The sequence below is a fragment of the Jatropha curcas genome, chromosome 2, assembly GCF_041381405.1.
Source record: "Jatropha curcas cultivar XTBG-Jc1 chromosome 2, XTBG_Jcur_1.0, whole genome shotgun sequence".
Classification (NCBI taxonomy): Eukaryota; Viridiplantae; Streptophyta; class Magnoliopsida; order Malpighiales; family Euphorbiaceae; genus Jatropha; species Jatropha curcas.
The window spans coordinates 7,618,949-7,691,037 of record NC_143152.1 but is presented as its reverse complement, the minus strand read 5'-3'; the positions used below and the strand labels follow the sequence as shown (position 1 = coordinate 7,691,037).

At 29.9% G+C, this 72,089-nt stretch overlaps 3 protein-coding genes across 3 annotated transcripts; 1 reads left to right on the top strand and 2 right to left on the bottom strand.

The window, feature by feature from the left end:
* Positions 1-14,999: 14,999 nt before the first annotated feature.
* LOC105629456 (hypothetical protein) lies at positions 15,000-16,170 on the bottom strand. The gene has a single exon (XM_012211053.4). The coding sequence runs from the start codon at positions 15,718-15,720 to the stop codon at positions 15,217-15,219; it is 504 nt and encodes a 167-aa protein (XP_012066443.1). The 5' UTR covers positions 15,721-16,170; the 3' UTR covers positions 15,000-15,216.
* A 17,397-nt stretch (positions 16,171-33,567) lies between these two features.
* PTL (Duplicated homeodomain-like superfamily protein) lies at positions 33,568-36,645 on the top strand. The gene is made up of 2 exons (XM_012211052.4): positions 33,568-34,191; positions 35,001-36,645. Exons 1-2 carry the CDS (start codon positions 33,689-33,691, stop codon positions 36,238-36,240), a joined length of 1,743 nt encoding a protein of 580 aa, XP_012066442.1. The 5' UTR covers positions 33,568-33,688; the 3' UTR covers positions 36,241-36,645.
* Positions 36,646-47,838: 11,193 nt separating this feature from the next.
* LOC105629454 (fructose-bisphosphate aldolase 3, cytoplasmic) lies at positions 47,839-50,340 on the bottom strand. Its single transcript, XM_012211051.2, has 3 exons — positions 50,182-50,340; positions 49,118-49,345; positions 47,839-48,924 (listed from the first exon to the last, which is right to left on the bottom strand). Exons 1-3 carry the CDS (start codon positions 50,207-50,209, stop codon positions 48,104-48,106), a joined length of 1,077 nt encoding a protein of 358 aa, XP_012066441.1. The 5' UTR covers positions 50,210-50,340; the 3' UTR covers positions 47,839-48,103.
* Positions 50,341-72,089: the final 21,749 nt, after the last annotated feature.

Sequence of the window (72,089 nt, the reverse complement as noted above, 5' to 3'; positions counted from 1 at the left end):
TCCGCTTACCACGACACTATTCTCCAATGGCTGGTTGTTTCCACTCAACCCAATATGGCATGTCTTTAACTTAAATTACTCATACTCTCATGTAAAACAGATAACCCTACATATATGCACATATAGTCCGAGAACCGCCTAAACCTAGGCTCTAATACCAAAAATTGTAACACCCCTTCCCGGTCCACCCGTTAACCCGAATGAACCGAGCCGAGACGCTACAATCTGGTTGAACTTATATCCTGTCATGCTGATATCATACTATATGCAAAATAAGAATATAAACACTCCCAGTTACACTCTGAACTTTCAACATCTCCAAGAATCATCATAACACAATAACCCTTTATATATATCTTTACATAATTGTATAAATCCTCAAAAGCATTTAATATCTAGCAATTAATTTCATAAGAATCTATATCAAGTTTTCATGACCTAATCATACTAACTATAGTAAACTATTTCATCTTCAATCATTTCATAAATATTATTCTTATCTCCAACTACTTACACCAAAATAATTACATGTTTCACTTATATTTACAATCACATAAGCTCTAACAATAAAAGAATTATACATGCCATAAATCTTAATACATGCCATAATTCTTAATTATACATCTCTCAATCTATTATGACCAAATTAAGCACTTCTGCTTTGATAGGACTCCTCAAGTCTTCAAGTAGCAACCACGATCTTCAACCTGCGCGTGATGAAAATCGACGCGCTGAGTATAAAACTCAGTGGTTCTTATACTTCACATACTAAATAAAGTGCGATGGCAACTAACTTCAAATACCAATTTCATAAAGCATTGATACTCATAGAATCAGTAAATTTTAACATGAATGTCTCTTTGTAGCAACGAATAAACTTCTAACTCATAAACATAATTAATCTACTTCTCTCATAACTCCTTTACATGAACCTTATATTACACATTATGATACTATCATGGTCTTACCTGTTGTTCATTGTGTTGTCTGCATGAAATCAATAAATATGTATGAATACATAACATTATATTTCCATTTTCTTACTTGCTGTTCATTCTGTTGTATGACTGATGCACTTTAGTCACAGCATATAAGGTATGATTAACAACATTTCATAACTGTATGGCTCATTAAGAATTAAATAAATAAATTTGTAAGCATATATAACATGATACTTTTATAATCTTACCTGATGTTCTTTATGTTGTATGAACTCTGCAACTTTGATTAAACTCAGTGAATATCACAATGAATGAAGAAACATATAAGCACATACATATGTAGAACTAAACATTTACTCACATATGGAATGTAAGCACACATATCATGATACTTTCATTTTCCCTTAATGATCTTTCTTGCTGTTTAGTATACTGTATGATTATGCAATTTGTAGTCGATATAACTGTATAGCTCCATAAGGTTATAGTGAAACCGAAGTGATAAGAAAAACTGTATGAAACTGTATGCTTGGCTGCTATGGCCTGTATAATCATATCCACTCAACGGCCTGTAGCCGGAGTTCCAAACTGTATGGGGCGCAGATCTGCTATTCTATGTCGCGACATAGCCTTATCTACATGGTTTCTACCTAACCTCAATGGAGCTTAAGATTAGCATGTCAACAATGTAACACAATAGCACATAAATGGTTTCACAACGTCATAGTTCATCATATTGATATGATTTCACACCATATAAATGCTTACATGTTGTTTTAATCCATGTTCTTATGTTGTATTTTTGTTGTAAAATGATTGGATGCATGCATGTTGAGCAAAGGAATGTAATTACATAGCAAATGAAAGGCAAAAGAGCGTCACAGCATAAGTCGCGAGCGCGCCTTGCAACATCGCGAGCGCGAGAATCGCGACTGAGAGTCAGAGGGTTTCTGGCTCAAGTCGCGACGGCGTATGTGAAAGTCGCGAGCGCGACTTGTGCATCCTGAGAGTCAGTGTGTTTCTGGCTGAAGTCGCGACCGCACAGCACAAGTCGCGAGCGCGAGATGAAGTCGCGAGCGCGCTTGTGTGATTCGCGAGCGCGAGATGCGCACACTGAGAGTCAGAGAGCTTCTGGCCAAAGTCGCGACCGCGCATGTGAAAGTCGCGAGCGCGACTTGCTTTCCAGACCGCGCGAGCGCGCGACGTGTTTCCAGATTGTGCAGTCTGTGTTCTTTTGGCCATAACTCTCAATATACAACTCCAAATTGAATGATTCAAAAGCCCACGTAAAGATAACACATAGAGGAACAAATAACTCTTCTATGACAATCCCTAGTTCCATCATTAAATGGGGTCAAAATCAAGATGAAGTTGCTGGTAAAATTTCCAGCAAACTCTGGTTCAGCATAAACTCATTCCATCCCCTGTTTTCTCACCATTACCAGTCCTCCCACTCAACATGAAGCAATATTATCTCATTAACAACACACCACACAATTTCTCATGCAAAGATATTGATTAAACTAAAAGAGATAGCACACCTTTACGCCAATAAGCTTAAGCTCTTCTTTTTAGCTTCCTTTTACCTTTGAGCTCACTTCTCCTATACATAAGAATTCTTATGAATCATCTAAAAATATCACCAAATGATTCAAGTGTGAAATTCAAGAAGGTTTACTTACTTGGATAGAATAGAAGTTGAATTAATGCTTGAATCCCATTAAAATCTTCACTACCATTAAAAGTGATGGAGAAAGGAAAGCATGAGAGGAAAAGTAGAGGAAGAAGATGAAGATAAGGATGAAGAAATGAAATGAAATGGAACTCACGGGTACATCTCCAAAATATCATGGATTTTTCTGTGAAAATTACCAAATGGTACCTCAAGTGTCAAAATGGTACAACTTAATACCTCAACTTTATACTTTCGTGCAAGCAAGTCCTAATCCTTATACTTTGATCTTTTTGTTTCCTTCAAGTAAGTCCACTTCTTTTCCTTATTTCATTCTAGCCCACTCTAGACTCTAATGGCTCGAACCGGGTTTTGGATCAGCCCGACTCGACTCTAAGCAACGACTCGATTCAATAGAAAAATGGGACGTTACAATTCTCTTCTCTTAGAGATAATGCATTTAAAGCATAAAGAAGAAGAAGATTAAGACTGTGATGAGAATTTTAAAAATAAAACTAAAAAACAATTTGTCTCTCGTACCTTAAGATTTTTGCCAAGATTTGTTTTATACCCAGATTTTCTTTTTTCCTGTTAGAGAAGGCTGCATTTAACATTACAAAAAAAGAGAGAAAGAAGAAGAAAGTTGGTGGTAAATTTTGGGGAAAAGAGGGAGAGATTTGGGCTAAAGTACCAAATTAGGCAATTGGTCCTTTCATTTGAAAGGCCTAAGGGAGATTTAAAATTTTATTTTCCCATAAAATTTCTTTAGCACACAAATGTATATTTTTATTTTAAAAAGTATATTTTAAACAAACGTTTTTCCTTCTTAGTTTTTCAAATAACATTTTTTAATGAATGACTACAAGACATTGAATATAAGACATTGAAAAACTACAAGAAAGATATTTGTTATTTTAACTAAAATAAGCATAATTAATCTTTCTATTTTAACAAGAGTATACTAATCCTAACTAAATGACTAACTTACTAATAATATGAGCTTCAAGTCTTCAAGTTGTCTTAATTCTTTAACTTTCATTAGGATAGACTTTAATCTTCACTTTGATGAATTCTCTTAATTAATTTTCTATAAAAGATTTTAGAATAATATATATGATAAATCACTTCAATTTATTATTTTTATTAATCATAAAAATTAGAGGTTGTAAAAACTTTTAAGTCAACAAGTGCAAAACAGGATTGAACTTGTCCCTCCCGATCGTTTGAAGACCCATAACCTCTCTCCTTTACTCTGATTAACTCCGACCACTAAAAGAGGAGCGGCCACCATGCTTAATCTGACCACGCTATTGACGTTATTGTCTGCCTCTGCGATTATAGAAACCTCTAGCATCTCATTCTCGAAAAAGCACTTGTTGCCTTGCACTCCCCCTAAAACTTTTGCAATCATCGTCGAAAGGTATGTTAGCAGTCAAAAAATCCTATAAAGCTATAAAGCTTTTTATTTCAAAACATGTATATGGATGCTTTCAAGATCTTTCCTTGTTTAATATTAATTTTGATATGTTATGTAATTCTAAAAGAGTAAAAATGACTTATAATTTGTTTAAGGTTCCAAGTTGTAGATTTAAAGCTAATTGTATTAGGTGTAATGTAATTGTCTATGATTAGAGTTTAATAGTTGCTGAAGCTGTCACTGCCATTGCCACTGCCACCGCTCAGTTTTAGTTTCATGCAAGGATCTGAAAAGGAGGAAGTTATATGAAAACACAAAAACCCTAACTCTAAGACAGAGATTGAAGAATTGAAAATAGTGCGCAAAAGGTATTTTTATATTAAAAATTGATTCTCTCTCTTAAGCTCACACTATTTGGCTTTGATTGGCGGTTTGATTGCAAAAAAATGAACCAAAGAACTGAATAGTATAACAGAACTGATATGTAGAGATGTTTTAATGTATTTTAAAAAAATAAATGAGGATCGACTGATGAATTAGGGCATTATGCAGGGATGTAATAATAATTATCTCTTAGAAAAATGAACATATGCACATACACGAATCCTTTAAACCCTAAAAAATGACTCAAAACAAAAACATATAATTCTAGTTTTTTTCCAATTTTTCAAACACGATTCCCTTCAAGTCAAACAGATTGAAAATATAAGAGAAAAAATATAAAAAAATAAAAAATATTTAATCATCAAAAGGTCATATATTTATTGCAAGGGAGATACAAATCTCTTACTAAATGAAAGTGATAGTAATTACAAATTGATTCGGTAACAAAAAAGAAAATAAAAAATAAAAAATTATTATCAAGAGTGACATTAGGGGTGAGCATTCGGTTAATTTGATTATTTCGGTTAATTCAGCCAATTCGATTCAGCGAATTAATGTTCGGTTAAAAGTTCGATTAAAGAAAATTAAATTTTTGATTATCGGTTAAAAGTTAATTTAACTAAATTAATCAAATTAACTTATACTCAAAACTACGTCGTTTTGATTAAGTAGATAATAAAATTAAAAATTAAAAATATTTTTATTTTTATTTTGATTAAGTAGTGAGTAACAAGTTTGGTTAATTTTTTTTTCAGAGTATTGGGGAAGGGTAGGGGTGGCCACAGTTCCGGAACCGGCGGTTCCGGTTTCCGTTTGGAACCGTCCGGTTCCTGTTCAGGTCCGATGACAAAACAGACGGTTCCGATCCGTTTTTCGGTGAATCGCATAATTTTAAATTTTAATTTTGAAGACTGGTTTAAAAAAAATTTTGAACATAAAAAATTAAAAAATACACCTAAAAAATTAAAAAATACTTCAATTAAATTTATTTTTTTAAAAACTTGAACATAATTATTTTTTTAAAAAAAATTTCAACTGAATTTATTTTTTGTTTAAAAAAGTTTGAATATAATTTAAAAAAAAAAAGGGGCTTGAACTTAATTTTTTTTTTTTTAAAAAAAAAAAAATTAAGTTACCTACGTATCCTCTTGGGGTTTAAAGGAATCAAAGCCCACGTAGTTCTTACTTACTTTATGCCAATTTCACCCCTTTTACCTTAATCGCTATTTGCACCACCGATTGATGTTCCCGTTGAGGACCCATCGTATAAATCATATAAATCTTCATTTTCTTTTGGATTTTCTTGAGCTCTTAGTTCGGCCTTGGTCCAATCATCCACACATGATTGTGCTTCTAATGAATCGGGTGTCATACGAGATCGTGTTTTATCAAGTATGTTTCCTCCTTGACTAAAAGCTTGTTCAACCGCAACAGTGGAGACCGGAGCTGCTAAAACTTGTTTTGCAATTAAAGAAAGAATTGGAAAAGTATTTGCGTGACGACTCCACCAATCTAAAATTGGAAAATCAGTATCTGCATAATCATCACCAAACTCAAAAGAAGTGGTTAGATAATTATCAAATTCAGAAAAAGAACTAGAATCCCTTGTTCTTTTTTGTCTTTGTAGTAAAACTTGTTGAGCAACACCAACACCACTTACCCTTTGTGTTGGAAATTGTTGAATATTACATTGAGAAGAAGTAGAAGTAGATGAACTAGAAACTTGAACAAATTCATTATATAATTGCATAATATTTTGTTTAACGTCATGCATTACTACATTTATGTTAACATTATCTTCTACATTAAGATTTAATACTTCATAATAAATAGTCAAATAATCACATAAAACATCAATTTTACATCTAGGATCAAATACAATAGCAACAAGATAAAGGGGTGGTATATTTTTAAAATAAGATAACCATTTTTTTTCATTGAAAAAATACAATCTTTTAATAAATCATCATTTTCAAATTCTTGGAGTGCATTAACAATATTAATACACATAGGTAAAAATAAATGAGATGTGGGATAATAAACCCCACTAAATTTATAGGTAGCATCATTAAAAATTTTTAAAATATCTAAAATTTTTTGCACAAATATCCCAATTTTGTGGATATAAATTAATATCCTCAATATTATTAGTAACAAAAAAGCATAATAATTCTTTATAAGAAAAAGACTCGTTTAGTAATTCATATGTTGAATTCCAACGAGTTGGGACATCCCTTGGAAAATGTTTTGGTCTTTTATTATTTTCTTTACAAAATTTAGCCCAACTTTTCATCACTTGGGGATGTCCCCATAAATATGAAATAGCTTTTTTAATTGGAGAAATAAAAGATTCAAGAATTTTTAAACCATCTTGTACACATAAATTTAAAACATGGCATGCACATCTTATATGAAAAAATTTTCCACCAATAGTTGGTTCACAAATATTTTTAAGTTCAATAATTGATTTAGTATTTGCAGAAGCATTATCAAATGAAATTGAAAAAAAAATTTTTTGTCAACTTATATTCATCTAAAATTGAAACAATTATTCTATAAATATTATTTGCAGTATGTTTATCATCAAAAACACGAAAAGCAATAATTCTTTTTTGAATTTTCCAATCATCATCAATCCAATGACATGTAATACCTATATAAGAATGCATTTGCCAATGATCACTCCAAATATCACAACAAATTGAAACACGAATTTTCATTTGAGAAAATAAAAGCTTTAACTTTTTTTTCCTTTATTATATAAAGAAATAATAGTTTGTTTTACAGTATTTCTTGGTACTCTTTTAGCAAAAGGATTTAAAGCTTTTTGACAATAATTATTAAAACCTACTTTTTCATCAAAACTAAAAGATAAATGTTCCATAGAAATTATTTTTGCTAATTCTTCTTTTTGTATTTTTTCAGAATATTGAAATAAAGAAAGGTTAGAAGATGCGTACCCGGAAATTTGTGTTTGAGACAGATCAACTCCTATTTTTGTTGAATGTTTTGTCTCCAAATGCTTCCAAAATGATCCATAGCCGTACGCTTGTTTAAATTTATAAGATTTTGCACAATAATTGCAAATTACATCGTACATTTTCTCACCTTTGAATTTTTTCGTGAAATGAATGGCGAATATGTCGGAACTTTGTCTTACTCTTCCAACAATTTGTGCTCGTTGCTCTTGCTCTTGCTCTTCCTCTTCTTGTAATTGCTCATTAAATTCAGATTCTTGAGTTGGAATTTCCAAATTTTTATTTGGATATCCCTCAAAATTAAATTGGTTGGGAGTGAAATCATAAATGTCGTTTGTAGGGATAGATGAATATTGTGTTTCTCTAATCTTTCCCTTGCCCTTACCCGAATTTGAGTTTCATCCACTTGCCATTATATGATAATAAGATATAATTTGGAAAATTGAATAAAAAAAATTAGAGAAAATAATAACTTAATAAGAGAAATTGTAGAGTAGAGAAGAATAATATATAGTAGAGTATAGTATATTGTAGAGAGAGTAAGTAGAGAGAGTTGAGATTTTTTTGTAATGAATTTGTAAATGAAATGAGGTATTTATAATAAATCCAAAAAATTATTTTTCCAAAAATACCCTTGAAACTAGCCGTTATGTAACCGTTTATGGCTGTTGGGAGGGGTAATTAAGAGATTTCACAATAAAATTAAAAAAAAAAACAAACGTGACAGTTTATAACGGCTAGAACTGCCGGTTCGAACCGGTTCAAACCAGTGGTTCTAACTGGACGGGGAACCGGCGGTTCCAGTCCGGTTCCCACCGGTTCTCTGGAACCGCCGGTTCCGGTTCCAAATTCCGGTTCCAAAAATTTGGAACCGGAACCAAACCGGAAATCTCCGATTCCGGTTATGCTTCCGGACCGGTTCGAACCGACGGTTCCAGTTCCCGGAACCGTAATATGGACACCCCTAGGGAAGGGGATTCGAACATGAATCTATTGACAGATCGTATATGTACTTATCATTAGGCTATCTATTGGAGTGCATAAGTTTGGTTAATTTTTATTTTGGTTAAGTCGATTAATCATAAATTTCGATTAAATTCGGTTGGTTAATTAAGTTTTTATGTTTTTTAACTTCGGTTCGGTTAATGATTAAAATTAATTCTGCTAAAACGGTTCAATTAAATTTGGTTAAATTCGATTAAGTTAAAAAAAAATTCGATTAATATATTTCGGTTAAATATGTAACTCAAATTGACGGAATGCTCACCCCTAAATAAAACTCTACAGAACTCAACATATAATAAAATAAATAAATTACTTTAAAAAAATTACTAATTTGAATCTTAAAAATCTGTCATTTTTCAATTGGAAAGGCACGATGTAACGAAATTTGATTTTGATGGACAAAAAAAATGACTAAAGCCAAGTCAATAAAAACATATATCCAATCATATTATACAAACATAAAGGAAACAGTAATAATAAAATAAAAAAAATTTTTTTCTTTTCTTTATCCATTTCCTACAATAAAATCTTTGTAAATCACAATCAAATAATAAAATTAAATATTTAAAAATTTTAAAAATCTTCAAATGCCTTATTATTACATATATTTATTTAAATAAAATAAAATTGAAAAAGTTAAAATTTATAAATTTTACATGTATTTATTTTAAAAATTAATTTCAATAATATATTCAATGAAATCAAAGAAAAATTATATATTCAATCAAGTTTAAATGAAATTTTTTTAATGGCCATAATTAAGATTAATTTATTTTAATGGTATTATTTGATACCTCATTATTCCTTCTCATTCTCCCGTTTATATATAGTAAGTATATATTATAGATAATATTAGTTTATGAACACATTAATCGCATAATTAAATGGGCTTGACTTCATATCATTGGGCCATTAATTGACGTGGTCTTACGGCAACACCGAGGCCTAGGCTTAAGGAGAGTTTATTGGGCTGTTGAAGTAGCCCAAAAGTCTAAAAGAAAGTATTAATTTGTATTGCATGAACTGCATTTAAGATGATGTTTTCATGGCCTAGATTGGGACTACTACTTATATGGACCTGTCTTAGCTTGACATTTTCTTTGAATGCTAGGGATAGTTAGTGTTTAATTTGTCTTGCAATTCATTTAACTTTCTGATAAGTAAAAAAGTATAAGTTAAAAGAAATTACTCAATTCATAAATAATACTCCATCCGTTATATTTATACCGAAAAAATTTCTTTTTATAGTGTCCTTTTTATATAAAGAAAATTGTTTAAAATGGTAATTTTGGACTAATGCTAAAACAAAAAGTCCAATATTCTCTTATTTTGATTTTTAGTTTAAATATCGACTTTGCGAGAATTCAAGAAAGTGGTGGACATTATGCGGCTATTAATGTTCCAAAACAGATTGTACCATGCTATAAGAAAATGAAGACTTCTTCACCTTATGCGCACAAATTAAATTTTTGGATTTTCTAAGCATAGTCTGAATTATATACATAAATTTTGTCTACACTTAATAATTAAGTGTGTGCACGTATAGTGAGATTTACAAACAACTCTAGCAAATCCAGAACGAAGAAAATTTTGCAATGTTATTTGCAAACTTTTATAAGAAAATTTTTGCACATGTTAATAGCTATGTACATTTATAATTTGGTTACCATAAATAACTTTACCTTATAAACAACTTAAAATATTGCAAACATAATTAGTCTACACTTATAGTAAAAATATGTGAACATTTTTACGTGAATAGTGAAGTCCACGTTTTTTTTTTTTTTTTTTTTTGGTTAGAATTCTAGGCAAATAAAATTTCTCATTTAAGTAACTCATCCTTTCTCTCATCCTCTACCATCTTCTCTCTCGCTCTTTTATTGAAATTGGAGGATCACTTAATTGTCTTTTCAAAAGTACATCAAGAAAAAATCTATAAAAAGTCCACCTCTTTAATCTTAGAGAAATTTAACTATATTTATATAAATAGAGCAGAAGGAATATATTTGTTACGTATAATTACTTGTTTATTTCAAAACTACTATTTGACCAAATAAATAAGCTATTTTAATTTAATAATTTTTTAAAAATATCAATATTATCCTCACTTTAATAAATTCTCTGACTTACTATTTAAATAATATATACTTTTTAATTATTTTGATAAATTAAATTAATTTCAAACATCTTTAGCCTAATATGATAGTGGCTTAAATCAAGATAAATAATTAAATTATTTTCTAACTAATTAGATGAGCTAAATAAGGACAATAATGCAATTCTGCCGTCAAGTCCTTCCATCCCATCTCAATAAATTTGAATGTAATAAGGCTTCTAAAAAGAAAGTATTAAAATCCAAATTACTTCATATCAATGTAATAAAACACAAAGGAAAACAAATTGATAGTGTAAAAAGAAAAAATATTTTACTTCTTATGAAGTTCAATAAGTAGAACAAATTAGGTAAACTTATTAAAATTATCGAACAAACTTTTTTTCGAATCAAAGCAATATACTTATTAACAACTCTAAAATTGCATTCTGAAGTCAAACACTTCCATGTTGGTATTGTACATCTATAGCCTTTCTTTAGTGAAAAAAGTTGCCTTATTACTGCTGAAAAAGGCTCTGCATAGCATTTATAATAATAATAATAATAATAATAATAATTAGCATTAGCACCACACTACACAGTACATGAAACTAAAGTGGGAGACAACAATTTTATCAATAATATAATATAATAAATTAAGTAGCTATGCTTGGAATCTGCAGCTTGCTAATTAGTAGTGTTTTGAAAATTTTAATTACCTTTTGAAAATGTAAAAATATTGTTGAATTAATGTATGTTAGTAGTAATTATAAAAGTTACTGTCTAGAAACAAAGCCTATAAATGGATGACACCTGTCTTTGTTTGATGATTCAAAAACAAAGAAACTTTTGCCATTAAAAAGATACTTCTTTAATTAGTAGACAAATCAAATCCTTTTAACTTTCTTAATATTCATGATTAAGCTTTTTATTTTTAGTTTTTTTTATTATTTTTGATTTATTAATTAAAAATTGACAACTCATTCCCAACTCTCTCACCCTTTGTGTTTCTTTAATTTCAGGCCAGCAATCAACTCACTCTTTGATTTAATATACTCCTAGTTAAAGTGTTTGTTTAATTAATTGCATCCTCTGAATCATTCCCTTTTTTTTTTATTTACCAAAACTTCAGGAAATCATTAATGGGTGATTATTTTAAATGAAATAATGTTGCACATCGACATATAATTCAATATTTTTAGGAAAAAAATATTCAATGTACAAGGCTCAACTAAAAAAAAAAAAAAAAAACTCATTTTTGGAGGCTTTTAAGAATCAAAATAACACTGGGGATGCACAACAAGGGTAGTCATCCTCTTGACTCATTAAATTGATGAAAACAACTATGATTGAGAGGACTCAAACTCGAGACCTCCCACTCTTTACATAAGTGAAAAAACTAACCAGACTACCACCTGATTGGCAAAAAAAAAAAAAAAAACACTCATTTGATTATGAATATGATTTTTTTAAAGGCACAATGTAAATATGATTATGAACTAAAAGATAGCGGAAATATTATTGGATGAATGTTTGTAGACATAGGGTTCATTATCATGGATGGGGTCCAAAGGCATTATTTGATACTATAGGACCCACAATGGATCTCGATGAATGCAAATTTTCTTATCATCAGATGGTGACAAGCACTAATAATAAACTGCAATTTGAATTGTGGGGATGCTTCTTTTGGACATGACAAGATTTGCTCGATCTTCACTTCAATTCCTCATATGCATTATCTTTCAACACATATTCTTCTCTTGCGAACTTCATCTATATATATATATTTTTTTTTCTTGTAATTTTTGTGTGTATATCTCATTTCATCGTATTGCAAAGTCCAAATTAATTTGAAGTATTGAAAAAAGAAGTTGCTCTAAATATGATGAGACTGCAAATAAGACATTTTTCATAAACTATATAACACCAACCATGGTGGAGGCTGTGAAAGGCCCCAGTTGAAAATTAAAGAGTTGAATCCAAATTACTTTTTTTTAATATAATTATTTTTTTAAAAAAAATTATCATTAATGAGTTGTCTTGTTTTCTAGAATGATTTTGGTTATGATGAACATACACACAGAAGAACAAAAGTTAAAGCAAGTTCTCAAGAAGCAATAATTTCCATAATAAGCAACTATTGTTTAAATTCGAGAAATCAGCATTCTTTTTTGGATAGTTGACTTATAACATTCACAAAATTCAAGTTATGATTTGCAATCACCGAAGAAAAATAATTCATTTTAGGTATAAGAACATACTCATAATTGCTGTAACTGTGCAAAACATTTCCATCATAATATTTACCATTTCTCTTCTACACAATTCCTTTACTATACATAACAAAAATTATAAAATTATAAATAAATACACTGTCTATAAAATGAAAATTCAATTTTTAATATTTAAAAATGTGTTCTGAAACTGCATTACACTTTTGAAATTGACATAAGGCAAAAGAATCAAAAAGAAAAAGAAAGAAAGTCTCCTTTTAAATCGTAACTCATACACAGCTTTTTTTTTTTCTTTTTTTTTTTTTCCCCTCAACTCACTCCAAATTACAGATCTTTAAAATGCATGCATCCATCGCATCCACTCAGCATCAAATCAAGCCAAACATGATTGCCAGCTAGATGGAGGTGGACCCACCAAGGCAACGTCAATGTCCCATTTTTGTCAAGACAAAACTTTGCATAATCCCTACTTTACCCTTGCTCCAAATATGAATGATACTGTCATTCAGTTTCTGAAATGCCACGTCAGCCCGATGGACCAGTGTTAGACCATTGGGTGCTGCAGCACCTGATCAGCGTGGATTATGGGGCGCTCGTGCACTGTTTTTGTTTGCTTCTTAAATCGAATATATTTATTGTTCCGTTCCGTGTCGACTGATAAAAAAAAAAATTCTTAAACCCACTTTCAAACTTCAACGAGCCGCTTATTAGCTACACTCTCACTCACGTGTCTTCGACCACTAACTCTCTGCCACGTCATGTATGCCAAGCATGACCTTTTTTTTTTTTTTGAAATGCCTATAATAGTGTTGAAGAAAATTCAATATTGTAATATTTCATAATTGATAATAGCAAATTCTCAAAAAAAAAAAAAAAAGATATTAGCAAACAAAGTAAATATATGTGTATATTTGTTAATTTTGTTGTTAAAGGTCGTTTCAAATACGAAGTAATTATATTACTTTTATATCGTATTTGATTATTTAGAAAAAAACATTAATATGTAATGTTTTTTATATGTAGAAATATATGTTATTTAAGAAAATCATTTGTAATAATTTTTTTGATAAAAAAATTTTCATAAAGATTTAAGGGACTTGTTAATTATAATTCCATAGTTTATATATTTAATATAAATTAAAATCAATGTCTCTCTAGAAAAATCATTAAAATTCTGAAGTTTTAATTTTGTGAAACTAATTATACTTAAAATAATACTGAAATTTTATTGTTACAAACAATAAATGAATTCAAATTTAAGAAAAATAAAGTCAGATCACGTTAAAATATTGTTTATTTTAATTTTAAATTTTAATTAAAAGTAAATGTAATAACAGTTAATGAAATTCCAATATAACATATCTTTGATTAGTCTATTATAAGAATGTTCTCATATAACAACCATCGTATTAGCTATTAATTTAAAATTACACTATGCCTTTATAAATATATGAACAATAATTATATTTCATCTAAAAAAATTTTATTTAACATTTTATTATCAACTAGATGCTATATTTATGTTTAAAAACCAATAATAACATTTAGTTTATTGTCGGAATTCGAACATATAATGCTGTACCCAAATAATTTAATAAATATATTTTATATCTAAATTTAAATTTTTATATCTTAATTTTTATTAAAATATTTTTAATGTTTATTATAATTTATTTGTAGATAAATAATTTAAAAATTTACAATGTTCAAATTTATTTTAACAAATATAGTTCGAAAATTTATAAATTGTAATTGAGATATTACACCTTTTTAAAAAAAAAATGATAATAATGTTACAAAATAAAATATTCTATTTAATTTTATTTATCTATATGGTCAAATAAAAATTTATGATTTTGAAATGGCTATTTCATTTAGTGGAGAAATTTTTATTGTGCTAATAATTTATTTAATCATTTGACTAACCAAATGGTTATTGTTTTTTATACAAATGTGTTATTTATTATTATGTATTGACATTTATATTTTTATATTTATTCACAAATTAATTTCAATTAATAGGAAATTAAAACAAAACAATGGTTACAAAATTTTTAAAGCATTTTAGAATCCTAAGTGGCATAATTTAACTTTTCCAAATCCTACGTTGCACTATCAAAATTTAAGTAATTCCACTTGGCACTTTGTGGGGAAAAAAATGTTTGCTTTATATTGATATATATTGATGTATTTAACACAAACACATTGTGCAATCAATGAAAATATGATTTGCAGTTTCTTACATGAAAAATGTTCAAGTATATGGTCTATACTTATAACACAAAATGGCACACTCTATATATGTATATATTGAATCACCAAATAACATGTTCTTTGGTGGAAGTTTATTCCTGCTCAAAAATATTCAAAATGCCAAATTAAATAATTTATGACATGCAATCTTAACTTGAAGCTGGAATTGTAATTAATTTGAAATACTAAGTATAAGGTATGGGTAGTGGTTGAGGCAGCTGTTGCACCGGTGGCATGTTAAGCAGAATGGTCGGTTTGTTGGTCAGATTTGACGGCCTCCTTTTCCTTTCTCTTTCCCTTCCTTGCATGCTTAGTATCTGGTCTGTATGCATGATGTTCAAAAATGTCAGAGATGTCCAAATGTACACCAGGATCATTGGTGTTGTAGGAGCCACCAATCATGATGGAGTTGTTGATTGCTTGGAAATTGCTGTTGACATAGGTTCCCAGTGCTTCAGGCTCATCGCCGGAAAGCCCTTGGGGATTATAATTGGGTTTATCATCCAACTCGCTTCGCATTGTGGCTCCAGTGTTTGTTCCAGCAAGCGTGATGATTCTGACACCATGCTCGTCATCCTCGCCCTGCTGCTGGTGGTGGTGGGATACCCCTGACTTTTGCAGATCACTAACACGAGATGTAATTGCATTCACCATGTCTCTGACTTCCCGATCAAGTGCTTTATGTTTGTCTCCGTCGAAGGAGGATGAGGAGTAGGTTGGCTTTGCTGTTTCAGGAACCATGTTTTTCCTTCTTTTATTTTTCTCTTTGGAGACAGAGAGCAGAGACTATGCAAGAAAATATGGTAGGTCTTGCATCAAATTTAAGGAGGAGGAAATGCAATTAGAGTAATTAAAGGGAAGGGAATAACTTGGGAGAATGAAAAAGATTAAAGCATTACTTGGCAAAGAGTTCTCCCATATTTTCTTCTTTTGTCAGTAGGACTCTTGTCCTTCTAAATTTAATGTTTGCCAATTGCCATATGTAAGGGACCCACGCTTAAGAAAGTGTAATTGTTGCGTGTTGTGCGGACGCCGGGAGGGAGAGTGAGGATGCAAAGCAAGTTAAAAATCTGAAAAATGGGGTCTACATATATTTTATGTTTGTCCAACCCAACCTTATATAAAGACACTGCATGGATGGAACGTTCTGCTACTTGAAAAGCAAGCCATCAGCTCCGACTCTCTTGTCTCTCTCTCACCCGTTCCCCTCCCCTCCTTTTTCTTTTATTTTTATTGTATTTCCTATAATTTTCCTCAATTTCTCTAATTATTTGTATTCTCACTGCACTATAAAGAAATAATTACACTTACTGCAGTTACAGAATTTATTTTTACACTTTCTTAGGCCTCTTTTAGTTAAAAATGATAAATTTTCTAGAAAGTATAAGAAAATTATTTTTGGAAAAATATAATTTGAATGTGTTTAGCATTCAAATTAACTTCCTGCAGAATAAATTGCTTTCAAATTATAAAAGATTGTTCCCAGGTATTATTTTCTAACATGATAGTTTGATTGTTCCTAAGCATTATTTTCTTCTTTTCAAACAAAAGATAGTTTGAAAAGAAGAAAGACAATATTAAAAAAAAAATATATCAAGAAAAAGAAATGATTGTTGATAGTTTGAAAAGGGTAAGGAAAAATATCAAATAAAAGAAATATAGATATTATTTTCTACTGCAAAATTGCATTGTCTAGTGTAAAATTGATTTTAATTATTTTCCTCCTTTATTATTTTCTTTCAATTTCTTTCCAAACAAAGCCTTACATTCATATGCTCTTTTTCTTTTATTTTTTATTTAAAAGAATAAAGTAAATAATCAGAAATTTTTATTTATCAAATTAAAAAAAAATAAATAACACCTACGATTTCAGAATAATTAGGATTTTAAGTTAATCTAAAGCATTAATTTGGACTGTATACTACTCAAAAACCAAGTATAAAGTATATATTGTACAATGATATGATTTATAATGTATAGTCTTAATCCAATAATGCAGCACACGTGCATGTCATAAAGTTGATGTTGAGTCCTTGATTGTACAATATAAAGACCAAAGGAGCAAGTAAAGCTTCTGTAATTCTAAGAGCTACCAAACAATATGCATTGTATTGGCTATAGGTACTTCCATCTATCAAAAATCACAGTTATAGATAGCTTGCCCACCACTCAGATTTGAATTAATTAAAACCACGCTGGGATCTACTTACACTGTGTTTGGGAATGACTGATTTTGAGGAAGAAAAGAAAATATGGGTGCAAACTGTTTTGAAATTGTCACTTTTCCTCGTTTGGAACAAGTGAGAAAATATGGGACGAAAGAAAATTTTCAATATTTTTCTCTTGGGCCCGCTATTTTCAAATTTGAGAGAAAATGATAAAAATAGAGGGAAAATTCTACTGTTTGTAAGAAAGTGCAAAAATTGGAAAAGATCGAATTGGAATCAATGAGTTTCAATTTTAAATTAAATTTTGAGCCAATCCATATCATTCAATTCATATTGAATTGATAAAATCAACTGTTCATACAAGTTCTAGTAAGAAAAAAAAGAAATTCAGGGATTTAATGGGCAAAACTTAATAAATTCAGGGACTTGTTAAGATAATATAATAAATATAAATGAAAACTGAAATGCCCAAAAAAAAAAAAAAAAAAAAACCTTAGCCTTTCGATTACTATTTTTTTTTCTTCTCTTAACTAAAAAAGACTAGATTTTGTTAAGTAATGGCATTATTAAGCAATTCAAGTTGCAAAATTATTCTAATAAATGCTTATAATATTAAATTGATTAAACATTAAACGAATAGTTAATAATATTAAAATTATGCACATCATGACATAGTCTAACGATAAATACATGTACGACTTGGCAATAGACTGAGATTCGAATTTTCCTCCTCAATACTCAAAAAAAAAAAAGGAAAATTATTACTTTGTGTCCACAAATAAGTGTCATAATTGCACTTTTTTCATCCATTAAAAAGTCATTTAATTTGTCTAATTTGTAATAAATTATAAATTATTGAATAAATGACCATATTATCTCTTATTTACAATGAAGAGAGATTTTCGAGAAGTATAACAATTATATAATGTCCGTCATTTCGAAAGAGTAAAAATAAAAAAATATATATCATTTCTAAAATTCATAAGTGTGACACTTATTTATGAACATGATACTTATTAGATCGAAATCCACATACAAGGATAAAACATTAAAATTCAGATGCAATACATCAAGTTATTTGGCCTTCGATACTTTAATATATAACTTTGGATTTATTGAAAAAAAAAAAAAGATAATTTCTAATAAAAACTAAAATTAGAATGATATAAATTATTTGGATAAGGAGAAGACATAATTAACTGTATATTAATATTAAATTGTTTAGCGTATTGAATGCATTTCAGGAGAAAATTTGGGCTTTATATGCATGCAAAGGAAGGGCATGCTTGTTATTAAAGACTGTGTATTCGTTTTATAATACTGTTGACATCCAAGACAGTAGTTCTACTGTTTGACATGCAGTGCAGGCACTTTAATGCTTTGCGTGATTGTTAAGTTCACTATTTCGCAGCTAAGTATAAACTCAGTCTCATGTACTTACTTAAACAAAAGCACACTCTCTTCTCTTCATCTTTTTAGCTCGTACCTCAAGAAAGATATTTGTGCTGTGCTCGTTAACCCTATCACCACCATTAAGTGATTTACAAGCAATTCTTTTAGGTAATTGCGGTTCAAATCTTCTTATTATTGTCTAAATATTAATGGGATTGTTCTACTCCCGATAAAACGCGCAGGGAACAAAGCTTTCTACATCCAAATTAAGAGAACAAACGTCTTAAATTTGTAATATTTAATTCAATTTCGAAATAGACGTGATTATTCCATGATTTAAACCAAATCATTATAAGTTAACTGGATAAGGAGAAGACATAATTACTCACTAAGCATAAAACACACCGAATCAAATTTAATAAGTGAACTCGACAATAAGAGTTTTTACTAATTTACTGAGTAAGGAAAGGACAATCTTTATTATGTATTCTATAATATTTTTTCAACCTATTAAGTCTCTTAACGAGTGAAAATATAGAGAAAATTGAATTTTTTTTTTTTTTTAAAAAAAAAAAGACAAATGGCATTGAATATAAGGGCAATACTAATAATAGAAGCGAAACATGAAGCTCCACTACTAAGAGGAGTACTAATGATGAAGAAGTTAATTAAGAAATTTAGCAAAGCTGAAAGGAAGGCAAAAGGCAAGGTAATAAATGATAAAGAAGGTATCTGTAAGTAATTGAAAAAGATGGCAGTAGTTATTTGGTACGGTTTTAAGCTACGTGTCTATCAATATCAGAAGTTCTTAATATCACATGGGACTTCATATTCGTGTTCAAAATAGCGTTTAATGGATGGAGATTAAATGGGGTCCACCTCTCTTACACTTTCATGTAGTCAAGTACTTACTACTCCATAGTGCTGAGACAATTCTTCAATTATTGAGATTGTGTTTAATTGCAATCTGTAAGGACACATATGGGAAGAAAGAAAAAAATTAAATACAGCTACTGCAAGAAGGGGTAAGAATGCTTCGGTTAAGCCCATCGAGTTCATCCAATTGAATCAATTTAGTTTGATTTTTAACATATGCAATTTGATTTCAGTTTTCATAGAACAAATCGAAAGTTTTTGGCCCGATTTAGTTTTACAAATCCCAAAAAATAAACTCAAACTATTACAACTAGCTCAAAACCAACCAAATCAAATTGGTTTAATTCAATTCGTATCGATTTTCACCATATTCAGTTTCATTTGATGTTCGTTTGTTCTGATCTATACATTGACTTTAATCAATAAAATCAAATTAAATTCATTTATCAGTTGGATTAATTTTCAAAATTGGAAATTAACTCTTGCTTAATGTTGCGAGTCAACACTACTTCATTATAGTCATGAAACACAAAACTTATAATAAATAAAACAAATAAACTAGTGGCACAGCTAAGATTAAAGACAAAGAGGACAAAATTTTTATTTTCAAAAGTTAGATGGAGCTAAATTAAAAAATACACTATTTTAAGAGATAATATTGAAAATTTTTCAAAATTTAGGAGTGATTTTTGAAAAAAAAATTTGCTGAGGGTGCGAGTCACCCTGGCCCCTACCTCCCTCCCTCATTGAAACAAAACATAAACACAATGTTTACATGATTAACCCTCACTAAGGCTACATTCACATGTAATTTCATCATTTACTATGACACTATAATAATAATAATTACATTATCTTAAGCAACTTAAAAATAATTACACTGCATGCTTATGACACAAAAACCATAAATTCCAATTACATTCAAAATACATGTAAAGACAGTAACAAAGCTTCAAGATAAACTGAATCCTAGGTTAGAGAGAATTTGGTAAAATGAACATAATTCTGTTCGATTTGTATTAAAGAAATAGAAAACAAATTGTTTTATTTGTGCAACTCCAAAAATAATCACTCTGCTAAAATTACAACACATTAGCTAAACTACTATTTACCTACCTACCCTTGCATAATTTATTTATACAATTAAAACCCCCTCAAGATGGAGTTGAGAAAAAGTCAACCAATCCCATCTTGGACAATAAGAAAGAAAAAGAATGAAAGGCAAGGATTTAGATAAATAAATCTGCGATCTGTAACTTGGTGGAGATGTGATATGGATGAATGAACCCTGCAATGTATTGATTTATGACAACATGATAGTCAATTTCAATGTGCTTGGTTCTTTCATGGAAGATAGGGTTTGTTGTGATGTGAATTGCAGTTGGATTATCACAGTGAAGTGGAATAGGAAGAAAAACTGAGATATGAAAATCATTGAGAATGTAGGTAATCCATTAGAGTACATAAAATCATAGCCATGCTATGATATTTTGATTATGCAGAAGATCTATTGACTGTACTTTGCTTCTTAGATTTCCAGGATAGTGAATTACCTAGAAAAAGACAATATCCAATAAGAGATTTTGTCTCAAGACAAGAAGCTTAATTAGCATCACAGAAAGCATTCAAATGAAATGAATTAGAAGTAAGAAAAAATAACGCAAGATGTGAACAACCCTTTAAATACTTAAGAACATGAAATGCAACTTTCATATGAGATTGATAAGGATTTTACATAAATTGGCTGAGTTGCTAAACTGAAAAGGTGATATATGGTCTTATTAAACTTAAGTACAAAATTCTACCTACTAATCTTCTGTGTTGATCGGGATTCTCCATCGAGGAATCCATATTATGAGAGACCTTAAGACTTTGAATCATGTGGGTATTATAGGTTTTGTATTTTGTAGGCCAACATCTGTAAGCATGTCTAAAATGTATTTCTTTTATGTTAATGATAAACAAATATCTAATCTAGCTATTTCCAAGCCTAGGAAATACTTTGCATAACCTAGATCCTTAATACTAAATTATTGATGAAGGAAATCCTTGACTTATAAAATCAAGGTTTCAGATGCACCTATGATTAGTACATCATCAATATACACTAAAAGAGCTAAAAATGTATTATCTAATCCTTTGGTAAACAGGTAATGGTCATGTGAGGATTGTGAAAATCTAGAGATTTTCAATTTAGATGTGAATTCTATGCTCCATTTTATGCCTGCTTGCTTGAGTCCATATAAGGAATTTTGCGATTTTGTAGACTTGACATGGTTGTACTTTGGTATATCCTTTAAGGGGAATCATGTAAATATCCTCATCAATAAAACCATGTAAGTAGGCATTATTGACATCTAATTGATGTAATGTCAACTCTTAAACAGATGTAATTGCTAGAAAAAAATTATAACAGTATCCAGTTTTGCAAGTGGAGAAAAGGTATCATTATAATCTAATCGAATCGAATCAACTGATTATAGCCTTTGGTCACTAGCCTGGCTTTATATCTATCCCACAGGTCCATCAGATTTGTATTTCACCCTATAGATCCATTTACGCCTTATAGACTTCTTGCCCTTTGGTAAATTAATGAGTAACCAAGTCTGGTTAGCTTCTAGGGCATGAAACTCATTTTGCATATAACTCAATTTATGTCATTTTTAGCATGATTAAAAGTTGTTAGTTCATGAATTTTAAATACATTGGCAATATATGAATCATAGAAAGGAGTGTTATGGCATGAATGAATATAAGTTATGGAGGGTAATTGAGGATGGTGAGAGAGCTTTAAAGGCATTACCATTGGAATTAATAGAAGCTACAAAATCCTATAACCAAAGTAGTTTGGATTTTGTCTAGTGCTTTTTCTAAAGGTTATGTGGTTGTGTCTTGATTGGTGGAATGAGTTTCTTCATTTTGATGAGACACAGGAAAGTAGTTTGAGAAGATTGTATCTAATTTCTGTCAACGTTAGAATTTGAAGATAAAGGTGAAGTATGGTTTGAAGGTGTGGACTCTTGTATTGTGGGTGATTCAAGTGCGAAGTCATTAGTTATTGGTGTTTCTTATGCGGAATAGGGCAGAATATTCGGAGTTTGCAAGTTCAAAACATTTTGGTAATGAAAATTGAGCAATTAATTCAAGTGGTGAAAAATGAAAGGGCTACTTATGTTCATGAAACAAAACATCCTTATAATTAAAAGAAAGATTTTGTATTTTGGTCATATTATTTGTATGTCTTGTGTTGCGGTGCATACCCTATAAGGACATTACTAATTAATCTATGATCTTTTTTTTTTTTTTTGTTGAGTTGATAGGTCGCAAAAAATAAGTAGCCAATGACTCTAAAACATTGAATATTTGGTTTTCCATGAAAAATGACTTCAAATGGTGATCTCCAATTTAGGATCTCTGTGAGAATTATGTTCATTATGTGAATGGCAGTCAATAATATTTCAAACCAAAATTATTTAGGAAAATTGGCCTGAAACATTAAGGCGCTAGCTATCCTTAAAAAAAGATTTGTATTTCATTTCTCTTAAACCATTTTATTGTAGTATGTACACAGGATTTTTGGTGCATGACTCCTTTGCATTTGAAAAGGTTATAACATCTTTGATTAACGGTATCATTATTACTTCTAATGGCTTTGATTTGTCTTTGAAACTAATTCTCAATCATCTTTAAAAAAAATATTCTAAACTTGTATATACTTGACTTTTATAAAAAATCATGTAGGTCCGAATGTATCTACTATGGTCATCAACAATGGTTGCCATGAACCTAGCACCAGTTATAGAATTAATTTTGTAAGGCCCCTACAGATCCATATGAATCAACTTAAAAAAAAAAAAATCAAAAGTTGTACCTGTATTAACGAGAAATGAAAAAACACCTTTGCTGTTTTGAAATAGCACATACAGGACACATGTGATCTTTCATATTTATATCAATTCTAGGTAAATCTTCAATCTAATATTTGACACATGCCTTAATATAGAATGCCACAAGAAAGATAAGTGTTTGGAGTGTTTCTTATAAGTATGGTGTGAAGAACATTGTTCTGCGATAGAAAAAGAAGTTTTAGTCAAAACATAAAGTCCACCATCTATTTTTCCAATGGTTATGACCTCTTTGCTCTGCATATCCTGCACATCACAATGATTAGATAAAAAATTAATAGATACATTGCAAGTTTAGATAATTTGTTCATAGAGATTAGATTACATCTAAAACATGGTACGAATAGGGTAGCTTTTAGGGTAATTCTGTCATTTAGAACAATATGTCCTATATGTGTACCAATTTAATTGTGCCATCAGGTAAGTGAATTTTTTTAGGCTTGGTTAGTTAGATTATAGAAATAAAATTGTCAAGTTTATGGGTTATATATTTAGTTACCCCTGTATTTATAATCCAATCTCCTACTTTATTATTAACCAAGCTAAGAGCAACAAAATTAGAGTTATTACCTGCAAAATAAGTTGCATTTCCTAAAGTATTCTCACTTTGTTTATTTACAAACTTCCCTTTCAATACGTTCACTATTTCTTGTTGAATTATCTATGTCGAACTATTATTCCAGCTTTCATTCCCCTCATGTGTACAATAGTCCTTTATGTCCATTGGTGTCAATTCCATCTTGATAACATTGTGAACTTATTATTGTTTGCTCTTTTTTAACTTCAGTTCATGGTACCTATCTGGGTAGCAATGTAGCTTGAAGCATGTATCCTTCATGTGACCCCTAACTTTGCAGTAATCACAATACTTCTCATCATTCCTTAAGTACTCCTTTTTAAAAGTATTTCTATTATCCTTAGCTCTAAAGTTTCTTTGATTAGTGATCTATGTCATCATAACAGTTGTGCTTTCACTTGACTCAATCACTGTGTTGTGTACTTCCCTTTGTTTCTTAACCCTCAAGATTATTGAGAATGTCTTGTTCACATTCGAGAATGGGTCCATTCATAATATTTGGTTCTTTAAATGATAATAATTCTTATTCAATCTCATCTTATTATCCAATTCAGCGAACAACTTTAGCATTGCAACAATTGCAAATTGATAATTACCTTAGGCTAGACAACTCATCCCATATCTTCTTATCCCGTGCCATCTAGCACACCCGTGCTGAAGTTCAGATTTCATATTAGGTCGAAAACTTCAACTCAAACTCGTGTTGCTTGCATGACCTGCATGAGTTGCTTTTCTGACGTGCCAATCAAGCTTAAACCCTATCTAGCCCCTGGAGAATCCTAATTTGGAAGAAATACAAAGCCTAATCAATTTCCTACCTCAAAATGATTTCTTCCTCATTAGAGATTCTATTTCCTAAACGAATTCGAAGATTTCCCGAGGAGTCTATATAAAGAGAGGGATTAGCTAGGTTATTATTATCTCTTGTTTTATTACTTTCTCTACACAGTTTTCTCTTTCTCTAAGACTTTAAGTATCCAAGTTGAAGATCAAGATTCAAGGAAGCCACTAGAACCGATTGTTGACTAGTTTTTATTTCTAAAGTCTCTTTTTGTTTATTATTCTTTATGGGATTATTTACAAATTTAATTGAGTTTTATTTATTTACTATGTCAAACTAAATCTTCTTACCAGGGATATGATGTAGCTTAAATTCAACTCCTGTTTATAATACTAGCTTTGATTTTCTTTATTCAAGTAAAATCTATTATTGATCTTAATACTTCTAGGCAGAGTTTCTCCCTTGAATTGATTTATTTTATTAATCACTGTTGAGAGAAGGGTTTTTGATATGAATAGGGTAATAAATTTCATGGGAATAACAAATTGATGTGAGAGCCAGATGGTTTGACTCATGGGAAGTTTTTATAAAATTAAAGGCCTTAATTTGTGAATTCCTGAATAATCACAAGAACTTAATGATTTAATCTATGTTTGGTCGCACCATTAAGAGATGGGTAATTGAACTGGATTAAAATAGTTAAAAAACATCGAGAGAGCTTATTAGCGAGTTTAGGGTTATTTCCTTGAATAATTGAAATTGATTATCAAACTAATAGGATAAACTGGATAGAATTAAGTGACGTCAAAATCCCTAGTAACTTTTAACCCTTGATTTCTTTTCAACAACTTCTTACTTGATCTCATTCTTATTGTTTTTACTTTAATTCTTTTATTTTCAAATACATTCTCTTATTGTCGTATGAATAATAATATGTTAACACAATTTTGGTACTTTGTATATAATCTTCGAGGGACAATACTCTATTTACTCTTTATTATTTATTTGCGATTTTGTACACTTGCGAAAAAGCCTGTCACTTAGGGTGACCTACCATCCTTCTTCAAGCAATTGAAGGTTACATCAACCTTGGTAACATAACATTATTTTGAATCTCTATGGGATCAAGGTACTAAGTTCCTTCAAAGATCTGTAATTCTACTCTTTTTATTTCAAGATTCACTTGTATTCGACTACCTATTGATGAGTTTGTATAACTCTTTGAATTTGTATCCCTTAAATTGCTCTATGATTGTCATAACCTAGGACTAAGTTTACACATTTGGCCTTAGAGATCTAAGTGATACATAATCTTATATTTCGTGAACCTTTCTATGAACTTAGTCGTAGACTCGTTAGGGTGTTAAGACACTCTAACAAGGTAAGACAAGATAACCTGGGTGTTAAGATAAAAAAAATTCGATTCTCCATCAATTATCACCATATCTATATAGAATTTAGCTTTAATTTGGTGTATTACTAATAAAAGACTTAGTTAGAGAGTTCCTAGAGGTCCTTAACTATAGATTCTCCATATTAGTTGACAAATATGGAGATGTACTTAATAGCAAAGATGCTATAGCTTAAGTTTCCAACTGTCCTCTACTCCAAATTCTCCATATAGGGTGACAAATATGGAGATGTACTCAATAGTAGAGATATTATCTTCACTGAAGAATAAAATTAAAATCTAAAATTTTGTATCCACTTGGAAAAGGATAATAGTGGTCAATCTAGTTTGAGTATGACTTTCTACATATCATTTTAGGGACCATTACTATCCCAAAAATTGAGCAATGCATTAGGATTGTACTCAATCTTAATAGGTGCTAAGAGTACATTGAGTTATGCCGTCCTCACTATAGTGCTTTCTCCTAAGGGAACTGCATTCACTATCGAGTCGAAAGTGAAGATACCACCACATTTTTATTATTGTGTCTATACAGTTGGCGTAGCTTATGTTTATAGAGTAGGAGTGGTAATATGACTGTGGTAGAAGAGCAGGCAGTGCTATGAGATTGGGTGTACGTCGCTTGGTGAACATAGTTTATATTATAATGATCTCCCTGTTTATGGCCTTTAAAGCATGTACCCTTGTTGCCTCAAGATATGATGCCATCGTATTACAAGTTAAGCACCTAAGTGGTTATTACTTACCAATTATTAGTGCTCAGCTGAATATCTGCCATAGTTTGCATTCGGCATTTTAGCAGTGTGGCTAGCTTGTCAATCGAGGTTGACGAGTTCTTAAAATCTTGGCATAATTTCTATTAGGATTCTTGGTCTCCTCCATGATTTAGTTAAACATTCCATTGAACATTGTATGGTTCTTACTACCAATTTGAGCATGGATACATAAATATCTAATTTAAACCAAGTAAGGAGAATCACTAGGCAAGTGGAGCGATCATACTCATCTCCTAGGTTCCTATTATTAAAGGTTGAGACTTTAGGACCTTGAGCAACTTTCTTGATAAATTTTTTATCGACCAATTTGTTCGCATGATTTGCAACGATGATTAGGATAAGAAGGACAATCAAATCCTTTAGATTTGGTGGCCAAGCACCAGGCTTCTAGATTTTCTCACCTTATTTAGCAATTATCAAATGTGCGTATCTTCATGAACTCACAAGTTTTACCGAGCATGCCAAAAGAATGGTTATTGACCCAAAATCTTTTTTAGACTTGGGCTAAGGATCATTTGCAAACGAAATGGATCTTGTGAGCAGCTTTTACAAAATGTGATATGGCTAAAGGGTTAAGAAAACGTGAGTTTATAGATATCAAAAATTATCAATTTAGAATATAGGACACATAAGATGCTAAGACCCATCAATATAGAAGAGAGCATAGAGGCAAAAGGGAAAGGAAGGGATTATGAGAATAGATAGAATATTGGGATTAGAGGATAAAATGAAGTAACTGAAATAAAAGAGTAAAAGCTATTGTGCTTCTTGATGATACTTTTTGCTCTACTTTACAAGCCTATTACAGCTTCAAAACGACATGATATGAAAACCTTAATAAGAAAAAAAATGCTAAACTGCCCTAACAAGTCTTAGTGTATCCTAAGATAGTTAGGATATAACCACCATATGTATAAAACTTGGTTAATGTGTACAAAATAAAATTAGTTGTCTTTTAAAAATGATATTTATATAATAGGTCCTTATATTTTGTTTAAATTAACACATATGCTTATTACTTTGACAAACTTAAACTATGCTTATATCTTATTATAAAGTCCTTCTGTCTGAAAAGTGTGCTTTTGACCATCTATTTGGTATGTAGAAAGAAAAAAAAAAAAAAGAAGAGAGAAGAGACAAGAAATAAGAGACATTAGTTATCCTTACGAAGCTGAACATCATATACAGTACAAAGAACATCAACAAGCGATTTAGTTGTCGTTCTAATTAATTTTTTATAACTTTCTATCATTGTGTTGAAACTTATTAGATTTTTTTTCAATGGTATTATCAAATATCTCTTCAATAAATCTTTGGTTAATGTACCCAAAAATGATAAATGTTAAACATATCACATTCTTTTCCGTCGTCAAATAGAAAACTCTTCTCACAAAACTAATCCTACATGAGCATGGATAGTTTGATCACAAAGGGAGTATTTGGATTTGATGTAGTGCAATAATAGTATAATGGATGCTATGTTCTTCATTTAACGAGAAGATTTCATTTAATAAATCTTGGTAAGCATAATTGTCAGAATAATGAGAAATTGGTTGATCTAATTGAAGATAGCATGATTTTCGATGATGCTTCATTTGTAACTGAGGTTATTTTATCTTTTTTTTTTTTTTTTTTTTTCCAATTCGTGTTGTAGGTTAACTTTTTGTAAAGAAAAAAAGCTTTATAATGAGACATAAATATCAATAAGGTCCATTAAATTAATTTCTTTAAAGTAAAGGAACCTATGTGTTTATTCGCATATTATTTAGGGACCCAATTTATTTTTACCTTAAAGGAAAAATACTGAACTGCCCTAATAAACTCTAGTGCAACCTAAGATATTTACAATGAAAACCTCATATGTACAAATAAGATATTTAATAGTTAATATTGTTGATCAGTTCTATAATTATTACAACAGTCGAACTAAATGACCCAATTTACACATGATATAATTTTTACTATAGTGGAACAGAATGTTTAAAATGCTCTCACCAGGTATAAGACGGTAATTTTATACATTTTATCCAGCTGCAGTAAAAATTTTGTCACATACAAATTAAACTAAGTATATTCTTCCTCATCGCAATTAGGAGTTAGTGGGGAATAAAAATGTTGGCCAATTAATGCAAAGAAGTCAAAAGCAGCCAAAGTATCACGTATACATGCACTATTTCAAACGGTAATCTTCGTAATAAATCTCTGGCTGTGCAATAATAGCCCCTTGCACTATTCTTATGAAATATTTATTGAATATTCATATATATTAGTACAAAATATTTAATTAATACTAATATAAAATATTATGATATTATCTCTATTCCACTTTAATATTTACTCTTTTTTAATATTTAAGAAAATGATTGAAATTAATTAATTTTTTAAAAATAAATGATATAATGTCTAAATTATCCTTCTTAAATGTAAATATAAAAATAAATTAATCACACCCAATAAATATGGATAAAAATTAAAAAATACAATTAATATAATCTCAAAATCCTGAATGGGCACTTAAATGGAATAAGATAAAATTTATATTTTTGCTATGAAAATGAAACAGAGGAAGTAACTAAAATTATGAATATGCTGATATTATTATTTTTACTAATAGTAATATAGTTTTTAGGATTTTAAAGGTGTGGGAGTGAAGTCAAATTTCAAAATTAAGGGGTAAAGAAAAATTTTTAAAAGTTAAAAATTTAAAAATTAGAAAAATATTTCAAAACTTCGGAATTCTTTCCAATTAAATTAACTTTGATTAATAAGTAAGTCTAATTTTACTAACTGAACTAATTGTAAGCAACGCACTGAGGAATGCGAGACTCCTTATATCGGAAACGCCATGCCGTTAAGCATTGGAAGAAGTGTCCCTCTATGTGGATAGTACTAGAAGGAGCCAAAAAAACAATAGGAGTCCCACAAAGAGAGAGGAGGAAGGGACGGTCAAAAAGGCAGAATCCTATAAAGGACTGTACACGCGTCAGCAAAATACAGGCCTCTGTCTGTACTAAATTTCGTCGTTTAACCACGTGTCATCTCATTCATTAGCCTCTGGCACTCTCTCCAGTTCTCATTTTCTATTTATCTATCTAATGGAGAACACTCCAATGGAATTCTTATTTTTAGTTTATTATTCAATTTAATTGAATTATTATTTTAGAAATTTGAAATTTATTATTGTTGTTGAAATTTGAAAAATTATTTAATTTGTTCCTTCAAATTTAAATATGACATTTCAACTCTTAACTTTCAACTTATAATTCTGCATTCAATACTGGTCTAGGTTAATTGTAGGATGGGAACTAAAAAAAAAAAATTCTTTTTTTTTTGTGTAAACCATCAGTCTATTACTAGGGACCACCTAATGTGGTTCGGAACTTATCACTTAAGACTCTTCGTCCTTCTTTACAGCTGTATTTAGTAGGAATCGAATCTGACAATTTTTTCCATATGCCCAATCTGTATTACCAATTGAATCACAATTTATAAATACATTAATCTATTATTTTAAGATAAAGGAGAATACCAATATTGGGTGTGTCTCTCTCTCTCTCTCTCTCTCTCTCTCTATATATATATATATATATATATATATATATATATATATGTAATGATTCAAATGGTCAGAAAACTGTTGAATGCAATCTGCATTCGTAAATAATTTCATATGAAACTCATTTAAAGTAATAAAAGTAAATGTATATAATTATAGTCGAGAATGTACATCGAAAATATTAATTAATTTCTTATCTAAGTGATCTTTTTTTAATCCTTTTAACGTAAGTAATTACATATCTAAGTGACCTTTTTTTTCCTTAACTTTTTTATAGTGGTTTTAAAAATTGGTAGTTGGATTCAATTTGTAAAACTTGAAAATTTAAACTACGTTGATTATGTTATAATTTTGGGGTCAAAACTATTCAAATTGAACAAATTTAAATAATATATATATATATTCACACACACACATATGTACTAAGTGAAAAATTCCTTTAGTAGCGTTTAGCTATTAGCTATTTTAATAACTTTTCATAAAAAGTTAAAAGTTAAACGTTATATAGGTTAACTTTTCATAAAACTTATCTTAATTTATAAAAACTAATTCAATCAATATGTTGTTGAACACTATAAAAAATAGTGTTTAGCCAAAACGCTAAAAACTACCTAAAAAAACTGTTATCGAATACGTAAATTATATAATTATTTATGGAAAATCTATGTTAGTCCACATTCTGTGCAAATTATATATATAAGGATTAAATCATAATCTTTGATAATTTTTGTAATAGTAAGTGTTAAAAAAAAAAATATGGCTAGTAGTAATTACATTTCAATTCTATATTGGTTATTGTGTTCATATATTTGTTTTGCTCACATCAGAATATCTAAAAATCTTTCACAGATTTCCTAGCCAAGAAAGATTTGAATGGTATAGAAAGTTTTATTGCTTGACTATAATGTTGTGGGTCTTATTTATTTACTCTTACCTCAAGAGTAAAGGATTCAAGTTTATCCTAATTGTTTTTAGTTATTTTCCGAATTTTATTTAACCGATTCAGGTCTTAGTTTGGGTGTATTGGATAAGCCTATCGGTGTGTGTTAAATACCTGAATTAATTAAATTTTTTTTCCGATTTTCTTTTATCAAATAGTATTAAGAAACTTATTTGCTGATAAAAAAAATTACATTTCAATTCTAAATCAATAAATTGTTTATTTAATGAATTAATAAAAAATTAAGATGTAAAAATTACTATAAAATTGTTTAATTAAATAAATTTATTTTTTATTTTTGTTATGGAATAAAAAAAGGAATGCAAATTGTTTTCTTTTCCATTTATATATATATATATATATAACATGTTTATAGAATACATGAATCACTAAAAGCTGCTGAACTTGTTGAAACCAAACCAAATCACATTCCTTAGATTTGGTTAGTTTGAGTACATTAATTTCACGGTTTGATTCCGGTTAAATTTTTCTAAAAGGCTAAATGACCAAAAAGCCTAAAGTTTGTGTGTCAAAATGGTGATATGACATTAATGTGTCAAAATGTAGATTCCACTGATTAATATTAACATTAGCAATCTCTTAATGGACACAAGACGGAGACTATAATTGGAAACAAAAATAATTGCTAAAATTAAAAGAATAAGTTAAAATGACAGAAACAAACCAAGTCTAAACTTTTTTGGTCATTTAGCTTTTTATAAACTATCGTTACAAATTTGGTTTATTTGAGTCTTTGACAGATACATTGCCATAAAGTTTTAAGGGCTAAAACTAAGATTTAAATCTAGTCAAATGTATGAATTCACATATGTACTTTACATAAAAAATTTTATGAAACCTACAATGTTTGATTTGGCTCATTGAATACAAAATTACACATATTAAATACTTCAATGCAAAATTTTCTATTGGACATTTCAACTTGTAAAATCATATCAATTAAACATTTATTGGATATTTGATAAATGTGAAAGTTGTTCCAAAAGTTATACACTATTATATTAAATCAATATTTTACATGCAAAGGCTAAAAACATCAAAATACTATTTTTATTAGTGTGTAGAGGTGAATGACGTTCAGTGGCAGAGCATGAATTAAAGTTAAGAGGGCTAAAAAAATTTTCAAAAGTTCAAGGGATGAAATTAAAAATATTTATTATTTTAAAAAGTAAATTAAAAAATTTAAATATTTGTATGGGGTAATTCTTTAAAAGAATTTTTGCTAAGGCGGCCATCCTGGGCCCCTCCATACACCATTAATGATAATAAAATTCATAACTTTAAACGCAAAATAAATCCTATATAAAATTTCGAGCGTTACAATATTTATCTCATCTTCAACTTAATCTTCAACCATTCAAAATGTAGAAAAGAACTTGAAAGTCAAGTTTGTTATCCATCAATTGTTATAGAGAAAAAAATTAGTCATCTTGGAATATCTTCTCCTTAAAAAAAAAAAAAAGATTCCAACCTTGATTTGACTGTTTGAGTATTCAAGCTTTTTCACTCGCACAATGAAATCAATCTTTGAAATGCAAATTTTCGAACTCAAATGACTTGATCATTGATTTAGACAAAATGTGTAATGTTTGATTTTGATATGTTTATTAGAGTTATTGGTTTATCGATTTTACCTTCAATAATTGTATCAGTGCAAAAATAGTATAAAGTTGAATGAATTTTCTGAAAGTTATTATTAATTACGTCATATTTTTATTTTTAATTTAAAATGAAAAAGTGACACTCGAAACTTCAAAATACCAGCATTGCAAAAAGGATTAAAAAACCCTATAAACTCCTATACTCAACAAACTCGATTTATAAAACATATAAATTGTAATTGCTATTTAACAAAATAAAATTAACAGCATGTCTCTTAAATTTCAAGTTCATAATTTTAATTATTCATTAATTAACAAAAGTAAATTTAATTTGCATTCACAAATATGTAGATGAACAAACTATAAAATAAAATAAAGATTAAAGAGTGTTTTTTGACAAGACAAACTGAATTAAAAATGGAAGGAAGCAACTGGATTTTTTGTTTCCTTTCTTCACATTTAAATTTTTCCTCTATATATATATATATATATATATACCTGAATACATACATATAAGGGAGTGAGGTATACGTAGTTACCCGAAGTTACAGACATTGGGACCAATGTCCTGTGCATAAATTCGACCTTTTACGTGGACGACACGATCCGACTCTGCCGCTCTCTCTCTCTCTCTCTCTCTCTCTCTCACTCTCAAAGTCTTTATCTTTCTTTTCTTTTCTTCTCTTCTCTTCCTTTCAAGAATCAATGGAAATGGAAGATCACACTCACCATAATCAGTACACTGTAGATCTCCGCCAATTCATTAGCGGTGGACCTACCCACCATTTCCCATCAATCCCACAACCCCACCCACCTCCAACTGAACTCTACCGGAATCTGCAACCGCAGACCCACCACTATGATATGATGATGCTGTTGCCTCGTGGTGGTGGAGGTGGCGGTGGTTTACACGATTTTCATTCTGAGTCTACTGCTGCTGCTGGTCCTCCTTGCATGGCGGTAGCGGCTCCTCCTCCTTCTGGTGGGGGAGCTACTGGTAGTAGTGGAAACACCACTGTTGCTACTGCTGCTGCTACACCTACACTTAGTGGTTTGGAAGCAGAAGCTGCATCCTTTGGTGGTTGTGATGGTGGGACTGGAAGATGGCCTCGACAAGAGACCTTAACACTTCTTGAGATCAGATCTCGTCTTGATTCAAAGTTTAAAGAAGCTAATCAAAAGGGTCCTTTATGGGATGAAGTTTCTAGGTATTTTCTATATATTACCCTAGCTAATATCTTTATTCAACTACTACTACTTCTTTCTTTTTCTTGTTTCAATTTTTGGGGCTTTTTTTTTTTTTTTTTTTAATTACTAACTGTTGCTTCACTCTTCCATTGAGGAACAATATTCTTAAAAAATCACTTGTTAGTTTTTTAAAACTTTTCTCACTTCATGTTGATTGTGTATAATGATAATAATAGCTGAGGAAGTTTGAGTTTTTATTTTAAAAAATATAAAAAAGGCTTGTCATTTTTCTTTTTCTTTTGCTGGTGTTGCCTGAGAAACCTTTTTGGAGAAAATTTCGTTTCACTTTCACAGGTTTTGACTAAGAAAATGACTGCTCATGATCAGTAACAAAAGACTCAGGTGCTATTATTATTATTATTATTATATTTCTTCACTTCATTTTGTGGTTTTTTGTTGAATTCAAATGGGTTATTGTATAAGGGTTCAGTCCTGACTTGTTTTTCAGTTTGAAAATCTGTACCCTTCTTTCTGGTGCAAGTTTCCTGAAAAATGGCTGACCTTTTAGATACTTATTAGCTGCCCATCGACTGATAGTAATAGGAACCTTATCTCACCCACTTTTTATCTTTGTTTAGCGAATTTAATAGTTACCTATATGCTAAATTGGGCTAACTAAAACTAACTGACTAGCAAAACATATATATATTTAGCATTTGCTCAGCACATTATCACATGAACTTCATTGGGTACTTCACATTTCGATCTAGCTAGGGTTTGTTGATCTTTTTTAAAAAATTTTTTTTCACTTTTTATTTTCTTAATGTAGGATAATGTGCGAGGAGCATGGATATCAAAGGAGTGGAAAGAAATGCAGAGAAAAATTTGAAAACTTGTACAAATATTACAAGAAGACTAAAGAAGGTAAAGCAGGAAGACAAGATGGTAAGCACTATAGATTCTTTAGACAACTTGAAGCTCTTTATGGAGAAACAAGCAATTCTGCTTCAATCCCTGAAACTCATTTTGTTAATAATAACACTAATCTTCCATTTCACACCACTTGTACTACTCAAAGTAATAATCAAGAAACCAACTTTCACTCTCAAAATAAGCTTTGTGATAGTCTTAGTCTCTCAAATTCCTCTGAGTTCGACACCTGTTCTTCTGATGAGGATAATAATTTAAGCACAGCTACATTGATGGAGAATGACTCAATTGAAAAGAGAAGAAAGAGAAGAGATGGGAAGAGTTGGAAAGCAAAGATTAAAGAATTTATTGATTCGCAAATGAGAAAGTTAATTCATAGGCAAGAAGCTTGGTTAGAGAAATTGACGCAGACTCTAGAACAAAAAGAACAAGAAAGAATTGCTAGAGAAGAAGAATGGAGACAACAAGAAGCTGCAAGAATAGATAGAGAGCACAAATTTTGGGCTAAAGAGCGAGCATGGATCGAAGCTCGCGATGCTGCTTTAATGGATACTTTGAGAAAATTAACAGGAAAAGAAATTCAAAATCAAAGTGAAAAATGCCAAAGTGGAAATGAAAAATGTGGTAATTGGACTGATGAAGAAGTGACAAGACTAATGCAATTGAAAAGTAGCATTGAGTCAAGGTTTGCTCAAAATGAGGAAGAAGAAGAAGAAGAAAAGGAAAACGAAGAAGAAGAAGCACTATGGGAAGAAATAGCAGCAAAGATGGTTTGTATGGGATATCATAGAAGTGCAATAATGTGCAAAGAGAAATGGGAAAGTAGTATCAGTAATTATTCAAGAAAAGTCGCAAAGAAAAGAAAGGAGAATAATAATTCGAGAAATGGTTGTTACTATCCAAGAAATGATCAGTCAATGTATAATGCTGGAGCATCAGGTTACATTGATCAGATTAATGAACAAGAAAATCAAGAAACTGCAAATTCTAATGCAGCAGTAGTGAATGATAGCTGCTTTAGGTTCTTGATGAGTGATGGGACAGAGAATTTGTGGATGAATTATGGATTGAACGTTAATAAAGGAGATCATCATCATCATCATCATCATCATCATCATCATCAAAGCCAGCAAGACTGAGCTATCATAATTAATTATTTAATTAATTAAACAAATACTGACAGTTTGTTTAGTTGGTCTACCAAGCAGCAGGAAGAAGAGGATCCACGAAGATGATTATGATGTGGAGACGAGAAATTTGACTTGTTAAACTGGGTACGAGAATTGACACAAGATGGGACCTTATTGCAGTCTGTAAGCAAAGGATCAGACAGAGAGAGAACTGACGTAGGATTTTTATATTATGGGTATTGGAGTTTTTCATTTAATGGCCCTTGTTCATTATATAGTATTATTATTATTATATTATTATTATTATTATTATTATATATATTGGAGGTTTAAGATAAAAAATTGCATTGTTGTGCTAGTTCATGATTTGCTTCTTATATGGAATGATCGATTCCTTATTTATTTTTATTGATATATTTGTCAGGGTAATTCCATTTAAATTTCTATTTAGACCATGTTTTATCGGAGTAGTGAAATATTTAGATTTTCCTTTTCAAGGTAAAAGCTTCTCAAGAAAAGCAGGAGGTCTAAAATCTGAATACAGGTTCTCTTCTTGAAGGGTTCCTGAGAGGTGTTGTGTAGGCGTGTGCATGGTACAAGTAGCTTGTACCATTAAGAAACACTCTTTTATGTCTGTATATATACATAAAACAAGTACTTAGCTATGGCCAAGAAAAAATGTCGTTTTGCAAAGCACATATAGTGTTTTGATACTATCAGGATGCTGGTGAAAGCCGTTCAGCAAATTAATGTTTAATAATGAAAAAATGCATCCTACAAATTGAGTTTTAAAAACTCTCTGACGTGAACAATCCTCATTAGGGTTACTTTAAAAAATAGGGTTATACAGAGAGAGAGAGAGAGGACTTTCTTGAATGCTTCCCCTTGACTTGTCCTCTCAATTCTTACATCTTTGTTCAGGCTAAGATATTTTATTTTCTTTTTCCTATTTAATGGAAATAGAAGGAATATTCATATTAAAACATTAAGCTCCTGTAATGCGAGTAATTGGATCATTAATGCTCGCATATTGTTTGTAAAAATTGGTTTTCCAAAATTAATGAAATGGTACTTATATAATACTGACATATTAACTTTTTACTATTTTCCATCAGAAACATATATATATATATATATATATATATATATATATATATATATATATATATATAATCAGAAGTTATGAAAATGTAAAGAAATATTAAGATTTGAATGTGATTTTTGATGGACATAAAAACCTTAATTAATTGTACCTCTAAAGTTTTTTTCTTTATTATTCATTAAGAGTCAAATGGAATTCTGGACTTGGAATGAGATTGTCAAATTGGTATAATATATCATGAAGGGAAATTTTTATGTGGATTTCTTTGCTAAGCTTGCTGATGGTCCTCGTACTGGAATTGGTTACCCTTTGGTTGAGGCATAACATCAATGTCATTGCTTGTAGTCTCCTGGAATCTTGCTCCTCCCCTTTGGGAAAAAAAAGGTATTAGCTACATAACAGAGAATCAGTTTTCTTCTAAGTTTCCTTTCCTAATTGCTCTACATATTTAAATAGAAAAATAGATGATTAATTTGTCTAATAAATTCATAAATCAACTTTGAATAATCCTATATTTATAGCTTGAAGTAGTTTAATGATATATTAACTGATGGAAATTATAAAATGAAAGAAAAATAAAATATTATCTTTGAATTTCCCATTGAGGCGAACTTTCTGAGTTATATTACAAAAAATAAAGAGAAAAAGAAAGAAAGAAAGGGAAAGAGATGTCCCAAACAAAACCTCTCGAGAAACCTTTATTCTTGCTTCTTGGATAACAAACATGATGGTACCATACACAAACACACAAAGACGGTGTATTTACATGAACCGCAACACAAGAAAATGAACGTGTTATTGTGTCATATGAAAGTCACTGATGATTTTCTTTCTTTTATTTTTTTTTTAAAGGAAAGGACTTTTGATCCGTACGAATAAGGAAAGAGTAAAGAAGCTTCCCGTCAGGAGAAGCCAAAGAAAAGGGGAGACAATATTACAGTCACTATCTATCACCAGCAACAACAAAAGTGTTAGTATCATTTAATTTAATTTTATGTCTTGATTTCTTTTCTTTTTCGTGTTGTTTCTTGAAGCCTGCTGCTTGCTTGTCTCAATGCCTAGAGACAGTTTTAGTCATTTTGGCAGGCAATTGGAGGAAAGGAAAGGATATTTCTTGACAATTATGGGAATTTTTTTTTGTTTTAAAAAAAAAAAGGCAAAACCCAGCTTTTAGTTCTGGTGGTGGTCGTGGTGGTGGAGATGAAGGAGAAGACTGGTGGTGGGCAGTGCAGTGCCATTTCAACTTGATATGACAAGTTACTGAGCTTTGAGGGTTTTTTTTTTATATGTGTATATATATATATATATATATATATATATATATATATATATATATATATTTGCCAATTTCCATGTGCTGTTGCTTCTAAACTTGGCTAAAATTGGAAAGTCCAGCTTTGTAGCCTTACTCAACTATTTTTAACCTAGAAATAGCTATGGAAACATCAATTGCGTAACCTTTTAATAGATTCGATGCAGTTCAGATTCATCTTCAGTTCTTGTATTTTACACATGTATATTCTTAAGTTTTGGAAGATGTGATTGTATTTGTGGCCTACTTATCAATTTATTAGTGTTCAATATTCAATGAACTTGAACGTTTACACACCAATGAAAAAAAAAAATTATGCTTTCAAACATAACCTAAATCTTGTATCACCGCACACAAAGCCATATTCTAGCAACGAGTAAACGTAGAATCTGTCAATAGATATAAATTTGAATTTTCCCATCAATACTAAGAAAAAAAAAAAAAGAAAAATATTCTATTATCTCAGCCGGTGAGCGACTTGTATAAATTACCAGAAGGTCGCTGGCTATGGACCCACATGGGCTATTTAACTGGTTATATGGTTACTAACTGTTAATGGGCAGCCAATTTGCAGTGTATGAAAATGGGCCTGACCTTATAAAAGAACTTCGCTAAACTAAGCTCTATGTGGAAAATTAGATTTACATTTGAGTAGCATAGAAGAAAAATAAGGGATTTGAAGTTGCAAAATTACTTAAAAAAACAATGATTTTTTTTTTTTTTTTTTTTTTTTTTTTGATTATGATGGCTGTCTAATTCTAACCATCGAGAATGGGAGTAGAATGCCAGGCTAAAAGCCCAAGCTACCGAGCCTCGTTTACCCTTGAATTACATGTCGACATGCTAAAACTTATGGTTAATACATTACCAAATAATTTAAATTTTTTTTAATTTTAAATGGTTAATACATTACGTTAACACTCCATTTAATATAAATAAATTCAAAATATAAAATTTATTTGTGAATGAATTATTCATGTTGTATATGATTAATTTAAAATGTGTAATTCAATTGAATTTTACAAATTCATATATGAAATAAATTTATAATTTAAAATTCATTTACTTTTTTTTAAAATATCTTTGAAATAATAATTTTGCAAAAATAAATAATGAATACTAATTATATTTATATTATGCTACATAATTTTTTTATATTTTTATTAAAATAAATATATAAATAAAAATAATATTAATAAAATTATGCATTTAATTTGGTGATAAATGTATATTTAACTTGAATCTTTCTCTATCCTTAATAGTAAAAAACATGCTAAAAAATATTTTTAAAAAAGATGAAATATATTAAAATTAAAAATAATAAAAAAATATTTTTCTGAAAAAATAAATTTTTAAAATGATTTTAAAAATCAATTATGTCATCATATTCTCTTTATCCAATAAATCAATTAATGCAAGAAGAAGTGTTAAATTTGTGCTCTATCGAAAAAATTGCAAGCACTTTCTTCATTTCACTTTCTTCGTAGGTTAGGATACAGAATTTAGATTTTTGCAAAGACTGATGAATCAATTTCCAATAAAACAAAGGGTGTTTGAAATATGCACAATATTTCAAATCGTGAACTCGTTGGGACGAAATTATAAAAATCATGCAGGAAAAAGAATTGTGCCCATAAAATAAATTTTTTTTATATATTTTAATCAAAATGGAGAGGAAAAAAAGGATAAAAGTATTATTTTAGAAAAGTAGTCACATTCAGTTAATTTTCTGTATTTTGTTAGCCACAATCTCAATATTTTCAAATTATTGCAATCAATCAAGAAAGCTAAGTAAAGGGCAATGTGATGATTGCTGCTTGATGAAAGTAATTCGAAATGATACTTGATCCACAAATAATGATGGGCCTAGAGGGCCTGTGTCTGATGTATGACAATGATGATATGAATGTATGGGCTCGAGTCTTGTTTGATTGTGGACCCAGGTTTCATAAAAGTTTACGAGCAGCCATTTAAGTTCAAGTGTGGGTCCGATTCAAGGTGATGGGTCAGCAGTTATTAATTAAAGTATAGTAAATAAAACAAATGAAAGTGTAAGATTAAAGTTATAATTAAATAAAGCTAACTTATTAATTTATTACCAAGCTATCATCCATAAAAACTCCAAAAAAAATTAAAATTATAATATTATTAATATTCTTGCATTATAATAGTATTAGAAAAAAAAATTTTTAAAAGCTACAAAAGATAATTTATTAAAGCTTATTGAAAATAAAAACTCTAAAAAAATATTAAAATCTAAATTATTAATATTATTGCATATAAATAAAAATAATATTAAACAATAGACACTTAAAACTAAAAAATAAAGTTAGTTATATAATTTAAATTAATAATAAAAAAATTAAAAGGTTACTTAATATCATTCTAAATATAAAAAAAAATAAAAACTGCAAAAATTAATTACATAATAAGTAAAAATGAATCCAAATAACTGCAAAATATATTATATTATATAATAACTAAAACTAATATTAAAGAAATAAAAAATATTCAAAACAACAAAAGGATTAAAAAAAACTATTCGAACAATAGAGTTTCACATAGAATTGGAAAATTTATCATTTGCATGCTGTAATTGATCTTCAATTGTCTATCATATTAGAGTAAGATATCGATCATCATTATTTCTAGTATTGTTAAACTCATCAAAGAAAGAGTACAAAATATATTATCGGAATTTCCGAGTTGAGAACTTTTAAAAATTATTAAAAGCTGTATTAAGCATGTAAATGAAAAGGACCGTAGATTATAGAGTTCCACAATTATATTCCAAATGAGTTGTAAATATATAATATGGGTGCATACATTAATGATGTGAATTGTATTTTGATATGCCTATGAAATATAGTTAATGGACCTGAAGCCATGACTATGATTAAAATATGAGTTTAACTAATATAGGCTTACTATAGGTCTAGGAGGCCTTAAGCCTATCCAAATCCTAGTGCCGATCTGGCCCTTGGAACGGGTATATGGTATGAAAATATGATATTGTGAATCAAGTTTTGTTTGGGAAAGGGGTTACTGGTTAAGAAATGTATGGGTTCTAATGAGAAAATTTTGATTTCTTTAGCTTGATAGCATCTAGTTAGAAAAATTAGGGATGAGAGTTGATAAAAAATCATGGGATATAGCTTGAGAGGACAACGAATGTGAATAAATGCAATTTCTTGATGTAAAACAATAAAACATAAGAAATTCCTATACTTAGTGCATCTTTTGCGAGTTACTTATTTTATTGGATAGAGAAGGAAAGTTATATTTATGTCCTTAGTGGAACATAAAGGTATTTGGAGTATCTTATTTATTAATAAGCTAGCTGGGGTTTAATTTACTATTCATTTGGAATATTGAAAATGGGTATAAGAATAAATAAGTGAATTTGGGATAATTTTAGCAAATTTAGTGAGAAGAATACACGCAAGTATTCAAAGACTGAAAGCATAAACTATAAGATTATTGTATGTGTTAATGAGATGATTTAAGATTACATCTTAACTATAATTGAAGGTCAACTCATGTGTGTCAATCACATTATTTATTAATTTAAATTGCTCATGGTATGATTGAGGTACCAATTAGGGTGAGAGTTATTGATACATAATTTGGAGTCAATGTAAACCCACTCTGAATTCCTTAGCAATTGATAGTAATTGCGATTAAATGAATAGGATTATGTTATAAATGGCGGTTTGCGACATACCTTATGGTTAAAATGAATAATTGATTAGTTGGGTCCATTTGAGGACTGGTACATGGTAACTTAGATATTGAAGAACTCAATGAGGTATTAACCTTGCTTGGAGTAAAGTATATGACAACAACACAATTAAGGTTGATGATATTCCTTGATGATGTTCTTAGATTATATTAGATATAAACTTTACAAATTTTGAAGGTGATAGGCAGTTGCAATGGACTTGGAGGAAGAGAATATTTTAATGATATCATTGTTGGGATATTCAAGGGCATATATGGGAATAGAAATAAACACAAAGGAAGGACATAGTTTAATTGCAGGAATGTATCTTTATTCAACGCTTGCCATAAGTGAATGACATGAATCTTACATCATGGATGGATGAACCTAATGCCTAGTTGTACTTAGTCAAACCAAGCTAGTGTAGTGGCACCAATGCCGAACATTGAACTTGCTTGATGCTAGTAGTATCTAAGTAGTGTTTAGGCATGTAGGGTAGAATCTGTTATAAATGTAGATGGAATGTAATTATGAAATAAGCTAGTAAGGCATGGACATGGCAAGATATAGAGGACTTCAGCAAATTAATGGGGAGTTTGAGCAAATATTGCCTCCTTAAGCTATGTATTATTTAGTCGAGTGGTATTGAATTGATATATATATATATATATATATATAACCCTACCATTAGAAATCTTAATTGTCTGCTTCTAAACTCTTGGCATAGACAGATGCAAAACAATCAAGTTATAAAGGTTTAAGTTAAAAAAAAATGCTTAAACATTAAGCACTCTTAATATACGATAAGAGAAAAATACTTTCAGAATTATGTCAGGTCTCATTCCACTTAATCTAAACCCTTTTCTTGGTTTAGGAAATTAGAAATATATGCCTCAAATGCATCCCTGTTTCATTATAAGATTAACGTTTCATTATATGTATGCGTTAAATGTTTTGGGATATAAGTTAAAGGGAAAATTGTTTTGGAACGGTTATTTGAAATGTAATTGTCCTCTCTAGATCATTAGAGGAAGCTTCCGCAGAAAAGAAACATGATGGTTGGTGATAGAAGTACCATCCGAATACCGCACCCCTCCCTTTTCCTCAGTATTTGTTATTCACTCTTGAGCTATCTCTTTGGTATTTGAAGTATCTCTTACGATCTTGAAATCACTTATGTGTCCATTCTTACTCTTTTTTACTAAAATTTAATTCGATAATGAATTGTTTTAAGAGGGGAGATTGAAACACCCCGTGATTTTATTTTCAAAACTTTTGAATTTTTTTTTATTAAATAAAAAATCTGGATTTTTGACTGTATGGGCTGCAAATACTGTATAATCCTAATCCGCGCCCAAATTTACAGGGTTGGGCTCAAGCCCAAAACATATTATCGGAATTTCCGAGTTGAGAACCTTTAAAAATTATTAAAAGTTATATTAAGCATGTAAATGAAAAGGACTGTAAATTATGGAGTTCCGCAATTATATTCCAAATGAGTTGTAAATAAATAATATGGGTGCGTGCATATATTAATTAGGCTTACTATAGGCCTAGGAGGCCTTAAGCCCATCCAAATCCTAATGTCGGTTCGGCCCTTGGAAACGGGTCATGATAATAACTAACAACATATTGGTGCTATGCACAGTAAATATTTTTATTTATAATATTAGAGATATTGTCTAATAATATTTTTAAAATATATAATTTAATTAAGAAAAATTTATAATTTAAATTATTTAGAACTTCATATTTTGCTAATTTTTTTGTTGAAAATTGTTTAAATTAAAGAACATCTATTTCAATTTCAAATTAGACTAATTATATAAAAATTAATATCTATAATAAAATTGAAAATGAAATATATACTCAAAAACTATTGATTTAATTAATAAATTTTCTTAGATGATATTAAAAATAATAAAATAAAATAGATAATAAAAATTCAATCATAGACGTATATATATCATTCTTAATAATAATTTCATATAAACGACTTTCTTGTATGATTTATCAAAATTTTCCTAATTTGATAGAGTAATAGAAATTAGAAGAGAAAAATATATCAATGTCGAAAAGAAATTGTATAAAATTATTGAAATTATATAAAAAAAATTGATCTTACTAAACCTCAAAGAGCTTTCTTAATTTGCAATTTTAAGATAAATAAATATTGAAATGTATGGATATTCATTGTTAATAAAAGGGATAAGTATAACTTTAGTGTATGAACTTTTCATTTTTTTCTTTCTATTTTGGTGTTTGAATGGAAAATTTTATCAAATTAAGTATTTAAACTTTTTAACATTTGCATTTTAATGTCTCAGTCTAGTTTAGACTGGCCGGAAACATGAATGTGCTTAAAAAATTCATTTTGTCACATGTGGCAAATAACGTGGCATAAAGCACCTCCGAATCAGCTTTACACGTGGAATCCATGTAGACAAGCTAATGAATTTCCTATTTTGCGTAGTGGAGTCCGCAAATCCTAGTTAAATAAGTTGCAGTCTCATATTCTCTCGACTAATAATCATAGTCATAAATCAAATCTTAACCAACTTATGAATACATAAGTCAAATCTTAACCAGCTCAAAACTAAATCATCAAATATTAAATTAAAAACCTAAAATATTATCAATACATACCACAGAATAAGGAGATCCCATCACAAAAAATGCTTAAATTTCTTTCCTTCAATGAAATGGATCACAAAACTAACATTCAACAACAAATGGTTTTTGGATCTATCAACAAAAACAACAAAGTTTAGGAAAAATGTTGTTTTGGTTTTGCTAGTAAAAGTTTCATAATAAAAGCACCTGCACTTTCAACTCTAAAATGAAAAGGAGCTTGCAAACTTAAAAACAGAAGGCTGGAAAGTGCTTCTGGATCTAAGTGGGTTTATTTAGAGGGAGAAAAGATTAGAATTTCAGGGTTTTGAATTTTAATTAGCTTAATTTGAAAAGAGAAAAAAAAAATAGTAAAGATAAAAATTAATAAGTATGTGAATCGAAAAGCTTCAAAATGGAACCAATGCAAAAATAAAATCAACATTGCAGCAACTAAAGAGGACAAAAAAAAATATGACAGATCAAAGCAAAATAAATGAAAGGCAAATGTCATATGCTGATGTGATATTATCTTTGTCCATATCAGTTGCTAGGCATGCCAAATGGTTCCACTTTATCACAGTCAGAATTCCGGCATCCTAGTCCACAAGTAACATCTAATTGCAATTTTTTGAAAAATCAAGCACTCGATTGATAATTTTTTTATTCAGAACACTAAAATAGAAAAAAAAATAATTCAGATGCTAAAATTATAATTATCCTTTAATAAAACTATTAATAAATATTTTCACCATTAACCTTTTCAATCAATTTTTTTAAATATAAAATTTTCATTCATAATAATAAATGATAATTATGATATTTAATATCAATATTATAATAACATTAATTTAAAAAATAAGTTATAATGCACAATTACAAATTAATATGATAATCAAAATCAAAATTATGATACTTTTTTAATTAAAAAATAGGTTATAATATTTTAATTATTTAATTATTTAATGCATATTAATATGATAATTGATTGACAATTAATATTAATATTAGGTAATTTTAATTGAAAAGATAGGTAACAATATTATAAGAATTATAATTATTTACTAATATATATTAATTATGATAACTAAATGATTATTAATATCAATGTTTATATAATACTATAATCCTATGTGATATTATAATCCTATGTGGCATCACCAAAATTTAAGAATTTTATATGCCATTATGCCACATATTAACTTGGGAAAGAAAATGCTTGATATATATATATATATATACACACTAGTCGTCTTCTTGCGCTTCATGTGCAGATGTTATATGATGTTTAAAAATAAAAATACTATTTTATTATAACAAATAATTACTTTCAATAATTTAAATATCAAATATATTATACTTACTAATTTCCAAAGAAATAAAATAAAAAATAATATTTTTTTCATAGATTCTTGCAAAAGGATCAATATATTAACATATACATACATAAATCAAGTTTATAATTAATCTTGAATTTTTTTTTATTTTCTAGAAATATTTTAGTATGTTTTAAAATAATTTTTATAAATATCAATTATTATTGAATTCACTTTGAATAAATAGTCTAAAATATTGGATAAATTCAATAAAGATTAAAAACATAAAAAAAATTTTCATTAAAGTTTACTCTGATTTGAATTAGGTTGAGAAGTACTGTCATTTCCTCTCATAAAATAAAACATACATATCAATTTAATCATTCCTAAATTGATTATAGAGAACTAAATATATTCCGTAATTTTATCGCCATCACCATATTGATCAAGTTCAAATTTATTAAATGCCATGAAAATTAAGCATAAAAATTAAGCATAGGTGATAATCATCAAACACATCTTACTCTCTAAGGATTCAACTCTCAATCTCCTCACTGTAACAAATAAAAGTTGCAAACTATTAAACAATGAGTGGATTTTGAAAAATCGAAATTATTTATGATAACTTTCAGATAACTTTTATGCATAATCTGCGTTACCATAGTTACCATGTCGTTTCCTTTCATCCCCTATAAGGCACAAACCCCCTATATAAGGCACAAACAAATTTATTTACAGTAGAAGTTTCGAGATACACTTGTACTTGTCTCGATATTTTTTTTATTTAAGATGGATAAATTACAATGAGGTAAGTAGCATTATACAAGTTGTTCTCCCACCAGAAGAAAAAAATAAAAAAAATTACCGCATAGATTTAGGGAGAAAATTGTATAGCATTAATCTTAAAATATATCATTGTAATTAGCATTGTACAAGTTGTTCCTCCCACCAAAAGAAAAAAAAAAATACGGCATAGAAAAATAGTCCCTGTGTTATTTTAACAATTCAATGACCTGAGGATAACAAATACCAATTTCCAATCCTTCTTAATTTTAAATTTTAAACAGCAAAAGCATCTAGATTTCATTACCTGTTAGCTATTATGAACTTTTTTTTTTCCTGAATAAAAGGGCATGATTTCAAGGGAAAAAAAGAAGCTTAAATCTGCAATAAATTATACTAAACGAATCATGAAATAACCACTCACTAATTAAGACCCTCAAGAGGATTGGAAAAATAATTTTTTTTATTTTTTTACCTTGAAAATCTTAAAAAAATAAAAATAAATATAAAATTGATAAAAATAGTAATACACTAATGACTTACAAAAGTGGAGATTTTCTACGTTCCTTATCGCTCATAGCCATTATTGTGGAAGTTTCGCCAATTCGAAAGGTATATCCAAAATCCTTATCATAGCCTCCAACTTGGAATTTTTATGGACCAACATTTTAGGCCTTCATCCCCTCAGCATCTTGCAACATACTTGAGAATATTTATATAAAACCCACACAAAATGAAGGAAAGAACCAAACATAAAACTCTATTTACACCAGATGAAGGAGCATTTGAATTCATTAAATTGTAGAAATATAAAAGATAAAACACTTCCAAGTCAACTGAACAAAACCGTCCAAACTCAACAACAAGCAGATATTCCTCATGTTTTTCTTATTTTGATTACCTTCCATGGATATGCTAAAAACCTCATAAAGCAAATATAACAAAAAGACAGGTCCTAAAACTATGCCTGAGACAAAAGACAATCTATTATACTCCTCTGAAATTTAAAACGGAAACTTAAGACCTCTTTAGTATTTGTAGTCCTTGACATGGAGACTCTCTGAGGCACCCTCACCAAGAGTAGCATTACCCTGGTAAGTTCCAAGAGTTGCCTCTGAGTTGGCCTTAGCCCTGACCAGGAATGCAGCTTGAGCCTTCTGCACATTCTCTGGCTTACCTGCCCAAGCCTTGAGGGTACTTTGTTGAAGTGCACGTCCAAATGAGAAGGAAAGGGACCATGGCTTCTTGGTCTTGAGCTTGTTCATCGCATTCAGGTTGACGGTAGCTTCCTCCTCACTCTGCCCACCAGACAAGAACACAACAGCAGGAACAGCGGCAGGCACAGTGCATTGGAGGGCACGGACCGTGTACTCAGCAATCACCTCTGGTGCAACCTTGGCGGATTCTGATCCTGGAGTCACCATGTTGGGTTTCAAAAGAGTTCCCTCAAGCAAAACATGGTGGTCATTGAGAGCCTTGTAGCAAGCAGCAAGAACCCGCTCAGTTACATCAGCGCACTTCTTAATGTCATGAGGTCCATCAACCAAAATCTCAGGCTCCACAATTGGTACCAAGCCATTCTCCTGGCAGATGATGGCATACCTAGCCAACCCATTCGCATTCTCATTAATGGAAAGCTGAGATGGTTCATTAGGGCCAATCTTAAGCACAGCACGCCATTTGGCAAATCGGGCACCAGCTTCGTAGTACTTCTGGCATCGTTGGGCAAGGCCATCAAGACCCTGGGTGGTAGTCTCACCATTGGTGCCGGCAAGCTCAACAGTACCCTTGTCGACCTTAATACCAGGGAGGACACCACCCTCCTTCAAAATATCAACAAAAGGTTTACCTGCACAGCAACATTCAAATCAGAAAGCAATTCAAGCAAAAAGAAAGTCATCAGATAATGAGATCAAGCAGATAATGAACACATCATTCTTGCAAAATATTTGGATTAAAAAGAATATATATATATATATATATATATATATATATATATATATATATATATATAAAACAGAAAATCCCATTAAGAAAATTACCTGATTTACTCTTCTGGTAGAGGGTTTCCTCAAAGAGAATCACTCCACTGAGGTATTGGAGGGCTCCAGGAGTTGTGAAGAGGAGCTCACGAAGATCACGCCTGTTCTCCTCAACATTCTCAACATTTATGCTGGCAAGGCGCTTGCCAATAGTTCCAGTAGATTCATCAGCTGCAAGAATACCCTTCCCAGGGGTGCCAATGTAGGCAGCATTGCGGATGAGCTCATCTGCAAAGAGAGCGAAATTTTAATTGGACACGATTTTAGATAACCTCAAAATAGCAAATTCACGAAAGCACAAAACCATCAAAATATCATGGATCCACGTCAAAAAAACAAATACCAATCAAAAATCAACTTAGACAACAAATAAAAGTAATTGAAAACTAATGAAAGAAATAATTCCCCCGCAGATAAAATCGTTTAACAAAACATAATCCATTCTACTCTTGCACAATCAACCTTATCTAAAACACAAATACATAATAGAATTTAACTTGATATTAATATAGATCTTTATGAAGATCAAGAAATAAAAAATACAATCATAGCATACATCATATGATGCATGTTATGAAACAGTAGCAACTAGTTAGCTACAGCCATTAACTCCAGGCTCAGATCCATCAAATCTCAGATCTTCTCCATTAAAAATTTAGTAATCTTAGCTTAATCAAAACTGTGACTTAAAATTTTAGTTTTACAAACTACTGATATCGAAAGAGATCCGATTAAACAGATTAAATGCAAATAGATCTGCTTAATGACACAATATTCTTGTTATACTCATCCAATATGATCAGAATCAACTATAAATCCTCATAAGTAGAATCTGATTCCGATGTTAACCCACAAAACATTTTCTGATAACAAAAAATGTCCGTAATTGGTTGAACAAGAGATCTAAACAAATAATCTAAGAACAAAAACAATCTAACAAAAGCAATTAAATTAAAATTAGACAGCACTACGAAGATAAGATCTAACAGGAAAATCAGAGGACATAACAACTACAAGAATCTAGGGAAACAAACAGAAAGAGCAAGGAAAAATCGAGAGTTTACCGGCGTATTTGCCCGTGTAAGCAGACATGATTGAACAGTAGATAGAGGAGAGATTTCAACAGAAAGGGTTTTGATAAAGAGAGTGAGATGTGAGAAAGAGGGCAGAGACAAGGGGTTTTATTGAAGGGTAGGGGTTAGCAAAACAGCAAGAAAGTTAAGTATAGAAAGTAGTGGGTAGGGGTATCATCGATATTGTCGCAAGTTGCCTTTTGAATTCTTTTGCACGTAACGGTGTACTGCCGTTGGAGACTGTGATATCTTTCTGCTTTTACTCTTTTACCCTTGCTTTTTTTCAGGCCCATTGTTTTCCTTGCTCTGGTCAATCTCTCACCCTCGACAACCAAACCAAAATTCACTACACCTTTTTTTCGCTTTGATCAATCTATTACTCGATTAAACATTTGTAAACTGTCGTGAATGTCCAATTTGGCAATTTTAAGCTGTGCCTAGTTAATAATAAATATAGGCTAAAATGCATAAATATATTTTCATATTTTACAGAAAAAATTTTATAGTATTATTAATTTTATGAGTGATCTATTATGCTTTTAAAGTTATTAATTTTACTGATATTGTATTCTTCTCTAAATTAATAATAATATTTTTTTGTGTTTTTAATATTTATGTGTAATAGATTCACTTAATGTATGGTTAGTATAATTTTTAAAATAATAATTTTCACATTTTTCAACAATCTAATAAATTTTTAATTGATATAATTTTAAAAGTTTAAATATTCAATATAATAACTTTTATAACTTGAAATATGTAATTGGTACAACTTTATAAATTGTTTTAATAGATTAAAATAAAAGTTGAAGGTGTCATAAAATCTTTTACGTAAAAAATACAATGATGAATTTATGCATTTGTCATGAAATTATTAAATAGGGGGTATTGTTCTATTGATACTTTAACTTGGGCTGCTATTTTTTTTTTTTAACTAGTAATGGTGAATAAAATTTTTAGTTTCCATCATTTTTTATTAATATATTAAATTTTGATCAGTTATTTTAATAATTCTATTTTTGTTGATTTTAAATGCTCTAGTTTTATTGTGGTTTTTTTTTTTTTGAATGATTTTTATGCATTATTTTAAAAAATGAAAAAGAATTTAACATGTAAAAATTATTACATAATATCATATCATTTTCAAACAAAAAGGGTGAAGATGAATCTGTCATATCTACATTATTACTACATATAAGATCTCATTAAGACAGTAAGATAACTTATCATAGATATTCCACAACTTTTTTTTTTTTTTTTCCTTGGGTGTCTTACTTTTAACTTTCGCTTTTTCTTTTTTTTTTTTAAATCATCAAAATATTATTATTTGACTATTTAATAGAGTCAATTATTTATAATTTTTTATAAGCAGATTGCAAATGGGTGAAACTGAGTCAGCTAATTCTGTAAAATCAGTCAATTTTAGTCTTCCATTTCATGTCACAAGTAAAAATCCGAACAAAAAAAAATTACAAAATAAGAAAGAAAATGAAAATCCTTTTTTGGGCCTGAGGGAACATGACTTTGGGCTCAAGCATAGAAATTAACGGAAGGTTAAAACTGGAAATAAGAGTCCTAAAAGAGAAACAGTTAGCAATGCGAAAACCACCTGCCGTGAAAAAACGTGGGTGGTAGAGATAGAGAAAGGTCAAAACTCGACAAAACCAACCAGCGAAGGGTTTGGTTTAGGAGTTTTGAGAGGGACCATGGCTTGGCTTGGGTTGGCTTGGTGTTGGTGGCCACCTAAATAAAAACCGAGAGCGCCGCTAATAACGGCGGGTTAGGTCATGGTTTTATTAAAAGGGACCTTTAGGTCTGTTTCTTTCTTTCCTTTTTTTTTTTTTTATTGGCAGTTCTTTTAGTGGTCTGATTTGGTGCCACCTGCCTTTCTTCTTCAGTGTTCTTCTTTTTAACTTTTGCGGATCTGTTTTGCTAGTTCATGTCATTAATGTGATATATAAATCACCTCATGTCTCATGATTTGATCGAATATTCATCTTAAAAATTCAAAATAAGTCCATTCAACATTTGAACGGTTTTTATTTTCATAATAATAATATATAAACAAAAAATGCAGTATTAATTTTTTTAATACACATAGAGATTCAAACTTAGATCTATTATTAAATTATATATTCACTCACCGTTAAGCTTTGTCTCTGTGTACAATGCAATATTAATTTTCAAAATAAACGTTTGTGTTTATATTTTAATTAAAATGTGTTCATTGTTTAGAATTATGATCAAAATAATGTACTAAAAAAATAAAAGAATAATGTTCTAAAAAGTTATTTAATTTTTTAATAGATAAATAAATAGTTTTTTGACCGCATTATTTTCGTGATATCTCTTTTCCTTTCATCTTGAAAATTAATTAATTGAGCTTGACAGAGATGAGATTGACAGTTGACATTTTCAGAATAATGCACAGCACGCTCAATTATTATTATTTTTACCCATTTATATATTTTTATTCTATAATCCGATCAACTCTTTTATTTTTATGCCAAATTAATTAATTTAAACTAAACAAAACAATATGTTTCAACTTTAAATATAAAATTGGTATCACCAAATTAATATAGTTTAAGCGTTTTTATTCTTTTATTAGAACATGGCTAAATTGAATAAGTTTTTTTATTTATGAAAAAACAAATATTTTAATTGATCTTGGTATTATAGATTTTTCTTCTTTTAACCATTCAGTATTCAAGTCTATTGGATCGATTAATATGGATTTATGTCCGATAATGATCATGAATTGAGCAAAATACTTCCTATCGAATATTTAAATTGACTTTAGAGTTCGAATTCAAAACATCTAATTAAGGGAAAAAAAATCTATGTCATTTCATCGTACTCCTTAAGGTAAATTGGATGTTACAGAGTTAAAGCAACATTAAAAATCAATGTATATAAATATAATTTTAAAAAATACTAATTTTTATGAACGTGCATCGTACATTATTTATATTCATTGGTTTCTTACATTGCAAGTAAATGTAATTTAAGTTACATATATCAATTTTTATTATAAATTATAATATTGTCAACAATTTATATTACAAAAATCTAATATTATTTATAAAATAAAAAATATATATTTATTAAATAATAAAATAAAAAATTGAATAATTAAATAATTTATTAAGAAAATAACAAAATTATAATAATAAAATATTATTATAACTTCACAATCAGATTTTTATAAAAATAAAATTACTTATAATCAATTTAAATTTAATTAACTTAAATTTTTCATATATAATACAATACCATAAACTACCTATATTACTAAGATCCAAAAAATCAATATTAGCTATTATAATAATTAATATACTCATTATTATTTTAGAACATCATTTATAATTTTATTATTTTTATCCTTTTTTTTTCTTTTTTCTAAAGTCTATATGTATATAACTAATTTTATGATTGCTTTTTTGAGATAAAAAATTCTTCAACATATTATATGGTTTGCAAATATAATGTGTTATATCTATATATTTCTAATGAACTTTATTTTCTATTTTATATCAACTAATAAATTTAATATGATTCTTAATAAAAAATAAAAAATTATATTTATCTTTTGTAGAATAAATTACTTATAGAAAATAATTATAACGAATCAAATTGAATTTTTCTTAAAATAATAATTAAATATATTATATTCAAACCACATTTAATATGTACCTTACACAGTATAATATAACCAATCAAAATTAAATTACATTTATTTTTCACTCAATAAATTCTTAAAATATTTATATCTTACCATCTTTAATATATTCCTTGTATAATATATAATATAATTTCTTATTTTATCTAATAGAATTAGATTTAGATAGGAAATTAATATAACCAATCAAAATTAAGTTACTTTTATTTTTCCAACCAGTCAAATTAAAATCCCTAATAATATTTTTGTTAATCGATAAACTCAACAAGAGCATCTTTGGCAATCTTAATATTCCTTACTAATTTTCATTTATACATATGTTATAGATAGATATATAAAAATTATTTATTGTCAGAAAATAAACAAAGTCTTAGGTTTGCACTTGCTTTACACTTTGCGGAATGAAGAGTGTCACTATTTGATAGATTACTACATAAAGACAAATAACATGTTACTTGTGGTAATATATGAACAATTAATTGTTATAGTTGATCATTTTCTTCAGAGTTGTCAAGTACATGTTGATTTTTCTATATTTGATTATAATATTTATCTATTACCTTGTAAGAAATTTAATAATCTTTAATAAGCATGTCGATTTTCTGTATTTGGTTGCAACATTTCTCAATTACTTTTGTGAGAAATTCAGTATTCCTTCCATCCCAAAATATTTGTCCTATTGATTTTTGCATAAAGTTTAAGAATTTCATTAATTATAGTGCCACATCATACAAAATATCTATACATTTTCAAAATTGTCCTCCTTTAAAACAAAACAAAAGTTATTCCTAGAATTTAAAAACATTTATAATGAGGGGGTATAAAGGAAAAGTAAATATCTCTTTAAATCAAGTGAATAAACATTTTGGGACATCAAAAAAATAGAAACTTGAATAAATATTTTGGGACTGAAGGAGTATTTTATAATGAGGGTAAAAATTAAATAGGGATGAGAGTAGATTAAAACACATATATAAACGATCTTTGTTTAGACTGTTAGGTCAGGACTTCATTGGCTTGTTAGGGTACAAAAAAGTGCCCTTGGCCTTTTTAGACACAAAAACATCTTATTTTTATTAGTAAAATTTAACACAAGCAGATATTTGAATTCTGGGTTTTATAAAATTCGAATTATATGTTAAAATTTTATATGTGTTTTAATTTTTTTTTTAAACTTTATTTGATTACATACTAGGCATGACTACAGTTTTAGAACCATCAGTTTCGATTTTAAAAAACCATCAAATACAAATATCACAAATGTGAAACCGAATTATATTATCACATTTTATATATACTTATATAATATATAATATAATTTCTTTTCTTATCCAATTATACTTTAGATTTAAATAGGAAATTAATATGACCAATCAAAATTAAGTTATCTTTATCTTTTTAATCAATCAAATTAAAATCCTTAATAATATTTGTTTCAATAAATAAACTTAATAGGAGTGTATTTGGCAATCTTAATGTTTCCTCATGCATTCCCACTTGTATATATATTATAGGTAAAAAAAATTTAAGGAAGAGAAATTAATTTTTCTTGCAGCATAAGAATTTTTTTTTGTTTTTTCTCAACCTATATATAGGGTCTATTTAACAATATTAGTTTTTATAGTAGTTCTTAGCTGTTTATATAGCAGGTTAAAATAAACGTATTTGGTAGAAATAGATGTTGGATTAGTTGTTAAATTAAAAAAACAAAAAAAGGACACTATAAGAATGACTTAGAAATTTATTGCTATAGAACTAAAGTGAACTCTTTTTTTTTTTTTTCTTTTTTGGATATAAAGGAGGGGAATAGCAGAACAAAATTAACTAAAAGCCACTTAACATGGCTAAGCAACCTGCTGCACATCAGACTGTAAAGGAGCAAGGACAGGGCCAGGAGGCTGCTGAAGAATAGACTTTAGAAGAGGAGAACGGACCGCCAAATTAGCCAGGGCATCCGCTACTTGGTTGCCTTCTCAATAAACATGCTCGAACTGTAGGGTCCATTCCCTATCCATCAGAGACCAACATTGCTGCAGAATATTCTTGAACTTAAAATTCTCTATATGATGATAGGTCACAAGCTTAAGGCTCATTTGAGAATTCATCTCCACCATCAACCACCGACAACCATACTCCCAAGCACACTGAAGTCCAGTTAGCGAAGCTTGCAATTCAACTACCATGGAAGAACAAACGCCCAATCGGATTAGAAAACCAACACACCACCTTGAGAACATCTAATAACTCCACCACCACCACCAAGACCAGGATTTCCTTTAGAGGAACCATCCACATTGCCAATTCAAAGGTGGAGGAAGCCAAGAAATATGAATATTACTTCTCCCAGCTAAAACCATCACTCCAACAGCACCATTCCACGCCTGCAAATTGGTGGTGACTTGAAATTTGAGACCCTACAGCTTAGAGAATAAAGAATCAAATTCGTTTTGAAATACAAAGGCATTTCTCCATCTCCAAATGCACTACATTACAATAGAGAAAATCAAAACTGCAAAGGCATCAGGAAATAGAGGAAAGGACCATTGAGAGCATAAGGACAACCACTCTAAGGGCTAATAAGTATCGAATTGGAGGAAAGAGTGGGAATCTATAACTTGCTTCCAGACCAGCTGCGCCACATGACAATCCCGAAAAAGATGCGCAATAGTTTCACTGGCACCACAACATTTACACCCATCAACTGCACTGAAACTTTGACGTAGTCGTTTGGAATTAGTCATAAGCGTGCCTAGCTGAAATAACCAAAGGAAACATTTATCTCCTGGGGTACCTTTACTTTCCAAATAATCCCCCAAATGTCATTTTGAAAAGGTGAAACGGCTGTGTGAAACATCATATATGCATATGAAATAGAGAAAATGTCATTGTAAGTCTCCGTCCAAGCTAAGACATCAGAAGAACCTAGACCATCATCTAGAAAAAATTGCTTCAAGCATTTTATAGATCACTGGAGGAAGATACGGTGTGAGTACCAAATCCACTATACACTACCTTCATTAATCATTTCCTTAAGACAGGAATCACCTTCACAAGACCCTGCCAAATACAGGAACCATTAGATTTATCCTTAATAACATCAATATGGATCTGCCGGTTCATATATTTGGACTTTAAAGTGAGACTCAAAAGAGAATTAATATCCTGTAAAAGGCGCCATCCCAACTTTGTCAGGAAGGAATCATTAACATAGCAGTAAGTACGAACTCCTAAACCACTACAGCGAACAGGCATAGTCACCTTCTCCCAATTAACCAAGTGGATTTTCTTTTTTTGTTACTTGTCATAACCCCATAAAAAATCACACACCCATTTATCAAAATCATCACATACAACTTTTGGAAGAGGAAGAACCTGCATAATATGATTCGGGAGAGCTGTTAACACTAACTTGGCTAAAGTGAGCCAACTAGCAAAAGAAAGAATACCCAATTTCCAACCTGCAAGGTGCTTATCTAAACGGGTAAATAAAGAGTCAAAATCCGCTTTAGTTATATGACCATAAATCATAGGGACCCCCAAATAAGAATTCACCTTCTCTATTAGTGTCATACCCAACCGTTGGCATAGATCTACACGGACCGCAGTTGGAACATTAAAAGAGAACATGATAGAGGACTTGGCTAAATTGACTTTTTCACTTGAAATGCTATAGAACTTATCTAAACAAGCCCTAACAATCTCCAACTGATCTACAGAGGCTTCAAGAAATAAGAAAAGGTTATCAGTGAAGAACAAGTGGGACAAAGTTGGACCCCCTCGCGCAAGCCGGATGCGCCTCCAAGAACCAATATTAACAGCATCTTGAATAACATGCCCCAACCTTTCCATTGCCAACAGAAACAGATACGAGGATATTGGATCAGCTTGTCTGACGCCTCTAGATGGAGTAAAGCTGTCTGAAGGCAAATTATTCAAAAGAATTCTTATTGTGAGATTAACTGTCTCTAATGAGTAGAGAAACCAGCGAGATCAAGACACACATCTATGAAAGACCACCTAAGCCGATCATATGCCTTCTCCAAGTCAATTTTAAGAACCATCTAACCTGTAGATCCAGACTTATTATGCATACCACGAAGAACTTCTTGGTAGACTACGAAATTATCATGAAGTTGACGGCTGGAATAAAACTGCTCTGGACATTTGAGATTAAATGAGGAAACACATGTCTCATTCTATTAGTGAGAACCTTTGTCAGGATTTTAAAACTGACATTACAAAGGCTTATAGGCTGGAATTGACTTATTGAATCAAGAGAAGGAACCTTAGGCAAAAGAGTAAGTAGAGTGCTGCAAACATCATTTGGAAGAATGCCATCATTTAAAAAATGCAAAGCAAAATTAACAATTGTAGCACTAATTGCATTCCGAAATTTCTAATAAAAAGCAACCCAAAATCCATCCGGACCCAAAGCTTTATTGGGGGCCATAACAAAGACGGCTTCCTTTACCTTTTTCGCTTGAAATGGGCTAGCAAGAATGAGAGTATGAGAAAATGAGAGTCGTGGATAACCAATTGAAGTAACACAACTAGGAACAACCCCTCATTCCTTAGTATAAAGGTCATGGAAATATTGGACGGCCATATTAGAGAGCTTAACTTGATCCCAAAGCCATTCCCTAGAAGTAGACTTCAAAGCAAGAATTCCCTTTTTAAAGCTTTTAAGCACAATAGAAGCATGAAAATAAGCTGTATTTTTGTCACCACAAACAATGCAGCCCTCTCTAGTTTTTTGAAACCATAGTAACTCCTCTTGATCCAAAATTGCTTCCAGCTCACTTTTCAACTTAAGCTCAAACTTCCACAAACCGAGGATGCCCCGGAATAAACTCTCTCTTGAATCCCTTGAAGCCGAGATAAAAGGCGTCTTTTACATTGATGGACATCACCAAAAACACTTTGAGTCCAAGAAGAAAGAAAGGAGTGAAGTTATTGTAAATTAGTGTCCAGCTTTATGGAGAGGAATCAATTCTCTACCAATACCCTGCGAAAATCCGTGTGAGAACACCATGCCAATTGAAACTGAAAACTGGAACAAGAGCTAGACGTCTGATGCAAATTCAATTTCAACAAAAGAGGACAATGGTCTGAAATTGATCTTTCCAAATGGCGGACAGCCGCAAGTGGGAAGGTAGTGTGCCAAGAAAGATTAGAAAGAACTCTGTCCAACTAGGCTGCCCAGAAATTGCTAGCCAAAGGACCACGAACCCAAGTATACCGAGCACCTGAGAAGCCAAGATCAAGGAGCCCTAAATTATTCGCCCAATTCTGAAACTTATTACTGAGATACGACACATGAGTCCCCACTGCCTTAGTTTCTTCCGATTCCATGAAGGCATTAAAGTCACTCGCTAGAACCTATGGTAAGGTGACATCTTGACCAATACGAGTGCGACTGTCAAACATCTTATCCCTAAAGTGCTCGTTAAGGCTGCCATAAGCTACAGTGAACACCCATTTCCTACCGCCTTACTCAATTATTTGACAATGGATGAATTGCGAATTAGAAAAAAGAATCTAAATAGTACGTAGACTTAAATTCCAAAACACCCAAATTCCAACGCTAAAACCAACCGCTTCAACTCTGACCCAACAATCAAAATCGAGGGACATAGAAGCCAAATCTGCTCTAGTGCATGAAACCTTAGGCTCAACAAGAATAAGAAGTGATGGGCGATGCTGTCTATAATAATTCCGAAGGACATGCTAACTGCGCTTTGCCGTAATGCCCTGAACATTCCAAATTATGAATGACATAAACCAAAAAAAGATGGAGAAACCCATAAAGGGAGAACCCAGCAAAATCATAAGCAAACGAGTGCCAAAGGACTGGGACCACAAATGGTGGCATGGATTAGAAAATTCCCTTATGAGTCTGGAACTATCTATTCAGAGAGAATGAGAATTAGAGATGCACCTTTGGTTGGCTTCTTGAACGATAGAAGCTAAATCCCTAGGGTAAACACCTCCATATTATCACTAACCATTTTCGCTTCCACTACACCATTTCTCACCTTACCAACCACAATAGTGTGCTCGTCGAGGGCAGCAGCGATTTGGGAGCGAGAGGTGGCTATGATGGGAGAAGGAGAAGAAAGGGCATTTTGTTGAGAGACAGCATCTTCGCTTGCGATGGACTGGATAGGACTACAATCCAAAAGTGGCTCAAGAGCCAATTGAGAAGGGGCAGGCCGCAATGACTCATGAGACATGGGGGGTTTTAGACTTACCACCACCTTCTTTGGATTGAGGGGGGCTCTTAGGCTTTGTGGTTGTATCATTGTCACCTAAAGTGGGCAGTAAAGCATTGCGGGCTTTAGTAACTACTGGGCCTTCAAAAGGCCTGCTCTTTCTCTATATTAGGATTAGCATTTTCTTGATCATCAGCATACAGAATCTCTTCCACTACATCATCATAAGTAGCCGACGACATTCAAGGATGAATGTAGATAAGCAGCAAAAGAATTTTTACCACCAACAATAATTGCTTGATTAGTGGGATTACGCTTGGATCGAGCACGATTTTATTCCGAAAATACTGGAACTAATTAGGAACTTACGTCAACTCTCCGTGTTGTTCTACGTCCCAGTTTTTTTGCCAGGATCCAAGGACTGTAAGGATAAAAAACCTTTGCCATAATGGCAGGTGGAGCCACCGAAACCTGTGAAGGAGCGCCTCTACCCCCAACCCCCTACAGTATTCGCCTGAATTGGACCAGTAAGTTGGTCTCCATTGGGTTTAGTTAAAAGACAGGATTCCCTCCAGTGCCCGTAGCAACCACACTCAAAACATATTTGATTTAAGCCCTTATACTCAAGACGTTTGACCCTCCGACAAAAATGGAATTTTGAGAGAAGAGGCTTGTTTAGATCAACTTCAACGCATAGCCGAGCATATTTCCCCCTAGAGGCATCTAGAGTAGTGCCACCAACTCGAATTAGTGTACCAATTTTTTGACCCAAGCAAAGAAGGAAAACCTTTGAGTAATACTCAATGGGAAGGTTGGGAATCCATACCCAAACCACAACACGATCAATTACGGCATATTTAGGATCAAAATTGGGATACCACGGTCAGACAACCAAGTAATGATCAACTACTAACCAGGGGCCACCAAAAAGCACATACCCATACTCATATTGATTGGAAAAACGAACCAAAGAATAACCATTCACAGGTCTATAATTTCAACTGGGGATTTCAAATTCCATAACATCTTAACCCGCAGTTGCAAATAATTAAATCCAACTGACCGACGTAACACCTTAATAATCAAAGTTTGTTTCGAGGGTCTCCTACGAATATGCTTCTCCATTGTTGAAACCCTTTTAGTAGAGCATTCTGGATCACCATCTTCGGCTTTGCCATTGATAGATTCATCTTTTGAGATGTCTTTGTCCTTGACTGCGAATTCAGACATAGCCTCCCCCATAAGGGAATCCCGAAGGACAACATCCTTAAAAGAGACTTTGCGTCACCCTACAGTTGGATTAGAATCATGCTCAACTTCTGAATCCTAGTAGTCCAGGGAGCCACCAGTATCATCATGGAGTTTCACCTTCTTATTACTATGCCGGAGTTGGTCCTTTTCTTCAAAGGAACAATCGGCACACTAGGACTGCCCATATCGTTACACTAAAGTGAACTCATTAATAAAAGATATATATATATATATATATATATATATATATATATATATATATATAATGACAAGTGTTTTTTTTTCTTTCTAATTATTTTTTTTATTTTTATTTCATTTTTTCAATAAAAGAAAATAATTCTTATAAAATTAGAATGAAAAGACGAGAAACAAATCTTATTGGTAAATAAATTTTAAGTTATCTTTATTTTTTAATCAATCAAATTAAAATCCTTAATAATATTTTTCTCAATCCATAAACTTAGTAGGAGTGTATTTGGCGATCTTAATGTTTCCTCATGGATTCCCACTTGTATATATATTATAGGTAAATGAAATTTAAGGAAGAGATAATTAATTTTTCTTGCAGTATAAGAATTTTTTTCTTAACCTATATATAAGGTCTATTCAGCAATACTAGCTCTTATAGTAGATATTAGCTATTCTAGTATATGTTAGCTATCAATAGTTATTAGCTATTTATATAACAGGTTAAAATAAAAGTGTTCAGTAAAAATAGATGTTTGATTAGTTGTTAAATTAAAAAAAGGACACTAGAAGAATGACTTAGAATTTTAATCTATGGCTATAGACAATAAAGTGAACTCATTAGTAAAAGAAAAAAAAAAAATATATATATATATATATATATATATATATATATATGATAAGTGTTTTTTTCTTTCTAATTATTTTTTTATTTCATTTTTTCTATAAAAGAAAATATTTCTTATAAAATTAAAATGAAAAGACGAAAAACAAATCTTTCTTGTAATTTTTATTCAATTTTGAAAACACGCTCTTATTTTTGTTTTGAGACAATAAGAAATAACAAAATAAAGTAATTAAAAAGACATTTCCTTGAAATTTGAAAAAGAAAATCAAATAAAAGTACTAAACTCAAAAGAGAGTTATAGCAAGTAGAACACCTAAATTTTAGGCCTTAAAAATCAAGAAAAAAAAACTAGATATATGAGTGTCAAACACAAAAATGTAAATACTCAAAAAAAAAAAAAAAAATGTAAAACACTAAACTTATGCTATTTAACATTTTATGAGACGCTTCCTAACGAGCTAGTACAAATATTACATTATCGAACCATATAAGTAATAGATATAAGCTATATTCGGCAACAATTGTTTGATGGATTGTTTAGAGTTTAGAGTTTTAACTACTTTAAAAGAGTGTTTTTTGTAAATTATATCGTTGGGTAAGGTAGTATATAAAATATTTGTTAGTGGATAAGATAATGCTTATTAAAAAGTTAATTCATCTAATGTTTAGCGTTTCCATTTTTTGATTGAAATTTTTTTGACGATTCTGTCCTTAATTAACTTATATTATTCTTAATTAATTTATATTAAAATTAGTTTAAAGTCTTTCTTTTCAATGGTTAATTACATTATTTTACTCAAAAATTTAAATAAAATAATTTAATAATGACTTAATATAGGAATATGTGAGAAAATTGTATTATCATTTTAGAAATGATAAAGATTTCAATTTACATAATTGAATTACACACTATAAATTGACATTCTTTTGGTGAATGGGCTACACAACAAGGGTAGCTCTCCTATTAACTCATCAAATTGGTGAAAATAACTGTGGTCGAGAGAACTCCAACTCAAGACCGCCCACTCCTTATATCACATAAGTGAGAAGACCAACTAGACCACCTCATTGGCTTTTATAGTCATAAGTTAATTCTAACTCAATATATAAATACCTTTTTTTGTCATTTTAAATTTAAAAGCTAATAAAACGGCTATTAGTTATATAAATAACTAGCAGCTAAGAGTTCGTCAAACCGTAAATATTTACTAAAACAGCTAATATTACAAAAATAGACTCATAGCATTTTGACTCCGATCAAAACACTATAAGCTCACGTTATTATCCAACAAATTCATAGTTTTTTTTAAAAAAAATACAAAAGCCTCAAGAATGCCAAAGAATTCGACGGCAGCATGACTTAGAATCAGTTAGTTAAACATAAAGTATCAACAATTTGGTAATGATCTGCGTGGATCCAACGCACTTAAAAGGAATAAACTAATGCCTCTAAAGTCCAACTGCGCTCAATGATTCCCTTTATTTTATTTCCAAACATTATACCATAAACCTAATTGCAATATCTACCATGATAAGTTGCTTTGATTATAAATTCATCTCAGCGTGCTTCATGATCATACACTTATATATAATCAGTTTTAAACCGACATTATTCTTATGATTAAATATTATTTGAAATTATTATTTATATTTATTAAAATTTTAATGGGAGATGTTATGAATTATTTTTAGGGCAATAACTATGTGCATAGGGTGAGGAAAAAACAGATCAAATTGCATTTTAACACAAATAGAATTAGAAATGTTTTATCCCATGTCAATATTTTTTTTTTTTTTTCATTAGGCGGTCCAACGAACCAAAAAAATATCGTGAATTACACAATTAGAATGAACTCTTTTAAACGAATCAATCAAACCACGCTCGTCTAACTTGTTATTTATTTTCTCGTTGAATATAGTTCTAGGCAAACTTTTATCTTTCATCTTATGAGACATAGTCCCAAATATTTATTTTTCAGCAGAATAAAGTTCCAGAGAGTTTTTATTTTTCTTTAATCTTCCATGGTAAAGTCCTAGAGATATTTTTTTCCCTTGCAGGATATAACCTCAGGAGAATTAACTTTGTTTTCTTGCAAGATAAAATTTCAGATAAACGTTTGCTTTTTTTTTTTCCTCATAATGGTCGAGTCTAAAAATAATCTTTTCCAAGTGGATCTCATTCCATTTGTTTGTCCCTTAAATATAAATTGAACTTCGACATAGTGTAGAGCTAACCTGTCTAGGTCCAGAAAGCTGGATCTAATGTTCCTCAAAGTACTTTTATAAATTCTGCAATCGGATAGTTGTAAATATAGTGGAAGGTGAAGCTAAATACTTGGCCTTGTTGTAACATTAAAGAAACTAGTGTAATCGGATTACATTATAAGCTTCAGGATTGTTTAAGTTATAATTGGATTCAAGTTTTTTCAAGGAGATGGAATCTTGATCCATTTTTGAAAGTCGTTCTAAATTTTCTATCCCAACAAAAATTTTTTATATAAATTAAGTAGTCTTATTCCAAATTTTGTTAGAAAAGTAATTTTAAGACGGGATTGATCCTTTGATTAAAATCGACTCATACCGATCTAAGTTTCATTTTATTTAAAAAACTGAGTACTTCTGCGCTATCCCTTTATTTTCAAGATTCTATCGATGAGTTTTATATGATTACAACTATAAACAATTTTATCTTTTTTAGTAAAAAAAAAAAAAAAATTAGTGAAAATATATGAAATTTTGATAGATTCTCTACTTGGGCTATTTTGTTTCGTTCTGAATTTCCGTCTCGTCCCATCTATAAAAATAATATGGAACAGGATGAGATTACGTATTAAATAAAATGAGACTAAAACTCAAACTTAAGGAACAGAATTATGTAATTTACATCCACACCCCTACTCGAAGCAATGGCTCTGAAATTTGCAAGACTTTGCAGTTTTGGTATTTGATGCATAAAACTTTTAACAACTAGAAGCCCAGTTGCAAAGACAGTGGAGAAGCCCATTTTGTTTTCCAAATCATTTGGTAGATTCTGTTCTAGTTGCAACAACATCCAGAGAAAGCTACGAGCAAAGGTCTGGGGATAAAATTTCCTTGACTTTATCCATTTGAATAAGGTTTGATTGGATAACAAAATTGAAATAGAAATTAATTTAGAATTATACTCCCTCCGTCCTACATAGAATCTTAATTTTCACATACATTAAGAAAAACTTGTTAATACAGTAAAATTATATTTTGTATTTATTTTGTTTTCCAAAATACCCCTCTATTAATGATTGTAGCATATACAATTATAAATATAGAGTATAATAATAAAGTTATATTAAGAAATTAAATAATAAATAATTTTTAAAAATGAAAATAAGAATATATTTTGAGGCAAATGAAAGAGAAAAATGATTATTCCAATTCGATAGAATTCAAAGTGGAATCATAATATCATTATTTTGATAATACAAATTGGAATTTTAACTCCTATAAATGAGTATTTCAAAAAGAAATAAATAAATAATTTTATTGATTATGATATGGGTAATTTATTTGGCAAATTGAGTACATAACATTATTACTTTATATAAAATTTATTAAAATTTCATGTAATAAAATGCTCTATTTGTTTCTAAAAAATAATTTGTCAGAAAAATATTTTTCATATTTTTGGATATTTGATGTTCAAAAAAATCAATTAATGGAAAATACTTTTTTGATCGAAGACAGTCATTTTTAAGGAAAATAATTTCTTAATTATATGACAGAAAATTTTTTCCGATATCGACAAACTTATTACAACCTTAGAAATTTACATTTTTTAATATATTAATTACGGAGAGCTATCAACACCAATTTTTGATTACTACCACTAGTCATTGCGATCACCATCACTAGTCACCAGCAACTATCACAATTTGACATTTTTTGAAAAATTTTTCTCATATTTAATAAGAAATTTAAAAAACATGAAATTTTTATAATAAAATTTTTTATGCTTTCATTAGTTAAAAATTTTAATGATTTTAACTACTTTTTAATATTGCAACCAAAAATAAAAAAATAAGTTATTGAAAAATATTTTTTAAGAAAAATTTTTTCTTTAAAAATATTTTTCAAAGCCAAATTATTTTTCAAAAATAAACAAAAGCCAATGTTGGGAATTAAAATCTCAAAACAAAAACCTACCTACTCAAATAAGGTTTCTTTTTGTAATTTTTGACTTTAGAGAATATTTGTGAGTTGTTAATTTATAAAAATACATAAGTTGCCCATAAAAAATAAGTGGTCATAATAAATACACAAATTGGCCTAAGAAATAACAACCAATAGCCATCGAATACATATATATATATATATATATATATATCCTATTTTTTTATGATATTTCTATTTTATCCTTTTAGCTCTGCGAACAGTGAGTTTGAGCTATTTTTACAATTCTGCCCTTCCTATCAGTCTCCTACTCAATTCTTTATTATCTTTTCCATCCAGCAGCTACGTGGCCCACGTCACACGTGACACACAAGCGTTGTTATTCTATATGTAAGGGTGTCCTTAGTTTTGGAAACGCCTGTTTCGATTCTATAATCGACGGTTATAATTCTGAAAACTCTAAAATTAGAATCAAATTAGAAATTGACCGTTCCGATTATAGTTTGGAATCGAACGATTACAATTTCAATTCCGATTCCTTAACGGTTCGAAATCAACGGTTCCGGCCAGTTCCCCGATTTATTTTCCTGCGAATCACATAATTATAAAATAAAAAATTAAGAAATATATTTTTTTAAAAATTTAAAATTTAAATATTTATGAAATAATTTTTAGAAAAAACTTTAAGAAAAAATTAATAAAAACACTTGGCTTAATTTATTTGTTTTTAAAAAAAAAGCTTGAATTTTTTTTTAAAGATAAAGGATTGAACTTAATTTATTCTTTTAAAAAAGGCTTGAATTTAATTTATTTATTTAAATGAAAATGGATATTTATAATAAATCTAAAAAATCAAAATTTGACATCTTAAAACTAGTTGTTAGAATGGTTAATTTGAAAATTTCACAAAAGTATTTGAAAAAATAAAAAAAATTATTGGAATTGGGTGGAACCGCTTGCTCGAATGGACTGCCAGTTCCAGCCAGTTCTGACCAATTCTTGAAATCGCCGATTCATAGTTTCTTAAAAGTTGGAATAGAAACTGGATCACAGACTCTTAATTCTGATTTCTTATAGTTTCGATTCTGATTTCCACCGGTTCCAAACCTACAGTTTCGATTCCAAAAACCGTGAAATGGTGACCCCTATCTATATGTATAAATCATCCATTTCAATTTCATTAATTAAATATATAAATCTGATTGATTTTTCTTTTTAGAATTCTGACTCTAGGCTTCAACACCTAGCTTTCAAGCCCATTTATCGTAGTGGGCTTCCTACGACTTCCAAAACAGTGTCTGTTTATAGTAGGGTTTTATAACACAGGCTGACCTACCCAAATCGCAATTGCCACTCCCTCAAATTTCTTCATCATGCCTTAAAAGGGGCCAGTGCTTTCAAGCCCCAAACTTACTATTAGTGTAAAAATGGGTTGGCCCGCCATGAATTTGGCAAACGCACGATATGATTAGGATCAATATAAACACAAGTCATTCAAGAATTCTCTCAAATATTTAACACGAATACGGTATAAAAATTAAACGAGTGACACGAACACAACATATGTAATCTGTTTAATTATATGGGTCATATATGAGTAAAAAAAACACTCAACCAAATTTAATTAAATGGATCATATGCGGATCAAAAACATGATATGTATAACTCGCTTTGACACCCTTAATTAGTCAATTGTTATAAAGAGAGGGGAGGGGTGGAATGATATGCATAATAGAAATAAGGTTTTTACTAATATATAGGAATCATGAAACTCATACCAATAGTGAGCTTTTTAATAAGGACATTTGCACTTGTAAAACTGTGATCCTAAATTCTGTTGAAAACCTATAATTTTACCTTTCCTTAATTAGTTATTTTCTGAAGGGAAAAATATTTTTAAATCCCTAAAATTTGATCAATTAACTATTTCATTCCTGCATTTGTATAAATTAATTTATTTATTCTTGAGTTTTAGTTCCATCCAACAATAAACTCCTTCTATTCAAAAAGGGGCCTTTACCATTATGTCAGTAAATTTAGGAATAATCATTTGAAACTGAAAATTTTCTCATCTCCAACTCTTTATCAGCGAAAATGAAATCTTTTTCAATAAAAACCTCAAAGCAAATTAAACTATGTAATTCGTAGGCCAAAGAACAACAAAATAAAGCATGACAGGGTACTGCTTACACGTCCTTTTAGCGACCGATCTAGAATTTTTTCATAAAGGTCAATTTATACTGGATAAGAAATAAACTTGATAAAAAAAAAGCTTCTAACAATACTGTAATTACATAAATAATAACAACATTTATATGGTTAAAAATTTGTTAATGATAATAATATAAATAACAGTAAAATAATAGAAAATTTTTTAGTATACATATTGACTTTCAATAGGAAAGAAATAATTTCTTAAATTTTACATATTAGTAATTACAATGAAATTAACTATTAGTATTTAAAATGTTAAATATTTTATTGTAATTTTAAAATCCAATCAATTCGATTTCATATTATTTTGTAAAAACTATTAAAATAGAATCATGAAGTGTAATATTAGATCTATCTTTTTGAATAAATTAAATATCATACGTGTTTATTCAATGAATTTAGAATTCTAAAGTTTTGTTAAATTGTTAAATTTTAATTAAATAGTCAATAATAAATAATTGAAATACAAATTTGTAATACTATTGTATCTGTGAATTTTATATATTCATATAATTGAATCAAATTCAAAACTAAAATTTAAAAAGAATGTAAAATTAAATAACCTAAAACTAAAATTAATGATATAAGTCATTCAATGGTAACAAAAATTGTGGAACCTTGTGTGCTTATTTTATGTATATAAACTAATTAAATTTAGGGTGTGTTATTTCCGGCACAGATTATTAATTTCAGAGCTAAATTAGTTATTTAGACAAAATTATCCTTTTAATTTACTTTCCTTAACACGTCAAACGCAAATTGTAGCATAGCAAATTCTCTTCGAATTTGCCTTTGTCTATTAACTTGAATCTGAAGCCAAATTTAACTTCAAGGAAAAATTAATTTAGTAAGGATTCTTAAGTTTAATGAATTGTCAGATTCACCATCATTAACCCATGAACAACCTCAATATGAAGAGGATCTTTTTTCTAGTATCTCCTTAAATCCTTTTCTCACATCTGATACCATGAAAGATCAGGAAAGAAAAGTGTTTTCCTTGTGTATTAATTTTACAAGTGTAGTTATAGCATATCAAACAATTATATACTAAATCTTTTAAAAATATATTTGAATAAGCAAAGAAAAATAGAATTAGAGAAAGGTTGTATTGTTGTTAGCAAATAAGGGTGAAGATTTGATTTTAAAGGAGGGGAAAAATAAGGGCTTGCAGAAGGATGAGCGATGGGCAGTTTGAGAAATTTTCACCTAGATCAAGGACTTTTGATAATGCCATTGATAATTCATCTTTGGATTTGATAAACAGGATCTGATATATTTAAGTTTAGTGAAAGAACAAAAAGACTGAGATGAAGCCAAAAGGAAAGTAAATTAAAAGGTTAATTTTGTCTAAGTAATTAATTTAGCTCTGGAATTAACAATCTGTGCTCTGAAAATAACATCACACCCTAAATTTAAGTAAAAAGTAACTAAAATTGTTCTTCTACAACTAGCTAAAAAAACCTAAACTAAAAAACACTAAAAAACAAGAAAACAGCAGCCCCTCAAGTTGAACTCGGGTCTTGAGACGTAAGCAACAATGAAATTCCACTATGTTAACATATTCAGAACGTCTTAAAGTGCATTAGAACACCAAGTGGTAGAGGTGACCATATTACGGTTTCCAGAACCGGAACCGGTGGTTCGAACCGAATCCGAACCGAAATCGGAACCGGTGGGAACTAGAACCGGTCCGAACTAGAACCAGAACCGGAGATTTCCGGTTCCAGTATTATTGGAACCGTGAACCGGCGGTTCCACAAATCGGTTGGAACCGGAAAGAACACCAGGCGGTCGCTGTGCATTAGAACACCAGGCGGTCGCCTCCTAGCTTCGTCACTGTGTCCTTTTAAATTAAAGCATTACAAACATTAATAATTTTTACATTTTTTTTCTTATTTAGAAGTATAAAAATCTAAAATTCCTCAAGAGCTTAATTACTCGTCATTATACATGTCGAAGATATTTTAGTGTAAGAATTTCTCAAAGCTGTACGAGGAAACAAAATTAATGCAACAAAATTCATAAACATCATTAACGATGTTTGCGATCATGATAATGAAATTAAGGTTTCTCTGTTTCAAGAGATAAGATTAATGAGTAATATCCTTTCAAACACTCAATTAGATACCGGACTCGCTAGTGTCGCCATCTATAATGCATGAAAATTTCTAGCCATAGACTTTTTCACATTTTGAAAACATTTTCACATTTTTCCATATGAAATACTATTTATTTTCATAAAATTATATTTTAAATGTCGTTTTTCCGTTTCGTTGCTATATTTTCACGATTCTTTATTTCTATTTCCGTGCAACATAGATCGCCATATTGGGGTGGAGGAGCTCAATATCATCCAGTCAGTCACATGGACCAAAGGAAAGGGCAAGCAGTAGGTGAATTTTATCGGACAGTATATGAGAAATTTGTGAAAAATCGTGTGATCAAGAAGTTCGAACCCCAGACGTCCTACTCCTTATTACTAAGAAGACCAACCAGATGCACCTGATTAACTCTTTCATAATAATTTATTGTAATACTATTATTTTCAAAATGAAAATTATTACTATTGTAACATTTTTGGAGGGCTTTAAATTGAAATTTCATGGATAAAATCAATAAAAATATGATATATAAGATTTATTATATAAAGTAATTTGCATTGTTCTGAAAACTGGACCGGACTGACCGGTTCGACCAATTTAATTGGAAACTAGAGTATGATCTAGTCCGTTTGAATTGGATAATAAAAACAGGGTCTTAAAAAACTAGTGCAAACTGGGTGAAAATTGAGCGAACTAAATTGATAATTAGTACCATTCCATTCAAAATATGGATTTTTCTTTAAAATATGGGCTACTGATTTTTTAAATTTTGAGTCTCCTTATTCTAGGCCCAAACTCTTGTTAATCAAAACAACTAAATTATCCAATTTCAAAGCCAAATGTGAAAATATTATATGTTATGATAATTGATTTTTTTGTTTAGTACTAAATTTAGTCTTTTTTTTATTCTTTTTATTTAATATTATTTACTAATTTTTTTATCCTTCTTGTAAAAGCTAGATATGAGCCTAAATTTTTTGTTTAATATCAAATTTATTTTTTGTAATCTATATTTTCAATTGTATTCAAATATATTTACAAATATTATATATAAAAATTCATTTTAATTAGACTGGATCTGGTTGAATTATTCGGTTTAATAAACTTTTACTTTTATCGGTTCACTAACCGGTTCGATCCTCAAAACACTAGTAATTTGACATTAGAACGAACTAATGGAAATTAAGGCTATCTATTGAGTTTTGCATTAAAGTTATTTTGAAAAAAATGGTCATAGACATTTTATTATATGTTTTGAATTTATATAATTTGTATTCTAAAATAAAGTATATGTTAATGCATAAGCTTTGAATTACAAAAACTTTTAAAAACGAATTTAATATTAAAAAAAAGGTTCTAGGCAATTGATGAGCAACACTTTGTGTTAGAAAAAAAAAATGTAATTTAACATTTAACATAAATAAAAATTGTTTAATAATTCAGCATAATTACATAATATAAGATTTTACCTATATTCT

Bases quoted from the DNA above. Each gene is read 5' to 3' on its own strand.
- LOC105629456 (XM_012211053.4), bottom strand. From the start codon at position 15,720: ATGGTTCCTGAAACAGCAAAGCCAACCTACTCCTCATCCTCCTTCGAC.
- PTL (XM_012211052.4), top strand. From the start codon at position 33,689: ATGGAAATGGAAGATCACACTCACCATAATCAGTACACTGTAGATCTC. The intron at 34,192-35,000 runs GTATTTTCTATA...TTCTTAATGTAG, and splicing joins TTATGGGATGAAGTTTCTAG to GATAATGTGCGAGGAGCATG.
- LOC105629454 (XM_012211051.2), bottom strand. From the start codon at position 50,209: ATGTCTGCTTACACGGGCAAATACGCCG. The intron at 49,346-50,181 runs GTAAACTCTCGA...CTCTCTTTGCAG, and splicing joins TTACACGGGCAAATACGCCG to ATGAGCTCATCCGCAATGCT. The intron at 48,925-49,117 runs GTAATTTTCTTA...GTTGCTGTGCAG, and splicing joins CTACCAGAAGAGTAAATCAG to GTAAACCTTTTGTTGATATT.